At 34.1% G+C, this 72,089-nt stretch overlaps 3 protein-coding genes across 4 annotated transcripts; 2 read left to right on the top strand and 1 right to left on the bottom strand.

Annotated features, from left to right (window-relative positions):
• Window positions 1–17,676: 17,676 nt before the first annotated feature.
• On the top strand, window positions 17,677–21,638 carry LOC108326013 (P34 probable thiol protease-like). Its single transcript, XM_052872610.1, is given in 5 exon segments — window positions 17,677–17,797; window positions 17,800–18,144; window positions 18,252–18,484; window positions 18,597–18,749; window positions 21,504–21,638. Coding segments are annotated over 5 exon segments (987 nt in total).
• A 5,048-nt stretch (window positions 21,639–26,686) lies between these two features.
• Window positions 26,687–27,812, top strand: LOC108339130 (uncharacterized). The gene has a single exon (XM_017576279.2). The coding sequence runs from the start codon at window positions 26,991–26,993 to the stop codon at window positions 27,510–27,512; it is 522 nt and encodes a 173-aa protein (XP_017431768.1). The 5' UTR covers window positions 26,687–26,990; the 3' UTR covers window positions 27,513–27,812.
• A 21,396-nt stretch (window positions 27,813–49,208) lies between these two features.
• Window positions 49,209–57,440, bottom strand: LOC108339345 (protein LIGHT-DEPENDENT SHORT HYPOCOTYLS 10). 2 transcript variants are annotated; one of them, XM_017576487.2, is made up of 2 exons: window positions 56,712–57,431; window positions 49,209–49,463 (listed from the first exon to the last, which is right to left on the bottom strand). In XM_017576487.2, exon 1 carries the CDS (start codon window positions 57,285–57,287, stop codon window positions 56,745–56,747), a length of 543 nt encoding a protein of 180 aa, XP_017431976.1. In that variant the 5' UTR covers window positions 57,288–57,431; the 3' UTR covers window positions 49,209–49,463; window positions 56,712–56,744. The 2 variants fall into 2 exon arrangements, with proteins under 2 accessions (XP_017431976.1, XP_052726113.1); XM_052870153.1 differs by lacking the exon at window positions 49,209–49,463 and adding an exon at window positions 55,453–56,566 and having other exon boundaries at window positions 56,712–57,440.
• Window positions 57,441–72,089: the final 14,649 nt, after the last annotated feature.

Here is a 72,089-nt window from a genome sequence, read left to right as displayed (position 1 = left end):
AGCTTTGGTGGAAACTATTATGCTTTAGTTATTGTTGATGATTTTTCAAGATATACTTGGACCCTGTTTCTCACTCTTAAGAGTGAAGCTTTTAAAGAATTTAAGAAGTTTGCTACTTTAATTCAAAATGAAAAGGATTTGAGAATAAAAGCTATTAGAAGTGACCATGGTGGTGAATTTCAAAATGAATTATTTGAAAATTTTTGTGAAGAACATGGTATTTCTCATAACTTTTCTTCGCCTAGAACTCCCCAACAGAATGGAGTAGTAGAAAGAAAGAATAGATCATTAGAGGAACTTGCTCGTACTATGTTAAATGAAAATAATGTTCCTAAACAATTTTGGGCTGATGCTGTAAGTACTGCTTGCTATGTTTTAAACAGAATGTTAATCCGACCTATTTTAAAACGTACTCCTTATGAACTTTTTAAAAATAGAAAACCAAATGTTTCCCATTTGAAAATCTTTGGTTGCAAATGCTATGTTTTAAACAATGGAAAACAGAATTTGGGAAAATTTGATTCAAAAGCTGATGAAGGAATCTTTCTTGGATATTCTTTAACTAGCAAAGCATATAGAGTCTTTAATAGAAATCTACTTACAATAGAAGAATCCATACATGTTACTTTTGATGAAATTGTGGACCTTGAGGCAAAACCTCTTGAGTCAGAAGAATTTGAAGCAGGAACAAGTGAAAATTCATCAAAGGAGACAAATGAAGAAAAGAATAATGACGATCCTCAAGATGAAGATTTAAATAAAATATGGCAACAACCTAGAGGATTATCTTTGGACAACATAATTGGCGATATCACACAAGGGGTAAGCACAAGAAGTAATACTGCAAATTATTGTATGAATGTTGCTTTTGTGTCACAGATTGAACCAAAGAACATTAAAGAAGCCCTTTAAGATGAAAAATGGTGTATCGCAATGCAAGAAGAACTCAACCAGTTTGAAAGAAATCAAGTATGGGAATTAATTCCTAGAAAAGACACTCATCAAGTAATTGGAACTAAATGGGTGTTCAGAAACAAACTGGATGAAGAAGGAAACATAACCAAGAATAAAGCTAGGCTTGTCGCAAAAGGATATAGTCAAGAAGAAGGTATTGATTATGATGAGACATACGCTCCAGTTTCCAGGTTAGAGGCAATTCGCCTACTTCTTGCTTATGCATCTATGATGAAATTTAAATTATTTCAAATGGATGTTAAAAGTGCTTTTCTAAACGGTTATATCAAAGAAGATGTATTTGTTGAACAACCACCTGGTTTTGAAGATTTTAAAAACCCAAATCACATCTACAAATTAAAAAAAGCACTATATGGATTAAAACAGGCACCTAGATCTTGGTATGAACGTTTGAGCAATTTTCTAGTAGAAAATGATTTCAACAGAGGAAAAATTGATTCAACTTTATTTATTAAAAAGAATGGAAAACACTTTCTACTTGTTCAAGTATACGTAGATGACATTATTTTTGGTTCATCTAACGCAACTCTCTGCAAGAATTTTGCTAAGTCCATGCAGGGAGAATTTGAGATGTCTATGATGGGAGAACTTACTTTCTTCCTCGGACTTCAAATCAAACAAGTGGAGGAAGGAACCTTTATATCTCAAACCAAGTATTGCAGGGAAATTCTTAAAAAGTTTGAGATGGACAATGCCAAAGAAGCATCAACCCCCATGGGGACATCCTGCTACTTAGACAAAGATGAGACAGGTAAAGAGGTAATCCAGACCAAATACAGAGGTATGATTGGCTCTTTGTTATATCTCACTGCTAGTAGACCTGACATCATGCAAAGTGTATGTGTGTGTGCTAGGTTTCAGTCAAGCCCTAGGGAGTCTCATCTCACTGCTGTAAAACGTATTTTTAAATATCTTAAGGGGACAACATCCTTTGGGTTATGGTATCCATCAGGCGCTGAACCTAGTCTTGTAGGATTTTCTGATGCTGATTATGGAGGCTGTAAAGTAGATAGAAAAAGCACCAGTGGAACCTGTCACTTTTTCGGTAGCTCCTTAGTCTCTTGGCACTCTAAGAAACAAGCCTGTGTAGCCTTGTCAACCACTGAAGCTGAATATATTGCTGCGGGTAGTTGTTGTGCACAGATCTTATGGATGAAACAGCAATTAGAAGACTACGGTATTCATTTGGATAATATTCCGCTTAAGTGTGATAACACCAGTGCCATAAAACTCACCAAAAATCCCATCATGCATTCTAGAACCAAGCATATAGAAATTAGGCATCATTTTATTAGAGACCATGTCCAAAAAGGTGATTGTGAAATGGAGTTTATAGATTCTAAGCATCAATTAGCGGACATTTTCACCAAAGCTTTGCCCAAGGATAGGTTTTTTGAACTTAGGAGAGATCTTGGAATATTAGAAATAGTAAAATAGGCATATTTGGAATTAATCTGGCATTTTTCGCTGTTTAACGCATTTAATCTGCTTGCAAATCGATTAAAAACGCTGTCTATAGATTTACGACTGGATTAATCGATTAATCCAAGTATTAATCGATTACATAATCGATTAAAACTTCCTTTAATCGATTAAATACGCTCTAGACAGTTTTTTAAAAAATTTGTTTTCGAAATCTAGCCGTTGCCAACGGCCATAAACGGCCATATTCTCCAAATCCAACCGTTGGGGCACGGTTTTAAGCCTATATATACACCATTTGGTCCCCCTTCTCATTACTTGCACCAATCTTAAGCCTATTTCTTCTACTTTCTCTCTTCTATCACCCAAATCCTTGCCTTTCCTTTATTTCAATGGCTGAATCTTCAAGAAGGAGGAGAAGAAGAACCAGTGCTGTGTCGGAGAATCCAGTTCCAGCACGAGATGCTACCTTAGAAGGGTGGCTCTCCGATGAAGCAGATCAATTATCTTTCTCACGATTCTGGAAGGAAAGGAAGCTGATCAAGCAGAAATTCATTGATCTATCATAGTATATATCTTACAACTTTTCCTTCCCAAATCTAATCATTGAACAAGGGGTCCAACACCTTATGGAACTCCGTGGAAGGTATTATCCGGATCTCAATCGCACTTTCTATTACAATTTAAAGATTCGGGATGGGGTGTTCCAAACAAGAGTAAAAGGAGTAGACATTGTCTTGGACAATGATATTTGGACTAATGTTGCAAAGGTCCCTATCTTAGAGCATTCTCAGACTATCCCAGATGACTTTGCACAATTCAACAAGATAGCGGTCTACCAGTCCTTTCTCCGCAATCCTCGTCAGCACAATGCGCGTCTTTTCCTTGCAGGTGGACTCAAGATGGAAGAACGTCTCCTGCACTACCTCATTGTCTGGATTTTGTGCCCTAGAGGATCCAACCATGCCCAATGCTCTGAGACTGATCTCATCATCATGTACGATATTCTTCAGAGCATTCCTCTCAATTGGCCTCATCTGATTAAGACAATTATGTACAAGGCAAAAAGGTTAGATGTAGCCCCTCTTCCATATCCTCTCCTAGTTTCCCAAATCTGTGTGTTCAAAGGAGTGGATATCACCAATGAAAACCATGAGACTGTCCTCCCTGGTCACAAGGTTGGAGATAATTCCCTAAGACAAATGGGTTTTATTAAACAGGGACAATCTTACATACATCCTGAGGATGCTATTGAGGGCAATGAAGATGAAGCTGAAGATATTCCAATGCCTGATCCCACAAATGTTGCTGGCCCATCTCAAGTCCATGAGGAATACAGTCTAGAAAGTCTCTCTAGACAAATAACTGAGATGATGAACATCCAAAACATTCGCCATGAAGAAATTTGTACTCATCTCCGAAATTTAGACACTAGGGTTTCTGGTTTAGAGCAACATCTTCTTAGTGATGAAAGTGCTGAATTCTAGGACTTATTTGCTTGTCTTGTTTGTTTGGTTTTCTGACTATGTGCATCCTTAATAAAAAGTGTTGTTTATTTCATCTTTCAATATGCCTTATCTCTTTTTATTTAGGGGGAGCACGTTTTTTTTCTTCTGATCAAAAAAGGGGGAGAAGAAAGTTTAAAATTATTATTTTCTATTAATCTCTCTTTTTATGAGTTGTGACTGTTTCAGATTATTAAAAAGCTTTAAACTCAGAGGAATTTTTGATCATCATCAAAAAGGGGGAGAATGTTGGCAAAAATCAACTATGAAGTTTTGATGATGAACAGAGTTGCACAAGTCAAGACAAATTGAAGATTTATGTATTTTTAAAGCTTTTGTAATAATCAAAGTTGATGAAGTAGTACTCACAAATGTATTAGGACTAATTATTGTAATTTACATTTAAATGCTGTTGAGATTCGTCAACATTCTGTTTTAATCGATTAAACCTAGTTTTAATCGATTAAAACCGAGGCTGGCCCTGAAAACCCAAGTGTCACTGGAATAATCGATTAAAGTGTATAATAATCGATTAGCTAATCGATTAATCCTGAGAATAATCGATTAACACTGACTGTTGGGGTTTTCAGATTTCAAAAACTAGCCGTTGTACTCATTTTAATCGATTAATACTTATGTTAATCGATTAAATGCGTTAGATGGCCCGTTTTCGAAGAATGGAAGGGTATTAGGCTGAGTCTATAAATTGGCTCACTATTTCTCTCACAAATAACTCTTCCCTTGTGCTCTAGTACTCTGAACTCTTTTGAGAACTCTGTGAATTTGCTGAAGCTAAGGAAACTCTTGTCTGCAAAGTCCTAAAGTGGTGTTGCGGTGACAGAGGAATAGCTGGTTCATCCTTGGTGTGTCTGAGGAAGTGTTTGGAAGAGAATCATCCTTCGTGAAGCATTCGAAGGAGGTGATCATCCTTTGTGAAGATTCAAAGGAGGTGTAAGTTCATCTCTTGTGGTTTCAAGAGAGGTGGTAATTTCTAAACTGTTACAAATTATTTTCTGTGTGACTAATATTTGTAATTGTTTTGTGATAGTGAAAAAGGTTTATCTTGGTTGAGATAAGCGACTGGACGTAGGATCCTAGTGATCTGAACCAGGATAAAATACTTGTGCAATTTTTCTCTTTCCCTTACTCTCTTATTTACGTTTAATTATCTGCTTAGTAAGAAATTAAGAGAAAAGTATTAAAAAGGCATAACAATTGGATATAACCAATTCACCCCCCCCCCCCCCTCTTGGTTTGTTACCACGCTAATAATTCCGCTGCAGCAATTCTAACACCATGGACTGCCCAAACCTCAGTTTTCAAGCTCTACCCACACTTAAACACTAAAAAGAAGTCTCATCCATTGAAGAAATATGAAAAAAATACGTAAATTGCCTTTGGGGAGTGACATTGTCAGAGTTGGGTACTCTAGTACAAGTTTTTATATAAAACCAAATTTTTTTTCGTGTAATCGTTTACAGGGCCCTTGTAATCGATTATAAGGGACTGTATGACCTACACTTGTCTCAAGACTTCACCTAACTTGGTCATCACACCAACGTTGGGTCTTTCCTCCATCGTGGACGGCTCAAACCTCAGTTTTCAAGCTCTACTCACATTTAAACACTAAAAAGAAGTCTCATCCATTGAATAAATATGAAAAAAATACGTAAACTGTCTTTGGGGAGTGACGTTCTCACAGTTGGGTGCTGCAATATAAGTTTTTGTACAAATCCTCTATGTCTAATCGTTTACAGGGTCATTGTAATCGATTACAAGAGTCAAAATAGGTTAGGCATGCTTGAAATGCAATAAAAATTGGTCATATCATTATTGATGGATATCATACTGGCCACTTTGTTTATTGACATTCCAAATAATAACTCATTTGACAATAATAATAACGAAGGGAATAACACTTCAATTAACAATAACAATAATAAAGGGAAGTAAAGATGCATCTTTTTTAACATTCACAAAATTAGATACAATACATTTATTTGTTCATTTGTGTACAATGTTGTATTACTTTCTATAACAGCTGAATACACAAATCACTCATGTTTCGTCCTATTTCTAGTGTACGAAGTTCTAAGCGCTTTGCTCTTGTAACGCTTTCGTGATCTTCACAAACCTCTACATAGTGGGTTGGTTGGTGTAAATGTCTCTCGAGCTTACAAAGACAATGTTCATGCGAGATTCTTCACGAGGCGTATTGTGTCCACCATTATCTTTATTCCTCTGTTTATTCTCCTCTTCAGCCAACTCTGCCTCAAAAGCAACAACCCTAATCCTAAACAAAAATCGTTTTCGTTGAATTTGACAACTCTATCTCCAAATAAAAGTCCACCACTCGAATCAACCTATCTAACAAATAATTCATTCAAACTATTCCTACCAAGCTTAACATTATCATTCAAATCTAAAAACCATCGAAATGACGTCTTCTCAATAAGTGACTTGTGCTCCTTAGTCAATCTTTCATTCAAAGTACAAACATAGTTTTGAAAGAATGACGAACACACAACTGCATCAAAGAAAACTAAATAAGAAAAGGGAAAAACCCAAAACAAAAACACAACAGCGAAAACGAAAAGGAAAACCGAAAACACATATAAAAATAAGAGAAAAACCCAATTACCTTGCTCGAACCACCAACATCACCGAAGAATTTCATTCCGCATAATACCGTGAATGAAACCAAAAAGCTCAAAACCTGAAGATAAAAGGAAAGATTTTGGTTTGTCAAAGGCAAAGGAAATGGGAAGCTAGGAGGACAGGAGGAAGAGGAGGAAGAGGAGGCAGAGTTTAAGAATACCAAGGATTTTAGAAACGGCAGTGAAGAGAAGAATGAGAAAATAGAGAGAGAATGATGAACCGAAATAGAAAAAGACAATTTAAAAAAATAAAATAAAAGTATTTTTGGAATCATGAAAAATTGAACCTCAAATCATTTTCAGTATTTTATTAAAATAAAATAATTCAAATGGGCCAATCAACATGTAATTATTTTTAAATTTTTGTAAATTTGAGGCAGATTTCCTACAAAACCTTGAAAAGTATGTTTTCGGATCTTATACTATTAAACGACAAAGATACTTTTGTACATATAGAGTATAAAATATAATAAATTTTATAGCACATATAGCACATGTGTAAGGTTATGATAACATCACGTTAGGCTGATGAGGGTGATGTGCTGCTTTTGAAGGATTCAACGTGTACGGAGAATAAAACTGCTTTCACTACACAACAATTGTGTTAACTGTGGAGATTAAAAACGAACGACCACTATTATACGCATTATTATCGATGCATTGTCGATATGGATCATTTTGATGGTTGGCTTGCAATAAGATAATGATATTGTTTCTGCTGAAAGGGACCGAGGGAAACTCCTGCTGGTATCGCTCGGGAATACTCTTCATTCTCTAATCGGTCCTTCTCGCTCCTTCCTTAACTCCTGACTCCTCTCTCAATATCAAAGTGAGGTGACCTGCAGGAAATAGGATGAAGCCCAATATTAACTTGTTAGCCGTTGCTAGGACTCGGGTTCAATCCCCAAATCCTTGGCAACGGCACTAAAAACTTGTTAGCTCAAAAAATACGTGTTGGGCTCGATTTCGGCAAGTGCACCGAATCGTTCAAGTAATAAACCGGTAAGACCGGGTATCGTTTTCCCAAGAGACTCGTAATACTAGAGAATTGTGCGATTAACAACTCATATAGACTCAATAACATAACATCAATATACAGAACAAGTGCAGGAATGTAAATTCATACATATTTACAAGGTTAGACTTTGGTATTGAAGGCACTTGGAAATGGAAAAGACTAGAAATGGTATGAAATGACATTGTTAAGGCTAGTTTTCACCAATGCACTCTTGTGTATAACCAATTTCATCTCCTCTCTATCAATTTACTAAAGTCAATCCACTAAAACACTCTAGCCCTAATTCCTTAGGTGAAAGAGCCTAGGTTTTCCTAATCAAATCCCAATTCCTTGGCAATCTAACAAGCAAAACCCGCATTAAAGAGCTGGGATCTAAGACAACATGTGAATCATCTTCCATTCCTAGAATCAATGACCCACAAGGACTCCTATTTCAGTTCCGGGTTTCATCTTACGTTCCCATAATCCATAAAACCCCAAAATCAAGTCATGAACGTTCCCATTACATGCAAGCTTTAAGATTGGAAACAAGAATACTAGCAATTGATAGAAAAGGCATATATATAATCAAATCATTCAACAATTACACAAAGATTCAAAGGCTACAACTAATCCCAACAAGATGGGTTTGGTTCTCCATTTCCATGGAGAACCCTAAGCTTACAAACATGGAAGATGGAAGAAGAAGGAGACCCAAAGGAAGAGGAGGAGATGTTCCCACAAGCTCCTCACGCCCTCCATGAGCTCCAGCCGTGAAATCGCGCCTCCAAATGACCAAAGACCCTTAACCCTTCGCGTTTCTGGGTTAAATAAGCTGTCTGCCACATCAGTAAAAGTCGCGCCCGGGCGCCCTCTGTCAGTCGCGCCCGGGCGCGAGACTCTCTGGAAAAATTAAAAACTGGCGAAATGTCGCGCCCGGGCGCCCCTTTTCTCACGCCCGGGCGTGAAACTCTCTGGAAGCTGAAAGTGGACGAACGTCCACTTCTCGCTGCCGAGCGTCCACTGACGAGCGTCCTGGGTGGACGAGCGTCCACTGACGAGCGTCCTGGGTGGACGAGCGTCCTCTGCGTGTCTCGCTGGACGAGCGTCCTCTTATCTCGCTGACGAACGTCCTCTTATCTTGGACGAGCGCCCGCTTCTGGGACGAGCGTCCTCTTCTGCATGGACGAGCGTCCTCTCGTTTCTTCTGCATGGACGAGCGTCCCTCGTGTCTGGCTGGACGAGCGTCCTCTCTGCAACTTGGACGAGCGTCCACTGCCTGGGACGAACGTCCTCTCTGTTAGCTTGGACGAGCGCCCACTTATCTCAGGACGAGCGTCCACTTGTTTCTTTGCTGGACGAACGTCCACTTCTCTGGCGAGCGTTCTCTCTTCTCTTTTGGACGAGCGTCCTTTCTTGTCTTTTTCTGGACGAGCGTCCCCTCTAAACGTCCTGGACGAGCGTACTCTTGCTGGCGACGAGCGTCTCTGCATGTGCTTGCTTTGGTTTGCTCTATAATTTGTTGGAGACTTTTCCAAGCTCATTTTTAGCTACAAAATAAGGGATTATTGATGAAAGTACATCAAAGTAGCCAAAAACACAATTATTTAGAAAACAAGACAAAACAAGAGGATTAAGCAAGTTATAAGTTAGAAAGGAGTTGATTTTGCTACTAAAATGATGCTTAAAATATGGTAAAATTTAGCATTATCAAATACCCCCAAACTTACAACTTTGCTTGTCCTCAAGCAAAAGTACTTCTCCTAGCCGACAATTCAATCACAATGGTCTAGCAATTTAAGCATAGTTTCAATCAAATAAACAAAATCAATCATGCTTGCTCAACTTAGAAAACACATTCAAGAGACCATATAGTCTTAGCAAGCTAAACTTCAATCATGGTGCTCACACTTCAAAATCACATGACAGATGCAAATGATAGATCAACAAACATGACAAGTTGTTTTCAATGAGTGCATGGAACCAATCCTCACCAAAGAAAGTGTTTCACTCAAGCACAATGGTGTATAAGGATGTGTGTCTAACTCTCAAATATCACAATGTTACACAAATCAACTTTGCCTTTCGTTTCAACAATTTCAAACACATTTACAAACAAGTTACATCACAAGGACTTTTTGAAGCTTGTATTGTGGCTAGGCTAAGAAGAAAAATTGGTTTTTCTGGACAACAAAGCACCTTGAGATAAGAGACCAAACAATTTAGTTCATGATATAGCATAATATCTCTTTTTCTCCAAAATTGAATAAACAACTCTCAACTTATTTCCCAACTCTTTTTCATTGAATTCATGTTTTTGTTTTTCTTCTTCTTCTTTCTTCTTTTTCTTTCTTTTTAACTCAACTTATTGTTTTTCTCAATGCTCCCCTTTTGACAAGAAGAACTTCCCCAAACTTAGACCATTCTCCTCACTCTAACATATATGTTCATCTCTACTCAAGGTAAGGAGGTTAATGATTTTTCAATAGGCTTAAGGTTTCGGGAATGAGAAAGTTTTCTTTAAGGTTCAAAGGTTATACATTGGCTTTTAGGCTCAAAATGTAGAAGAGGTGGAAGAACAAGATGGCCTTGATCCTTTGTAACATGCAAGTAACTAGTTCAAATAGAGAAACTCAGGCAAAATCAACTGTGATTCCAAAGTAATAACATTCAACAATAAACTCTGAGGCACAACATCTCACAGGTTTACTCAGGGTTCCCGAATTTGATAAACATCATGCCAAGAATATTGATCACAATTAAAACTAAGCATCTATCTCAACAGATACAAGCAACCACAATCTCAGTTCAACAAGCTCAACCACATAATCTCAATCAGATTTTCAAAACAATTCTCATGGATAAAGAGCAAGCACAACAGATTTGTATTCAATTCAAGCATAGAAAATGATTCACTCAAATCACCAGACCAATTGCACAAGAACTATCCACAAGGCAAGTCAAAAAGAAATCCAAAACACAAATACTGAAAGCAAATAAGAACAGGAAATAAAAACTGAAAAACCGATTAAAATGGACTCTTTGCAGCTCCAGCAGTGTAGGAGACTAGCTTCACTTTCATCTGCAACATCTTCCTCCAACAGTAGAATATACTCCGAAACTGCTCCACCTCCCCCATCAGTAGGGGCCTGGCCCCCAGGCCATGCTACACGAGCAGCAAAATTTTCAAGTCATAGGTTGCTCTGCTCTAGCCTGGCTCATAGGTTGGCCAATGGTGGTTTCAAACTTGTTAAGTCCTTAGGAAGATCTTATCCTGTAACAACAAAGCTCAAAGCAAACTTAGTATCTCATAGTCAACAACTGGAGAGAAGAATCCATAAAACAAACTAAAAGAAATATGCAAAAGAAAGCAAAGAAACAAAACAATGAAAGCCAAAACAGACAAAGATAAAAGTACAAGAACAAAGAGGGAAGTCTTAAAATTAAGCTTCCCAAAGGTACAACAACACAAAAAGGTATAAAAACACAACAAAAGGAGTGTGTGAAAGATTGCAAAAGAATGGGAAACTCATCATAAATCAAGAAAAAACAAAAAGTGCAGAACCAGAATTTTTGGTGCTGGGCGCCCCTGGTGCAGCTCGCGCCCGGGCGCCCCTCAGCAGGGGGCGCTTGGGCGCCACTGGTGCATCGCGCGCTCGGGCGCCCCTCAGCCGGGGGCGCTTGGGCGCCACTGGTGCATCGCGCGCTCGGGCGCCCCTCAGCAGGGGGCGCTTGGGCGCCACTCGGTCAGTTTGTGCAGGATGGCCCTCGTGCAGGTCGCGCTCGGGCGCCCCTCAGCAGGGGGCGCTTGGGCGCCATATCAGTTTTCTGCATAATGCAGATTTCTGCGAAATTGGCCACTCACCATGTGATTTTTGGTTCTAGACCTTCATTCAATGCACTTACACACCAAACAAGCTACAAATAACATAATATACTTATACAAACCACAAAAACAACAACAAAACTCAAAAATCACAAGAATGCAAAAACTACACAAACATGCAAAACATAAGCCAAAAATGCAAATAACACAAAAATCACACAAACACAAGTAAAATAGGTAATAAAACTGGGTTGCCTCCCAAAAGCGCTTGTTTAACGTCATTAGCTTGACGGATTACTCAATGAAGTGCAGATTTTGATGTTGGTGTGCTCCTTCCACCAACTCCTCTTGAATCACATTCTAGCCACCAAATCAACTCTCATAGCTTGAATTCTTCTTTTTAGCCCTTCCACTACCTTGACATCTTTAAATACTCAATCCTCTTGATCAACTTTGGCTTGCTAGGCTTGAGTTCCTTGTTTCTCATCAAAGGGTGGTGGTGACTAGTCTTTCTCTTTTTCTTCTCCCTTTCTTCATCTTACTTAGCACTTGGAGCATCTTCAATGAAGGGAGAATTTTGGGCAGCTTGTAGTGCTCAACATAGTTGTCTCCTTGTGTCCTATAATTCCTTCAATCTCAGGGTCTTCATGATGCTTTTGAGGCTGCAGTCCTCCATGTATGAACATCTCCCTGCATATACACTTAGACACAACTAGGCTAAAGCCACAAATTAGCCCAAACAAAACTGAAAATCTATTTACAACAAAAGAGTTAGTTCTATATACAAAATCAAGTCTACATAAGTTAGAAACCTCACAAAAGTCTAGTATTGACACGAGTCCCCGGCAACGGCGCCAAAAACTTGTTGAGGCCCAATTTAACTTGTTAGTCGTTGCTAGGACTCGGGTTCAATCCCCAAATCCTTGGCAACGGCACTAAAAACTTGTTAGCTCAAAAAATACGTGTTGGGCTCAATTTCGGCAAGTGCACCGAATCGTTCAAGTAATAAACCGGTAAGACCGGGTATCGTTTTCCCAAGAGACTCGTAATACTAGAGAATTGTGCGATTAACAACTCATATAGACTCAATAACATAACATCAATATACATAACAAGTGCAGGAATGTAAATTCATACATAATTACAAGGTTGGACTTTGGTATTGAAGGCACTTGGAAATGGAAAAGACTAGAAATGGTATGAAATGACATTGTTAAGGCTAGTTTTCACCAATGCACTCTTGTGTATAACCAATTTCATCTCCTCTCTATCAATTTACTAAAGTCAATCCACTAAAACACTCTAGCCCTAATTCCTTAGGTGAAAGAGCCTAGGTTTTCCTAATCAAATCCCAATTCCTTGGCAATCTAACAAGCAAAACCCGCATTAAAGAGCTGGGATCTAAGACAACATGTGAATCATCTTCCATTCCTAGAATCAATGACCCACAAGGACTCCTATTTCAGTTCCGGGTTTCATCTTACGTTCCCATAATCCATAAAACCCCAAAATCAAGTCATGAACGTTCCCATTACATGCAAGCTTTAAGATTGGAAACAAGAATACTAGCAATTGATAGAAAAGGCATATATATAATCAAATCATTCAACAATTACACAAAGATTCAAAGGCTACAACTAATCCCAACAAGATGGGTTTGGTTCTCCATTTCCATGGAGAACCCTAAGCTTACAAACATGGAAGATGGAAGAAGAAGGAGACCCAAAGGAAGAGGAGGAGATGTTCCCACAAGCTCCTCACGCCCTCCATGAGCTCCAGCCGTGAAATCGCGCCTCCAAATGACCAAAGACCCTTAACCCTTCGCGTTTCTGGGTTAAATAAGCTGTCTGCCACATCAGTAAAAGTCGCGCCCGGGCGCCCTCTGTCAGTCGCGCCCGGGCGCGAGACTCTCTGGAAAAATTAAAAACTGGCGAAATGTCGCGCCCGGGCGCCCCTTTTCTCACGCCCGGGCGTGAAACTCTCTAGAAGCTGAAAGTGGACGAACGTCCACTTCTCGCTGCCGAGCGTCCACTGACGAGCGTCCTGGGTGGACGAGCGTCCTCTGCGTGTCTCGCTGGACGAGCGTCCTCTTATCTCGCTGACGAACGTCCTCTTATCTTGGACGAGCGCCCGCTTCTGGGACGAGCGTCCTCTTCTGCATGGACGAGCGTCCTCTCGTTTCTTCTGCATGGACGAGCGTCCCTCGTGTCTGGCTGGACGAGCGTCCTCTCTGCAACTTGGACGAGCGTCCTCTGCCTGGCTGGACGAGCGTCCACTTCTGCCTGGCTGGACGAGCGTCCACTGCCTGGGACGAACGTTCTCTCTGTTAGCTTGGACGAGCGCCCACTTATCTCAGGACGAGCGTCCACTTGTTTCTTTGTTGGACGAACGTCCACTTCTCTGGCGAGCGTTCTCTCTTCTCTTTTGGACGAGCGTCCTTTCTTGTCTTTTTCTCGACGAGCGTCCCCTCTAAACGTCCTGGACGAGCGTACTCTTGCTGGCGACGAGCGTCTCTGCATGTGCTTGCTTTGGTTTGCTCTATAATTTGTTGGAGACTTTTCCAAGCTCATTTTTAGCTACAAAATAAGGGATTATTGATGAAAGTACATCAAAGTAGCCAAAAACACAATTATTTAGAAAACAAGGCAAAACAAGAGGATTAAGCAAGTTATAAGTTAGAAAGGAGTTGATTTTGCTACTAAAATGATGCTTAAAATATGGTAAAATTTAGCATTATCAAAATACTCTGACGCTCAAGTCAGAATTTATCTTTGCAAGTCTAGTGAAAATTAATCAAAATTAGAAAATTTACCTTCTCCATCGTTTGCTATTTATATGGTTTCGAAGAATATTATCCATTAATTTACCTCTTAATGACAATCAATGCTCACCTTAACTGCTTCGACGATGACCGTTACGCTATTAATTGCACATTCATGGTCATTCAAAAGCTGTCCTCAGCCAACGGCTAGAAAAATCGCGAATACTGCCCTGGCGTCCGACCGGGAAAGATGAGTTTCCCTGCACAGTCGGTCTGATCGGTCGGTCGATCCCACCTCGGTATGGACTAAGCGCGCCCGGTCGGTCGACCCCTACTCGGTAGTAACAGATACTTTGACAATATTATTTTAAAATATTTTAATATCATCTACATGTCATTCTGTAATTGGTTTATGTTGATGTTTATAATTATTATTATTGATTGTGAAGTAATTTTGAACCAATCACGTAATGACACGTAGATAATATTAAAATATTATAAAAAATATTTTCAAATTACCTTTTTTCCATTGTAATCTTGCAATATTCAATGGTTTTCTGATTTTTCATATGTGTTGAGACAAAAGGCGATCACATGCAGCGAAATATATATCCATTATTGCACTATACTTTTTCTTACCCTTCCAAATAGTCATTTTTGCCATCATGAACAAAAGTATTTCATCGTTATGCTATAATTTGAAAAATGTCCTACTTCGCGTTTAACATCATGATTCAAGCATAAATGAGGAAATTAGATTGAATACATATTTGTCAATATAATTTTTCTAGAAGAGCATATGCAAGTTGATTATTTTAGAATGGAAACAGATTGTGAGTTGTAACATCCAAAAAATATAGTACACAACTATATACGGATGTCAATATTTAATAATATGATAGAACATGTACTACAATAATAAAGTCAAACTTACAGTTATTACAAAAATAACCATAAAAGTTTTGAACTTTACAAGAGCTTCATATACTACTACCGAACGTTCATCATATAATCGATCGGTTATATTTACAGAACAAAATAGTGAACGGTCGGTTCACCAAAACTATCTACACTATATGATCGAACAATTATCTCCTATTCAGCAGGAGTCTCACCGTCCAGCTCCTATTCCAACGTAAGATCTTCCCCTTCTGCTCACATCCAACAAGGATGATCATTGCAATAGAAAACCGAACGACAACATGGATAAAAACAGAAAATAAGGGTAAGTTACTATAATTCAATTGAGCATGCATTCATACATGTAATAAAACTACAAACCCTTACAGACCGAACACTATAGCATACAAGAGCCAACGTAAATATCATAATTCATGTACATCTGACACTTGACTTGACCATCCGGATTGTATGAATACGTAGCTTGAGGTCGTTCGTGCACTCGGGTGGTGTAGTAACTGGAAAACCATCAGCTGCCACCCGAGGTTAGTCCGTTATAACTTACCCAAGAACCTATGGGCTAAGACCTCCTGCCATTCTCACACAATGACTTACCCATCTCTACTTGAGAACTGGTAATCATCAGAATATCAGGATGAACCCCGTTAATTTCACTGTTCGTATTCATACTTTACCACAACATTATCCTTACACTAAGACATTCCTCCTTGGAATTCTCTTCCACATTACTTGAAACATCAACTTTTACTTGAATACCAATAATATTTCCCATACATAATAGATCATTGCTATAATAAGCAACCAGCACCAAGCCATAACATCAGCATTGAAAGATCAAACCACATTTCATATAAGAAGACCGAACGCTCAAATAACACTACTCTTAATTACAACCGAACGGAAAGGATCAAAACAACAGACGAATATGACCGAACGTTTATTTAATAGTTAGGACTTTGACTTGAGCCGAACACATTTTTAAGAATAGAACACTCTAATTAAACCCAATACTTAATATAAGACTGAACCATATTTAACTATCCTTCATACTCGAACGAACGATATTTCACTATCCTCAAAGTAAGAACGAACGCTATTTTATTGTCCGACAAAACCGAACGCTTAAAGCTTATACCGAGCACTTATAACTACTGATACTTGGTGTAAGACCGAACGATATTTCACTATTTGACAAAACCGAACGCCTAGAGCTTATACCTAACACTATATTACTCCTACAAACTATTCATCAAACCTAGTACTTTTAAGGAAACCGAACGTTAAGACATTTTAGCTTAAATATATAGAAACTTGTATCTGATCATAAACGAACGTATTTTTAAGTCTAGTACAAGTACGAGGTCTACTAATAATAATATATGAGCTATCACAAACCAAAATACCTAATCCAATAAGACCGATTATAAATGTATATAACCATCAATATATTAATCACTTCCTATAAACCGAACGGTTATACACTAGTAAGGCTAAAATGTTAACTCTATTGATAACTTATTGATTGATCATGACCGAACGGTTGAGACCGAACACCCAACTCTTATGCATAATTTTGCAGAATCCCTATAGACTTATATAGAACCACCCAAAACCCAGAAACATACATTTCATACACTCATATACAAACCATCAATCAATTCATTCCATACATACACAAAATCATCACATGCATAATTAAATTTAATAACTTTCCTTACCTCTTAACAGACCGATCGCTCACAATACAGAATTTGCACCACAACCAAACACTCAAAAGCCAAGATTCACTATTTAAAGAAACGACCAACCAAAGGACCGGAAATATGATCAGATTTGAAGAAAAAGAAGAAGACAACCACATGCAACCAGAAACTAAACTTGCATGTACCCAAAACTAGATTTTCTTAGAAGTAAAAGAACCTACCAGTTCAAACCACTACTCGATCGGTTGAAAGGAAGATCCTTGCCCCCAGCAACCTCACATACACTCTGATGGATGATCAGGTGGAAGAAAACATGAGAATTAATGGAAGAAAAGATGATAATTTTAGAGAGAAGTTAGAGAGAAGGAGAAGAAAATGAGTTCAGAAAGTTTAGAGAAAAAGATTTAATTGCATGCAGAAAGTGGAACCAACTTTTAAAATTTTAAATTATATATTCCCTCAGTAAAACGATTGGTCCACTGTCCTGCAGCCACATGTCCTCCACTTTCTGAAATTCTAAATCCTCACCATTCCACCTGACTTTCACTGCTCTATTAAATTTAAGGGTTCTTACATGAGTAAACAAAACAGAGGAAGAGATAATTTTTCAAATAACGAAAGAGAATAGTATCCGAATTATAATCCAAAATAATTAAAGATTATCTGGTCTTTGTCATCTACCTGTGGTTAATGGAAATTAATTTGGTATCAGAGGAACAAAAGTTAAAGAAAGAGACAAATTTTGAAGAAAGAAAAAGAGAATATAACCCACAACAATCAAAAGAACACAACAGTTTAAATCAAAGACAAAAATAATCAACCAAGTGGGAACTTTCAGTCATTATATATACGCGATGGTACTTAAGTGAAGAGACAACCTTAATCAACACAAAAAAATTTCTCCAAGTTATGGCTTTTCTTGTGTTTGTTCTTTTCTCCCTCTTGGGTCTCTCTTCTGGTTCATCGATCTCAAGTGATCGTTCCATATTGGACCTTGACCTAGCCAAGTACACCACACAGGAACAGGTGTCTGCCTATTCCAACTATGGAAGAAGGAGCATGGACGGCTCTATAGGAACAACGAAGAAGAGGCAAGAAGACTCGAGATTTTCAAGAATAACTTGAACTATATCAGGGACATGAATGCAAACAGAAAATCACCCCATTCCCATCGTTTGGGGTTGAACAAGTTTACTGACATTAGTCCTGAAGAGTTCAGCGAAAAGTACTTGCAAGATCCGAAGGATGTGTCACAGTCCATCAACATGGTCAACAAGAAAATGAAGGAGGAACAACATTCTTGTGACCACGCACCTGAATCCTGGGATTGGAGCAAAAAAGGTGTCATCACAGAAGTAAAGTACCAAGGGCAGTGTGGTATGTGCTTAATCTTCAGCTCATATTAGCAGTTATTACTTAGTAACATTAATATTATTCTTGTCCTATTTTTCTTCGAAAATGACTTGTGGAGAGTGAAACCGTAGGAAGTGGTTGAGCATTTTCTGCCAGGGGAGCCATAGAAGCAATACATGCAATAACAACAAGAAACCTTGTTAGCCTTTCCGAGCAAGAACTCGTAGATTGTGTCGATGCAAGTAAAGGTTGTTACAACGGATGGAACTTTCAGTCATTCCAATGGGTAAAAGATAATGGTGGGATTGCCACTGAAGATGATTATCCTTACACAGCCAAAGAAGGTACCTGCAAAGCCAATAAGGTATGTGAATTAATATGTGATTCCATAGTCCATTCTCTCTTTCTTCTACAAGCTTTTGATAAATAACTTCTCCTGCATCCCTTTGTTTTGTGAACCTTTTTTCTGGAATTAGATACAAGAACCGGTTACGATTGACGGGTTTGAAACTCTAATACTGACAAATGATAGTACAGAATCAGAGACAGAGAAAGCATTGTTGTGTTCCACCCTTGAGCAACCAACTAGTGTGTCCATTGATTCAAAAGATTTTTATTTCTACAGTGATGTAAGTAAATATAAGACCAATATCTTAGTATCTGGAAGTCAAATTTATATAGTTTTATGTTATTATAAATTGATTGGTTTGTGCACGCTTCGCAAAAAATAAAAATAAAAATTTAATTAAAATTAACATTAATTTATATTTTATAAGATTAAATTTAATTAAAATTAAATTTAAATTTATATTTAATTTAATTTATATTATATTTTATATATTTTTTTGTAATTTTATTTAAAATATTTTAATAATTTATTAAAATATATTTTTTTAAAATATTTGTGGATATCCGCGGATATCCATGGCTATCCGCGGATTTTAAAATACCTGCGAATATTTTTTAAGCGGGTATCCGTACGGGTAACGGGTGAATTTTTTTTTGTCGGGTCGGGTTGTGAGTAGCCACTATCCGTACCCGACCCGACTCGTTGTCATTCCTAGTTTCATGTGCTTTCGATGGTGATTAAGTTCATTTAATATTTATAAGTGATGCTATATAGTAAAAAAATAATTTCTATTATCCTTAATTATGTTTAAAGAATGATCAAGTTTAATATAGGAATATGCTTTTAAATAATAATATTAAATGTTGTTCTAGTTATATTTTTTTTTGTAGTTAAATCCATTAATCATAACTACTTTTTCTCTTATGTTTAAGTAAAAGAAATATTTTACTATTATTACTATGATGATGATATAATCAAGGGATTACTATTTTTATGATAAAAAAATAGGGGTGGGATAGTATAATCGTTTATGAGATAGGTAATCAATTAAGATTATAAATAATGTGTGCCCCTTAATGAATTATGATCAATTTTATTCTGATTAATTGAATCAAAATGAACATTTATGCATTTATATATGCATATTTTGTCAAGATACTCTTGTATGTGAATTTCACCACAAATTTAAATCTATTTTCTATCAAGCATGGCTATCAAACAAAATGAAATTACATTTTTTCAATTTTTTATACACATTTTAAAAGTGCATTCCGAAGTCAAAGAAATATTCTTTAATTTCCCCATTCTGTTTATTACATTTCCCATGTTTACATAGTAAACACCTAGAAAAACAAAAGAAAGAAGAACACATGCATTTACGGATAAACTTTTTTTTTCTCATTTGGTATACAAAGGTGTTAAAATGAATTTAAATTTATGAGTTAATCATCACACTAAATGATTGGAGGTCGGTTGACGCTCATTTGCTCACGAATCTTGAATAACTTTCTCAACTTAATTAAAGATAAAACATACTTAAATAAATTCACTCATCAGGTTGCAATATTTCCAAAATATATTAAAATAATAATAATAATAATTGAATCTACTAAAAAGTTTATCTTAATTTGGATTGAAAGATAATAAAACAATACCTTAATAGGTATAAATACCAAAAAAAACACACTTTTACTAACATACAAATTTTTTCATTTGGAATATCTACTCATTTTATATATTTCCTTGATCTCATTTCATCAACAAAAACCAACATATAGCTCATTAAAACAAACTCAAAAAACCAAACCAAATCCATTAACACGGGAAGCCCAAAAGTTGGACGAAGAAAAAGCATCGGAATCCTCGGAAAATGTAACCATTTTGCCTTCGAAGGGTAATTTTTCTTACAGTTGTCAAAATGGATCACAATCCTCGAGTCAATCCCACCCACCATAGGTTCGAGCCGGATTGTGTTTGAAAAAATTGTATTTTTTTTATGCGGGTTAGATTTCAATCCGGTTCATGCGGGTTAAAATCCGTGGTGGATCGGGTTGGCCCATCAACCCCATCTACCTAATTTAATTTTATTAAAATTTAATTTTAATTTTATAAAAAATATTTATTATTTCTTTTTGCTTGAAAAAATTATTTAAATTTTTTATTTTCATAATTAATTAAACACCCATGTTGGAAGTAAAATTTGGGAGTGAAATTTGTTTAGATTTGAATTATAGAAAGTTTGTAAATTTTTTTATTTTAAAAAAATTCTAATTAAGTGAGTTAGTGAGCCAACCCGTTTACCCACCAACCCGTGGTGGGTCGGGCTGGGTTTGAATTTTTCTAACTTACTAATAAATGAGCCGGGTTGGGTTGGCTCACTAAGTGACCAACCCGTGTTGGGCCGGACCGGGTCAGGCCGGGTGACTCGTTTTGACAGCTTTAGTTTTTCATTTATATCAATTTGACTCATGGTTGATGGTCACTATTAACCCATTTTTAAATAAGTTTATAAGTTTCTTTTATACAACACATTCAAGTTTGAGTCATATTAGCCCGAACTAGAGGTTTAGTTGGAGCAAGCCTGGTTGAGTAAGTTCAGGATGAATGTAGAGGTATGATTATTTAAGTTGATGGTTAAGATAAACTGGTCCATGTTGATGGTTGAAAACGTTCGGTTTGACTCGAATGTCAAGATGAACCATCTCAAGCCAATAATAGATATAAATTGATCGAGTTGAAGATCGATACAAATCAGTTTAGGTCAAAGGTTGAAAAAGACCACCTTTCTGAAGGTGGACTTCGACAAGTCAAGCCGAAGGTCGAGATAGGTTAGTGTGGACTGAAGGTCGAGACAAGTCAACTTGGATTAATGGTTGAGACAAGTTTTCCTAGGTCGACAATCGAGGGATGCTCAAGTCGACAGTCGAGGGTCGCTCAAGTCGATGGTCGAGAGAGGAGGGCCTGGGCTAATGGTCAAGATGAGACGACCTAGGAAGATAGTTAAGACATGTCGGCTCACGCTGATGGTAACCAGGCCAAGGTGAAGACGAGCCATCTAGAATTAATAATCGAGACAGGTCAGTCTGTGTCAAAGGTTGAGATGGTCCATTTCGAGTCATGGACGGCTCGGGTTGATGATCGAGACAGGCTAGTCCTTGCCGATTGTTGAGATTAGTCAGCCCGATCAAAATGTCGAAAATGGTTGTCTCGGGCTAATGGTTGAGAGGAGTTGACTCAAGTTAAAGGTCGAAACAAAAGAAGATGGCCATGACATCAAAACAGGCTGATAAGTGAAATTGAGAGATCCAAGATGATGGTGGAGACAACTCGTTGCGAGCTAAAAATTGAGACGTACCGGATCCACAAGTGAACTTTTGGCTTTGCGAATTTTTCTTTGCCTTGACTCACATGGACCAAGGTCAAACCTTGTGAACTAGACCACATTGAAAACTCAATGTTATACTGATATAAAAAAAAGAATTTTCGTTTTGCTTATTTATATAACAAAGTTAAAATATAATTTTTAAATTGTAAAATTTAAAATTTAAAATAACTTTTAAATTGTGTAATTCAAAAATTATTTTTTATGTGAAAAAAATAAGTTGTGTAATCTACAAATTAAAAAGAATTAAATTGTATAATTTCAAAATTAGTTTATTTAACTTTCTTTAATTTTTAAAAATTAGTTTATTTAGCCTTCTTTAATTTTTAATTAATATTTTCTAAATTCATAATTTAAATTTTATTTTTGACACTCAAATTATTAAAAAAAAGATAAAATGAAAAGTTTTCTCTTTCAAAAGAGATACAAGGAGAAAAAAAAATATAGATATATAACAAGACCATGGCTTAACAACCATGTCTATGTATTTTCTTGAATTCTGGGAGGGGTGATGGCTAGATTAAGTCGCTTCCCTAATTGTTGTCATCTATAATCCGAAATTTTGATAGTATCATGTACATTAAATCTGATTCTATTACAATTTTAAACAAGTTGGATGTAACTAGATGAGCTCAATTTGTTAATATAATATATTATTTTCATCCTTATATATATTTAAATTATAAAAGAGAAATACAAAATTTAAATTGGTTTATACTTTATAATATATTTTAAAACTAAAATATTTAATATAAATATCATCTTAAAGTATGTTTTTATTTGTGAATTAATTTGTACTTATTGTTGAATTGATTATAAATTTCATTGACTTGAGATTGAGTGAGAACTAATTACAAGTTGTAGTCCAATTAATTCTCTTCTTACTTTTAGATGTTAGGAATATATCTAAGGTTCTAGCTAGTTATAGTCCAGATCTTAATGTAGGTGATTCATTCAAGTTGTCACTTATCTTAATGTAGGTGATTCATTCAAGTTGTCAGTGTCACTAAGGAATCAAACTAAAGTTTGATGATCTTAGACTCCAGATGTCAGGACAAATGTGTTTCATATACTTATCACCAACTCAAACATTATTTTATTCAAATCAAATCAACATTCTACTAAATTTATGTGAATATGATACTTATTGCATTAAAACATTAATATATCACGCCTTATAATATAAGTCAAGAATAACACAAGTGAAACATGTAACATAATAATAGAAAGTGAGTTATGAGGCTAACTCAACTCTACAACACCAGCTTATAAGGCAACATCTCGTGCGTGATAATAGAAATTGGGTGGTCTGATAAGAGCCCAACAATGGGTGGAATAGAAATGCCCAAGAAACAATAAATATCGCTAGGATATGCTCTGACCATGGCTCTGATACCATATTAGAAAGTGAGTTATGAGCCTAACTCAACCCTACAAAACCGACTTGTTAGGTAAGGTTTGCACCTCACTTATATATTATAATTTGGCCTTATCCCTAGTCGATGTGGGACTTCCAACACATAAACCTTATATTTTGACACATTTTGAATTTCTCTTCTTAAGTCACTTAACTATAAATAACTATTATTGTTTCGGGTGTGAGGTCGAATCACTAACGCCTGCACGATTTCTCCTGGATGTCGTTCGATATCTGCTCTTCTAGTCCTTCACTTCTCTTCACCGGTCAAAGGTGTACCTGTCAAAGGCACTCCGATGCTTAAGTCAGTTAACTGTTTGTACGGGAGTTTAGTGCAATGGTAATAAATGCACAATAAATGCGATCACCTACATCTTACCTTTGACCTATATTTATAGCTTTCGTCATGGGCTTAAGATTCATGAAATCTTAATCACGGTCCAATCTTAGTTCAATGTCTCTAATTACTGTTTACCTTAATCTTTGTAGAAAAATTTGATTATTGACTAAGACAAGACGTTCTATTCATGACCGTTCGGTTTTGCCATGTTCAATCATTGTTTAGCTGCGTTCTGTTCTCTATGATCATCTAATTAGGTGATTATATAGTTGTTCGAGTCATACACTACAATTAGTTATTTGTAAAACATTTTTTTTAGTGTAATAGTGTAAATGGGAGGCTTATTTTGAAGTTCGTAGTCAATTACGCAATTTTCTTTTTCAATTATTTTGAGACTAATTCGAGCGATACATTGATTTCTGATCCTATTCTATTTTTACCTTTAAATTGTTTTTATATAACCTCTTTAAGTTGTTTCGATTCTCAACCTATGTTCTTTAAATTGTTTTTATATAATCGTCTTTAATACAGAGGATTTGTTTTTTTTTGTGATCTTACAAGAGTTAAACTAATTAATTTAGTCTGATTGTAGATAAGAATCACTTTCACGAAAAATCAAATTTCTATACTTTATGAGGATCAATCACATTGATGCTCAAGCTTCGTAATTTAATGTTAAATTGATCCTTAAAATATAATTTTTTTGATAAAGCAATTCATTGAAACTCAACATCAGATGTGAATCTGATTTACACATTGAGAAACTAAATTATAATTTTCGGTTGTTCAATAAGTAAATTGTAACTTATTTTGGATTATTAAAAAAAGTAAATGGGAGTGGGTAGTGGAGAATATAACTTTGGCATCATGAGATGTAAATTTGTGAAGTGAGAGTCTTATCCGCAGAATAAAATGAAGTTAACTTGGCATCGAAACAGAGCAAATAGAATATCAAAGCCCTCTTTGGACCCTCACTCACTGCTTCACATGATTCCCACTAACACACACATCACCACCTATTAAAAACTGGACCCACATTATGGATGTGACATAACTCAAATTAATCTCTAATTAAATACTACTTTCAACTGCATCTCTTCTTTTCCCCAAATCTCACAACCTACCTTCCCTAATAAATTAAAACCTCAACACCACTTAGTCTGCTAAATCATATCAATCACCCAAAACTTTCTAGCTCCCTACGAGATTAGGACAAATCACTTTCTTCCATGTCATTATCTTGCTTTTGAATTCTAGTTTTTTACTTAAAGCCTCTTTGAACTTTGTAGTAACAGCTACATAACAAGGAATAAAACTACACCATCCGATGACATTTTGGTGCCATTCATGACAAAATAACGTGTTTGTGACTGTGTATGTGTCATTCAGTTGGTTGAGTCTAAAAAAAGAAGTATAACATTTGAAGTGGAGAGATTTTCAGGGTTATGATATAGGAAATGAGAGTAACATGATCCGTTGTCGTATAGCCTACCGGTACAGATAGTATTAGGTATCTTTGTGAGGTACGTAGGTAGTACTACGGTTTTGGTTTGGTTTGAGCTGTCTCATTAAATTTTGCATGGATCCCATGAGTCAATATAGGGACAATTTAACAATCATTATCTGATTAGGTCTAAGAAAGTGGTGATTAATTACTAGTGAAGGTTCGGTTGAGTTTTGTACTGTGCTAATAATGTTCATGCGTTGCTATGATTACCTCATCAATATGAAGATGGTAATGGTACTAATGGTGACAGAATGGAAAAGTGGACGTACTTGACTTTAATTCAATGTATAATGTATGATGGATGACTAAAATGGTGAAATTCCATGTATGAAAAGAAAGAAAAGGAAACGGATAAAGCATTTGGAAGGGTTGCTCTTGGAGTTGTGGCTAGTAGACAAACACATTGGCCATAGTCAAAGCACTTCACAAACCCAAAATCCATTTCCAATGAAAACCACAAATCCACATGGTTTTGCTTAGGGATATTGAACGATCAAACTCTTCCTATGCTGTACTCCATTTCCCAGCTCTCTCATTAAACAAAACACATTCTCTTTCTCTCATCACTGTCCCTACTTCACCACCCTTCTCAACCAACTTTAATTAGTCTCAAATAATTATTTAATAATACTCATTCAGGAGTCTACATGTGTCAACCTTTTATTCAAAAACATATGTCTTTTCTTTCATCACACATTCAAAAGCCTCCTAACTCCCATCCTTTAATATACCATTAGTTTCCCAATCTTTCAGTCCCGACCCAATATTATTGCACTAATAAAGGCATGAGAGTGTTAGCTTAGCTCCAGGGATTAGGGTAGGGTCCCTGAATAATGTGTCAAAAGCCAAACTACAGGGTGTTATCCAATTATTCGTCCCATGAATTTCTCTCACCGATTCAACACCAGCCAAATAAAAATTAACAAATTTTAAAAACACCCAGGAAATCTTTAATATTCATACACCATTCCTGTTCATTAGATTATAATATTTTCATTTCTACGTATATTCTTATCTAAAAATATCATATGTATACATTTGTATTAATAAAAGTACAGTTCGTATATCCCAAAAGACATGAATTTGAGCTGCGCTGATAAATCAATAATTTGTAAGTACCTATTTTAACCATAAATTATATAATCAAATTCTGGTTTTTTATGGTAATAGGCAAATCTGATTACGTTATTATTGAAGTAGGCAAAACATTTTAAAATTTTGTTTATAGACAAGTAGTGCAATTTCACACAATTTTAAATGAAGAATTTGTGTATACGTATGAAAATTTATTACAAGAAGCTGTAATTAATTATGTAATGCTAAAATCGTTAGAAATACACTGAGTTTAGTGAGGTAGTGCACGAACTCAATATGTAATCAATTACATATTTATTATAATCCATTACAACAATATCTTAATTATAATTAAAACTTTGAATTATATTTAATTATAATAAATTATAATTAAAACTTAAATCGTAATCAATTATAATTTAATTATACCTTTAACTTAGTGTATTAATAAGACAATCACCAACGTAAATAAATCTCAGATTCTAGTGTGAGATGATGATCCAATTATAAGTTCTCCATGTATATACGAGTGTGTGCGTGTGTATGCAAACTAAACTATACCTTGATGACAGAGAAAAGGAAAATTTTGATGGCAATACATGTAGAGAATTGATTCCCCTTCTCTAATTATTAAAGATTTGGTGAAATGGAGAAAGGAGGAAAGAAAATCTGAATTCTGAAAATAGCGAAATCAGTTTTCATCCCCACAGTATATTACTTACGCTTTCTAGCATCAGCTCCACCTTCGTCTATTATCCTGTTCGAGAGGACACCAATGCTAAAAAAGGGAGGGAGAAAGCCATGATAAACTGCATAAGGTGTTGCATCTCTTGCATCCTCCCATGTGGGGCTCTCGACGTCATTCGCATAGTGCACTCCAATGGCCGAGTTGAGGAAATCACAGGCACCATCAAGGCCAGAGATGTCATGAAGGCACACCCCAAACACGTCCTAAAAAAGCCCTGCTCCGCCATACCAGCCGCCGACGGCGGCAACGCCACTGCTGTCCACAAGATCGTGGTGGTGCCACCCGATGCAGAGCTCCAACGTGGGAAGATTTACTTCCTGATGCCACTCCCTCCCTCTCCTCCTCCTCCACCGGAGAAGAACCAGCAGAGAAGGAGGAAGAAGAAGGAGCAGAGAGAGAGAAGTAGGAACAACACCAACGTCTCTGTAACGATGACTAGCTTGCTTGTCTCTGATCGCTACTTGACTGATATACTCTCAGAGAAAGCGTCAACGCAAAGAGACAGAAGAAGAGGACGTGTTGCAGTGTGGAGACCTCACTTGGAGAGCATTTCTGAGTCACCTTCTGATCTGTAACACTTCTTCTTCTTTGCCTACGGGCTATGTTTGTCATGTCTATATAGTTATAATCCTCGTCTTATAGGCTTCCAACCCAATTTCTTTTAAAAAAAATATAATTTTCTTCTTCTTCCTCTTTTTCTGTTTTACTTTGCTTCTGCAAAGGCTGCTGTGTACATAGGTTGTCCATATCAATATGGGGATTGTTAATGAGTTCGAGAGTTGAAGTTATGGTAGACCATAATTGGGTATGTTTTGTACAAGATTTTAAAAAACCATTTGTGACCATGATTTCAGTCACAACATAAAGGTTTTCGAGATTTCAGATACAAATTGTTCTACACCTATGTGGGCCGTATTCATCTGCAATTTTTCTGGCAATATTTGAGGATACCATGTAACTGCGACTATAATTTAGAATCTTGGTTTTTATAGTTTAATTTTTAGTTTTTCATGGTTGTGCTTCAGTTGGTGGGGGCATGGATTTGATCGAACAGAGCTATAATTTTGTAATTTTCTGGAAAGAGGTGAAGCAAACGTAGAACTTTATACGGGTTTCAATTATTCTGCTTTAAATTGTTGAAGTTTGGAATTTAGAATATAGTGCAGGGAACAAAGATAAACTATGAGTGAGATACAGGATGAACGATGCTACATTCTAATTCTACTGTGTGACACTGTCATGTGTAATTCTGTAGTGGATCACAAAGGAAGGTGATTGCGACATGATAGATATTATGCTTTTGCTAGTAGCAGTGGAGTATTTTATTTACCACTATTTATATGGTTTCACTGGGGAAAATGACACAGTAGTTCGTCGGTGTCAGTCATCCTTTAAGGGGAGACAGTGACATGATGCTGCAAATGCAATCACTTTCTATACAGTTTGAAGTTGTTATCATGGCAGAATTAAATTCACGTTGATAGCTTTTTCTTCTTTTTTTTTCTGAAGTGGGAAAAAAGAGAAAGAAATTCTTTTGGACCCTCAAATGGGGAGGACGGATTCATTCATCATCATCAGTGTCTATGCAGTGCAAAGCCATGTTGTACTTCACCCCACTACAAGTGAGGGAGGAAAAAGAAGTAAAGGGAAAAGTGTGGTTGGATGAAGAAAAGTCCAAAGGGATAAATTTGTGGTAAAAACAATTGAAAGTCCCCACTCTGGTTTCCCATTATATTCTAATAATACATTGTTATGCTAAGTTTGCATAAATGAGGGGATATGACTTTAGTTTAAGCATTTTGTTCTTTTGGGTATGAACATGATTAAGAAATGGTTCAGTTAGTGGCAGAGGCATCCTGCAAAAGTGATTAGCACAGTAGAGTTTGACCTCTAGGATTTGCTGCATGAAATGAGCCTTGAGTAAAGCTCTATTCTAGCTTGTTTTTGGTTCTGGTTCTGATTCTGAATTTTGATTCTTATTTTCTTATGCAAGAGAATAAGGGATTTAGTTTTTTTAACTTGAGTGTTCCACCACTATTGGCCAATAAAATGCTGATAGAGTAATTAGTCTATAAGATGAATGAATCATTGCAGTGTGATGTGTCCTAATTCATCAAGAGGGGCCTGTAGAGATCTAGTTTATGCAGTGTAAGTCTCATCTATTTTTGGAGTTGTAGAGTAAGTTGATGGGCAGAGTAGACTAATAATATAAAGTTCTTATATTGTTTTCTTATTCATTGGAAATCGCGGTGTGCGACAACTAAACCTTTATGGACTAACAGAATTTTGCTGTTCATCTCGTGATATGTCTGTCATCAGTAGTTTGGGAATGAAAACTAACCATTTTTTCTACTCTCCTAACCAGAGGATTTATTGCTAAAAAATTTTGTTAGGTTTTCTATGGGAAAATGATCGTGCTTTTACTTATATGGCAATGAATTGACATGGGAACAAATAACTGGTAACCATGTTGAGACTCATTGATTAACACTTTCTTTGATTATGAGGAGGGAAAAAAACTAGAGAGAAAAATTATTTTTTAATGTGATTTGATTAAGTACGGAAAGAGAAAGAGAACAAACAAAAGGACTCGTTGAAAGGAATCTTTCTTTTGGTAAGGATAAAAAAAATGAAGGATGTGAGATAAGAAAGAGTAGGACTTTAAAATTGCGATTCTCATATTGTTTTTTTAAGAGAATTCTTGTCAACTGTTTTCAGTTTTACATGACATTTTTTGGTAGAGGGTCATACAACTATTTCACATGCTTTTATAAATGTTTTTGGTAAATAGTAATGACGGCATAATATAAAGTAATTTAAATAAAATATTCAATATACATTACTTTTAACACAATTATAATACATTTTAACAAAAAATGATATTTTGACACATATTTTGATCACATTTACATAGTTTATGTAGTGTTTTTAAAATTAATTTTAAATATTTTTTTCAATTATTGTTTATACTGTAATCTCAAATTGTAACATTGCATTCTCACTTGAACCTAGCACACCAAAAAACCTAGGTTGGCGACATTTTTATATGTTTTCGCTAAAACGATCGGTGACCATTTTATCCCTTTTCTTTGAAATGAAATGTTCTCCCTTCAATTGTAATTCTCATATTCTCTTTGTCATTAATGAAAGTTTTGTTTATGGTGACCATGTGATAGACATTACAAAGTAGTGTTGGTTCTCAGTGATTTTTGAGGATAACAACGATTAGTAAATGTGGTGAAGTTGGTGAATATAGTCATGACACGAATGTATGTATGTTTGTATGATAGACATTTTTTTGTTAGCTTAAGATTTTTGACCAAAGTTTATTTTTTTGCATATTTCTTTCCGTCATTCATATTTCTTGGTGCTTTGAATGAAAAGTTAAGTATAAAACAAAAAACATTTATTGAAGACACACTATTTAAGTGGTTCACTGTGTTGAATGACTTTGTCAAGATAAGTATGAATCTTTTAATTGAGTTATATAGTAAGTGGGTTGAAAGGAGGGGTGGTTTTTCACTTGGTACTTACTGGACAATAAAGGTCAAAGACACCACGTTACCTACAACATAGATATGAAAAACCCAAGAATCACACATGGCTGGACAAAACTGAAGATGTATACAAAGAAATGCTATAGGACTCTCACATACAATTTTGATATATGGGTAATTGTTATTTTGAAATAACAGTTTTTGTAGAGGGTTGTACACCACAAAGTATGGAGACCTTCATATAACGTGTAACTAGAGACCTTCAAACATCTCTTTTCATTGTTAAATTGACACAAGTTCAAGCTAAGGAAATAATTTGTTTTGTCTTCTTTCATTTGTTTAAGGAATGAAAAAAAAATGTTAATTTCCAATAACTCCAAATACAACACACAGTGACATTACTTGAAAACATTTGCATTGTCATTCATGTAGGACTTGCAAACTACTTTTGAAAACTTGATAATAAATAGAGGAATCAATGAGGTTGTTCTTCTAAAAGAAAAGAATGAAGTTCAATGCAAGTTGTTGTTGTCGAATTCACGAACATCGAGTTAGGAGAAGTTTGAAAGCAATTCTACAATGAAAATAGCTTGAAGGAAGGATAGGTTTTTTTGACCACCAATAGTTTATAGTTTTTACCTACCAAAAATGTGACTACAATTGAATAATAACAAGGTTAACTACTTCCATTGGATCAATGTTTTGCAAAAAAAAAGAGGTTTACTAGGTTGGAAACAAAACTAGTATACATTGCACAAATAACTAACAATCAACTTAAGAATTTTTGTACAGTTTCAAGAAGTTTGTCTCCATATAGGTTGTTTTTACTATCTATGATTTGTAATTATTATCTACCACAAATGTGACTATAATTGACAAATAACAAGGTTAAATACTTTCATTGAGACTGATTTGCAAAAAAAGTGCTCTACCAGTTATGATTCATAAGTGATACAACAACTTAAATTTACATGTTTGAATAAATAACAATTTACATTACTAAGTTGTAATAAATAAATCTAAGTCTTGAAGCATTTATTCCCTTCCTGCACAAAGAAATTTTATTCAATAATACCAGGGTGTACTAAATGGTGAAAACACAAAAGAACAATATAAAAATATTTAACAACAGTTGAAAATATTTAACATTATCCTACTTACATTGGTGTATTCAAGGTTGCTTTTCCCATCAATTTTGGAACACCATCCCAAAACTTAATCATTTTTAGAACTATGACCCCACAATCATATCTAGATTACTCAAACAACCATATACACACATAATTACAACCTTCAAATTAAAAATTATATATTTGTGTTTAGTTCATTGGGAGTAACCTCTGTACTTGAAAGGTTGACTTCATGTCATCATTACAATTTAACAGCATTGAAAATGGTATCCAATGTTATAGGTCCACATAATGATAAAAAAAAGTTCAAATATATACTAATTACATAAACAAAATATAACCAAAATAACTCCATGGTAAACTACAAATGCTTACAATAAAATTGTCTATCTTTTTACGCTTTTGTTTGTTGTGCCTAAGTAAATCAAGGACAAAGAACTCCATTGTTTGACACTTGACAACATAACACCACCAATAGTCATAATGTAAAATTAAGGAAAACAACTAAACAAGAAGATTTTTACCACAATAATCATCATGTATTGTTGATGGAATAACGCCCATCAACAACCTAAATTATTAGTTATACAAATTTATAATCATGTAGATTTTTTGTGAAACTTAGGACCTTTTTGTGCATGATAAACAAATGATGTACTTGATTGGTTAATCGAAATAGAATGTTAATTTTTGAGTTTTGGTTATTACTTGATTACCATTTTACTTTTTTTGGTCGTTTAGTTATTGGACTAATATTTATCTCTATTTATTTTTTTTGAAAGGATTTGTTCGATGTGAGCGATATGAGCACCAGATGCTCTTAGCCTTTTATTTTTCGAGAAGGGTTATGAGGAATGCATCCTTAATCGAATAGGAATAGGTCGAAATAGGTTTAGAGGGGTCTTGAAGAACAAGTCTGAGACTAAATATAAAAACACTCGATTAGGGTTCTTTGTGAACACTTTCATGCCCGATTTGGATAACTTTTTTATGTAAACCTTGTATAACTGACTTGGTGTGTCTCATTAAAACCTCCACTTCCAAAACTCTCCTTAGGAAAAAATTTCTAGTCCAAGATATAGTATATAATGATTACATGGAAAACATTAACAAAAATAAAATTTAAGATGAGAAGTGCTCCAAATCTGCAATATTTTCTACCATCGATATTGGGGGTGTTCAGGATTTTCTGGGAGGAGGTAGAGCTATGCACTTAAGGCTTCGTCTAAAATGTAGGACTTAGAGACATTGAGTAGTGTATAGTTTGTGAAATGTGGTCCTCGTATCAGATCCTTAGTTAGTTAGGTGTTAGCATGTAGCTTGTGTCTTGCTTTCTTTTTGAGGCTTTTTTTTATATCTCCTTAGTTCTTTACGAAAAACTTAGTTCTTCCAACTACATGTATTTGGCTGCCCGAGTCCTTAAGTCGTTTAAATCGAATGACGACCTTTGTCAAAGGTTGTCTCAGCCTGGTTCAATGTTGTCACCATTATGATGCATTGCCACTTCAAGACTTAAGTTATGTATTTCCAACGCGATCTTCTCGAAGAGATCCATGAAGGTTCTCAATGACTCGTCTTTCCTTGTTGGATGTTCACAAGTGTGATGGATGTTAGATGATGTGGTCGACTTGATGCAAATTATGCTTCGAACTTGGTAACAAATCATGTCGAAGCAGTCGATGAAACTTGTGGGTAGGCGTGTGAACCATCCGAGCATCATCCCTTTGAGAGAGGTGGGAACACCTTGTGCCAAACAACATTGTGAGAAATGTACAAGCCAATTTAAATTGCAAAGAAGCTTATATATTCGTCAGGATCGATGGATTCATCATATTTTTTATATGTTTCTCGTGGTCACCATGAGATTAAAGTAAACTTGGGTCCACAACGGGTGTCAAAATATTCTTGCACGACTACTCTTAATCCCACAATTCTTCTAGCTATGGTGTTATCCCTAATTTTCATTGTCTAATTTTTGTCCACTCATCTTTTATGATGTCATTCGATCAGTTATATGCAAAAAGTGCTATAACACTCAAGTAAATGTTCGATCTTGATGAGATTAATATATACATGTAGTTCAAAAATATTAAATGTTTTACCTGCATGTCTTATTTATAATGTCTTTAATGAACTTTTACCTTTTGAAAAACTTAATTACGATGCACTAACCTTGTTTAGTGTAATAATCTATGATTCATTTGTAATTCTACTAACATGCTTACTAAATGGTTTATGAGAACGTTCTCAACAACAATTACCTCCAAATCGATCCATCATATAGATAAACTAGGTGGTACGTGTACCTAGTGTACCTATTATTCTGTTTATAGTTTCCATCCTTTTTTCTCAATAAATCCAAATTTAAAGTTTTCAAAATTTTAATCCCCCATCCCTATAAACTTTATCTTTACTTCTCTTTTTCAGAAAAACATACTTCATATATTACAAGAAAATTATTAAATAATAACTAATTTAAAAATAAAATAAATAATCATTATATTAACTAAGTTAAATATTATTTTATAAATTAAAATAAAATTTGTTACTAATAAAAATTTATAACTAATTTGTAGATTAAAGTCTAGTTACCAAAATTTCAGCTAATTATTATTATTATTAGATTCTATTAGTTTGTCACTCTTGAGAGAATATGGGTTATAACATTAAAAGAAGAAAAAAAATATCTTTGATTAAGTTTGATTTTCTTAGGATCAACTCATTTTAATATTATTTTTTTGTTTTTATATTAGGTAATAAAGAAGGTAAAAATTAAAATTGAAAGAGATAAAAAGATAAACAGAAAAATTGGATTAAAATCCTATGATTGGTGTAGAGAGCTAACATTATGTCAGCAAATTCATTACTCGAGTGTTGGGAATTCAATTTTTAACATGAATTTTTTTATTAGTAACATTTATTACAATATAAAAGAATCAATTGAAACTCATTAAATAAGTTAAAACATGCACAGAGTTAAATTTCTAATAAGTTTTAACTAACAAAAGAGTATTTGTTCGTTAAATATTGAATAAAAAACTAATAATTTCACTAAAAATGTTTATTTTTGAAATGTGTTGATCCAAATCAAGTAATTGAAATTATAAAAAATTATAAACTTGTCCATTTTTCGAAATATATAACTAAATCACCGGCTAACTAAAACTATAAGGACAACATTAATTTGTCACATTAAATAAAACTGAGGACTATTTGTCTCAAATAAATACTCACAATAAATGTAAATTAAAATTAAGAAAATTAGAAAACTACTCACAATAAATACGTTTGATTTTGTCTCAAATTCATTATCATTGAGGACTTTACTATAAAAAAGTATTAATGTCTTTCTTAAATATTAATGTAAAAAAAGTTAAAAAATTTAGTTTAATTAGTATTTTAATTTCAATATCTGTGGGATAGATATGTGATTTCTTAATTTCTTTGTCCTCAATTCAATTTTTATTAAGATTCAACATAGTTTAACCATCATTTGAAATTGTCATTTTTTTTACCTTCTTTCTCCATTTTCTCGACCATCCACCATCCCTCTTTTCTCCTTCTTTTTCTTCTCGAGAATCCATCTTCTACCATTCTTTACCCTTCTACGTTTTTCTCTTTCTCTCTTAAGGTTTCTTTACCCTTAATACTTTTTTCCCCTTCTACTTCAAGTCCCCTTTACTCTTTTCTCTTTCTATTTTTTCCTCTTTTCTTTCGGATTCTCACCTTTCAACCAAATAATAAAATTCTATTTTGAGTTCAACCCATATATGTAGGATTCCTTCAAAATTAAACTTTTCAATTTTCAAGTTGCTAGTGAAAAAAAGAAAAGAGAAGGTACAATGAGTGAGGTGTTAAATAGAAGAGAGGTGGTGGTAAAAGGTGGAGAAGAAGAAAAAAAAAAGTTCAAAAAAAAATTGGAAAAAGAGACCACATTGAAATTTTTAAATAAAATGGGAAGTGAATTGATTATAAGAAAAATAAAAAAAATGACATTAAATAAACTTCACAAATATTAAAATTAAAGTATTATTAACCAAACACATTTTAAAAAATAAAGCATATTTTCTGAGTAATAAATAAATAGAACATGTAGAAATAGAAAAATTTGCTGCACTGTGCCACTAGTAATCTATAAAAATATTTTTTTTTTAAATACTTCAGTATAAAAATATCAAATATGTAGGAGCAACTAAGAATATTGTACGATGCATGGAGTTTCTTTATTCGGAACTCAAATTTGCTTAAAGAAATAATGTAAAATTAACTTATAATGCAAAATTTAATCACTAAAACATTATTTTTTTCATATAAATAGCGTTCCATATCAATTCACTGTGTGTCTTTGTTTTTACCAAATCGGGACAAAATCAATATCAAGATATTTTCAATTAAAGAGCTCTAAACTACTTGGAAACTTTTTCAATGAGGCTGACCACTAATCACGATTGAGTGGATTGTTGTAATTAAAAAATAATATGAAAAGTTGAAAAAAAATATTTTCCTCTTCTTTTTTGTCGTGCGTAATGAACAAAAAGAATCGGAAAATGCAGAAAAAATATGCTATCATAGATTCAAGCGGCGCTTCACACTTTTACATTGATAATTATTAAGATGGAACCTAAAAGTTCTCTGTCTCTTTCGCTTTTGTTATATATATGAAAATAAATTTAATATTATTTTAACATTTTATAGATTTGTGCTTTAAAAAGCTTTGGGGAATGATTTTATTCTCTAAGAGTGAAATTAAAGAAAGAAAAAGGTTGATCATAAACTATGGTTTAGAGATTTTTTTTTCATTATACCGGTATACATGAATGGATATTCTAGGAGGTTAGCAGCAATTTTCTGTAGTGGTAAGAGTTGGAAATTTTGCTACAACAATTCTAATTAATGTCAAAGATAATTAGTGAAGAAATGAAAGAACCGTGTTAACAACTTTTTATAATAATATTTTAACAATAAATTATGTATTATTGTTTTATTGGTCTGTATGTTTGAAATGGATCAATCACGAACTATCATATAAACAGTTGTGAAAAAGTTATTAAGAAAACATTTTCTTGAAATGAAATATGAAACAAAATCAATTCATAGTATGAACTTTATATAATTGTAAGATGGCTAATTATTTAGTAAGAAACACAGTTATAAAAATTGTTGTTACACTTTAGGTTTTTTTTCCATGTAAATGGGGTAGCTTTTCATAAATTCATTAATATGGATAAAATTTAAAAATCTTGTTCGGATAAGTGGAGTTAAAAAAAAATTGTGTTGTCAAATAAAATTTCAGCACTTTTATATATATATATATATATATATATATATATATTTATATATATATATATATATATATATATATATATTTATATATATATATATGAGACTTTATTTCGTGGTTTTTTTCTCTTTTATACTAGGAAGAAAGGATAACTTTTTTTTCCTCTTTAATTATGTTCAGAGAAATGGTGCTTACATACACTAGTTATGTATTTATCACTAGTGCATTTAAGGGATATAGCCTCGGTTATTTTCGGTTATAGACACCGGTTCTATAACCGAGGCATATACAAACAAGGTAAAAAGAGCACACATTTTGCCTCGGTTTTAGACAGAGTCAAAAGGTTTTGAATTCTGCTTCGGTTTCACAGAGAACCAAGTTAGTAAAGTTTTTTAATTTTTTTAATCTGAACCGAGATCAATTGTTTGTTTCTCATTTTTATGGTTTCTCATTTTTATGGTTTCTCATTTTTATGGTTTCTCGTTGTTGCAACACAGGTCAAGATCTCTGCCAACACAGGTCAAGATCTCTGCCAGAGTCCAAGAAATTTCTAACAATCCTTTCATAAATATTTGCATCTCCAATGTCACCATCCAATTCAATGAAAAACCAAAAAAGCATCAATGGAATGGCACTGGAAATGGCACTGATGTTTCTGGAGTCACAAACAAGGTCACTCCTCCTCCTTGCGAATCGTTGCCAGAGAAAGAGCAACTCCAATGTCCTCTTCCAACCAAAAACAAAAAATCAGAGAAACGGAGAAAGCAGATGGAGGAGACGAGAAACACTATCTAAACGAAAAACAAAATATCAGAGACCAATAACGCAGATCCATTTCGCCACACCTGCAGAGAAACTGAACTAAAAACCAAAAACGCAGATCCAACTCCTAAACGCCACCACGCCACTGCCACCGCATCCTCGCCGTCGCCGCATCCTCGCCGCTCTGTCATCGCAGCCGCCATCGCAGTACCGTCGCTGCTCTCTCGCCGCCTCGTCGCGGGCTCTCTCGTCGCACCGTCGCGGGCTCTCTCGCCGCACCGTCACGGGCTCTCTCGCCGCACCGTCGCAGGCTCTCGCCGCACCGTCGCGAGCTCTCTCTTCTTCATGGCCGTGGGCACCGTCTTGGGGTACGTCGCAGGGTCTACAGCGGCCTCCACCTCTGAGCGCCAAAACCCTAAGAGCCAATGTCGTTTTGGGGGATGCGGAGGGAGAAGAGGGTGGTGAGGGATTGGTGGAGTTGAGGGAGATGAGAGTGGAGAAAGGAAGGGTTGTAGGAGAGGAAGGGAGGGAGACAGAAGTGGAGAAAGGAAGGGTTGCAGGAGAGGAAGGGAGGGAGACGGGAGTGGAGAAACGAAGGGTTGCAGGAGAGGAAGAGAAGAGGGAAAGTTTACTTCTGAAATTGGGGAAATGAATTGGGGAAGTGAAGAAAAATACGAAAGGCTATATGCCTCGGTCCCCACCTCAACCGAGGCATAAATGTGGTTTCGCCCCAGCTCTGACTGAACCGAGGTCATTGGCTCTGATTGGACTTCAAATTTCTGCCTTGTCAGACGAAAAAGTAGACTTTTAGGCATCGGTTTTATAATCAACCGAGTTAAAATTCTTTATACGTTTCGGGTCCCCTTGAACCGAGGCATATAAATTCGCCTAAACTATAAAAATGCCACCGTGTTTTAATAGGCTTCGGTTTCTTCTAAATCGAGACCTATAAAACGAGTTAAAAAACAGTTTTTTTACTAGTGTATTTATTTATTTATTTTTGGTATAGAAGTCAATGTGCCTCAAATTCTGAAACAAAGTCGTCGTATCTTCCATTTTTAGTATCTCACCTTGAACGGCAACATATGATTCTGCTAACTGGACTCATCATTAGCTGCTGTTTGATGGATGCTCATGTCAAGCTTTTATCTGCAGGTAGGATCGAAGTTCCTTGGGCCTGTTGAGAATATTGTACTGACAAATGTAGATGGTGCGAGGGGAACACAAAGTAAAACAACCCTACCAAAACCATTCTCTCCACTTTCTTCTGCTGCCTTAGAAGTAACACTGTTTGAATTTTTTATCTCAGTGTTCTGTATGTTTATGAATATTATAATTTAAGAAATATATAGGCTAATAACTACATTTAGTTAGCCAAACTTTGAAGGATCTTTCGAAATGAGATTATGATCACAATCACTTAAATTGAAATATTAAACACACGTTTAAATTAGATGCATATGTTGTTGGGTGAATAAAGACATAAGAAAAAGAAGAACAATTATATAAAAAAAATTTATGGAATTACCAATAAATTTTATTAAAAAAAATTGTCAATAAATTTAAATTATTTACAGATTTTATAGGTAGATTTTAAAATTTTAATTACTGACGGATGAAGAACGACAACCACTTTCACTACTGTTACATACTATTGTCGACGATGCATTTACTACCAAACCACCTCCAGAGCACCAAAGCAGATCAGGTTGTGACCTTAGCACCCTATAAGGTTTTCCCACTTAAAAGTTGTCCTTCTCATCAAAGCAACGCCACACACCACAACACCATTTCTGGTGATTTTTCAACATGAAAAACCATAGCCACTCTCTCTATTTTCCTCTAATGTGTTGTTTCTTTTTTCTTTTGGGATTGAATCTTGGTTTCACTTGTAGCAAGTGAAGATTGGGTTAATTGTGTGAGGGGATTAATAGAAAAATTGGATTGTTTATTGTGTGATTGAAAGGAAGCTGTGTTTATGTTTGTTTTAATGGTTGTGAATTTGGTTGTTTTTAATGAGAAATTGCAATTTATTATGTCAAATATCGTATTAATGAGGGAAGCAACCTCAGATAAGGCTTTCTCTCGTAAAGAAAGAAATTCAAAGTTGGTGTAGAAACAAACCTTTCGGAAATCTTCAAGTACTTACATTTCATCATCATAGCAGTTTCCCACGTTGCAGCATCACTTATTTCACTCCCAACACCAATTGATTCATCATCATCTTCACCAACCAACATATTGCTTGGAGTCCAACCTAGAAGTAAAGTAAATAATTCAGTTCAAATGGAAGAAGTGTAACATGAAAAGATCTTTTTAAGTTTTGCTTCAAAATTTTAAAATTTACCCATAGTGATAAATTCACCAAAAAAAATTATACCATTTACATAAAAAAAAAAAGACTTGTTTTGGCAGTATTCAAAGACTTGTTGTAATCACGGAGATCAATTATTCTTGATTGATATCATTCTTTTGTTTGAGAATTATGAATTTGGATATTAAGACAACTTGTGTTTTCCAACTTTGTAAGTAATGAATAAAGCCCACACCATAAATATTTATCAATAGCTAATTTTGACAGGCACTGTCAATTACGAATTCTGTTACATGGTCAATATCTTAAACTAAATTATTAAACTAAGATTTACCTCTGAGATCATCAACCTACTACCTTAGACATATAAGCAATCAATATAACACATATTAGATAACAGACGAATTAATGTGAGAAATAAGATGTGTGTTATATGTGTGAAGTGTAGGAGGAGTTACTTAGCCACCTATTCTTTACTTCCAAGATTGTGAACCGTGTGTGATGTACGATTCTTTGTGATTGCTTTCCGTTGTTTGTAATTTTGGCAAATTTAGAACACAACACCCTTACGTTGTTGCATTTTTTCTTGTGAAAAATTATAGCTTTACGTGGACCAATTAAGTGTTAAAATTCGAATGTACATGATAAGATGGATTTGTGATAGTAGAATGTAAAATTTACTCTACACTAATATTTAAAAGTTAATTTGATTCTTTTTATGATTCTTAAACAGTAAAATGCAGAAGGAAACAAACAAAGAGAAACATTTCTTTTATTAGTGATTTCAAATTTTATACAGAATAAAAATAAATAATTAAAGAGGTTTATAAATTTCCATCGTTATAAATCCAATCAAAAATTTTAAAAAAATAATAAAATGATATATTACGACAGTCTTGGTAAGAACCGTCATTAAAATTGTTAGTGTTTTTTTTAATGTGATGGAAGAAACATATAACGATGGTTCACCGAGGAAACCTTCGTTGTTTTTCAATTTTAAAGTTATAATGATAGACATCTTTCAAACTGTTGTTATAACATTACACTTAATTATCATATTACCATCGCTTATTTTATTACTTCGCCTGTAAGAAAAACATCATTATTTAGTGTCGTTATTTAACATTTTTGCACTAGTGATAATTATAAAGTAAACAAATGAAGAAATTATTTGGATTATATTTCAATTTGGACAACAACTAATAATTCTTTGAAATTAAGTAGAGATAAGCATGGGATAAAGATTGGAACTAATGGTTAGTTCAAACACCTATGAACTCCAAAGATTGTATATTGTCTTTGTCCCTTTTGTTGTTTTTTATTGCTTTAACTTATTCTTTTATTTTCTTGTTTATTGTTCCAATTGATATATTTGAATCTATTTGTCAGACCTAGAAAATGATAAAGTGTATAGTAATTCTTAAAAAAATGACACTCGTTTATTTTATTATTAAAATGTTGAACAATAAATAGTTTTCTAATGAGTTTCATTTTATAAAAAATTATTATCTCTTTAAAACCACATTTAAAACATTATCGATCCTCTTTATAAACATTTGGCCTCACTTTCCATCCTTTTTATAGTCAGAGACCACTCCTAGAGTCTTAGTAACAAGCTCTACAAATGTGATCGAATAGAAACTTGAACAAAGTAAGTTCAATTTTGATATTATTTTGAGTTAGATCTTGATTATGTTAGTTTTACCTATAGAGTTATTGCATGTGTCATTTGTGTACTCAAAATGAATCTATATTTTATTAAGGTCGAGTGAATGTTTAGATAATTGATTTGACCTTTTTTCGTGTCGATAGAGTTATTTGTGAGAGGTTAACCGACATAGGAAATCAACAATGAACCTTAGGAGCATCGTTCTCAAGTGAGGGAAACTAGTTAAAATTTAAATAGTTATACTATGATGAGATAAAGTTGAGTAATTGTTAAATAGGATGCTTCTTTATGTTGAAATCTAATTTAAGTTAATTTAGTAAGTTGTATTGATTATAGCAGTGTTTTGAGCTATTTTTGAACTAATGATGATTTTGATTGGTTATATAACCTGAAACTACATCCAGTCTCTAAAGCAACCTATTTAAGAAATTTCATTAATCAACACTTTTGACTAACACAAGTATCACCCTTTTCAGGTTACAATAGGTATTGAACTTTCTAGATGTCATAAGTTTAACTCTCTCTAGGAAACACAAGTATAAACTTTTGTAAGTTACAACGAATTTAACCTCTTCAAGTATCATTTTTCAATCACTCACTAATTTCAAGAACTTACAATCGTAATTATTAATATAATCTCTCACGTAAAAAAGTATTCACAAGGTATAATACTTTACACACAACCAACATCACTGTATACAAAAATGAATATATCAATAATGCTCAAAGAGTTTGGTCTCTTTTCTTCTCTTAACAATGTTTTAGCACTTTAGTATTTCTCTCACTTTTTTTTCATCGTCTAGGTCTTGGTATTTATAAGCAAGCTTTGCTATTTGACCGTTGATTCATATATAACTTAACATATGTTATGAACCCCAAAATATTAAAGACAACATATAAGGAAAAGAGGATTGTATTGAATCAAGAGTAGCAATACAATCGTTATTCCACTATTTCATATAAAAAATTGAAAAAGAAAAATGAGACTTTGACATATACAAAATTTTTATATTTATTTGAAATGATTTTTTTTATCTTTTTAACATTTTTTTTAAGAAATATAAAAATTCAGTTTTTATAACTATTTAATTTTTGTAATGTATACCCCAATATTATTTCATAAATAAGAGGAAAAACTATAAAAGGGAAAGATGGATTTGATGAGAGAGAAAAAGTCTAGAAGTGGAAAGATGTTGGGCAGGTTTACCCCCTCCTCTGCCCATCTCTTATTCCTTTGATTTCCTCATTTTTCTCTCACCTTTAACAACTTCTTTTTGATACGGTTACTCTTCCTTGTTGGGTCACTAATTTTGAATTGCATATGAAATTACCCTCCCCATCAAGAGTGACCTTCTTGTTGGACCTCCCAAGAGTCATGAATTTTTACCTTACGCACATCCAAAACAGCAAAAAGGAGCGATCATTGGATGGCTATCAGAATTCAACAATGGAAGCAGAACATATTACGGCATAGAGCACCAATACAGCTTTTTAAGAGTGAAACATGGAAAACAACATCTTATAAGCAACACTGCCAATGCGTTGAACAATGCGGAAAGGACCAAAATAACGCATGCCCAATTTTTCATTCTTCTTAAGATAAACTGAATGTTGGCAATATGGTTGTAACTTCACAAAAACCCGGTCATCATCAACTTTTGTCCGTTTTCGATCAGCAAGGCGCTTCATGCGGACTTCGGCATGAGAAAGGTTCATGTGTTGAGCTACAATGGGTCACTCATGAAAAAAAAAAAGGTCAAAAACAATAATAACTAGTTGATGAGTGCATATTTATGCCCACATTTATACTTTAAAATTTAAATTTTTAGTTGGATAATTGTGTATAAATGATTGATTTAGAGTGAATTTGTGATGATTGGAATTGTTGGGTTTGGGAATTAAAGAGACGTAAAAGGTGAATTTTAGCGCATAAATTATTCTTAGATGTTCTAATGTTTATTTGTGCAGCTGAAATTACAAATTTATTGGTCCAAATTGTAAATTAAGACCCAACAACCAATATGATTTTTACCCTTGCACCTCCTTAAATCCCTACATACACTCTTATTTCTAAAACAGGCCAACAACCAAGCCCAAACACTGAACCTTTTCTCCTGCAACCCCTAAAGTTTCCTATTCCTACCCTCCTAAATTAGACTCTCCCAGATTCTGTCACGTGGCAGTCCACCACTTATAGATCCAACCATCCAGATAATGCCACGTCATCATCTTCTTTAACCTTCAGAAACAGAAACCCTAATTCCCAATTCAAAGCCACCGCTGCCGGCATCATCAGTAACCTGCAGAAAAATCCCAGGCAAAGCAGCCACCGCAGGAGCAAAGGGGAAGCCCTTTCCCCAATCTAAAAACCTAATTGGGAGGGAAGAGGGCTGCCATGTGGCAGACCTTCATTGGTGCGTCCTTCTCTGGTCAAATTCTGGTCAAACAAGGGTTATGTTGCAATTTTGGAAAATTCAGTTGGGGCTAAAGTGCAAATAGAAGAAATTTCAGGGTATTTGTGCAATTTTGGAAAGTCAGAAAAGCTAAAAGATAACATTCAGTTGTTGAATTAATTTGGAAATATCAACATAAAATATCTTCCAAATCATGTTATAATTATTTAAATCTTTTAGTTATTTGGAAGATATAAGATAAAAGATTCTTTCAACTGAATAGTCAAAGTCCAAGCCCAATCAAGCCCTATATAAAGAGACCTAGGGGAGGCAGAAAGGGGACTTGACGTCATTCATTCATTCACCACTCCTCTCACTTTTCTTTCACCTTGTATTCAACTCCATTCATGGATGGAGAGCTAAACATCTAGGGCTATTATGCTGTAATTTCATTATGAATTCTCAGGTTAGATTGAGTTAATGCAATTGTTTATTTTGATTATTGATTTAAGTTGTTCTCTCTCTATGTCTTTCATCTCTTTATCAAATTAAAAGCAAAGATTTTTGCATCATAATGTGTTTGAATCTACATGCATATTGATTATATGAGTTGTAGGGTTTTTAGGTTTAATTGAGAATCTACTTTAATTTAATTTAGGAACTTTCATATGATTAAATGGTTTTTACTATCAATTGAGAATGTACTTTGATTGATTAGTAATAATTTCAACTATAATCAATTGAGAATTTGCTTTGATTGATTAGCTTTTAATTTGGTTAGGAGATTTAAGACTATACATGATTAAACACAATAGGATTTGATTGAGAATTTACTTTGGTTGAATTCATTATGAATAATCTAGAAAGGTTTTGCATTTGATTGAGAATTTACTTTGGTTAAATGCATGATCGCCCTCAAATTAATTAAGAATGTACTTTAATTAATTTGAAACTTAAACAATAATCAATTGAACAATTAGCTGTGAATAACCAATGATGAATCTATCTTGGAAAAGCAGTGGAATTAGCCTATTTCATCATAACTGTTTTTAAGTTTCTTATTTATTCTTTAAACATTCTCTAAACATTCCTTTTATTCTTGAGCATTGCATTGTATTCATAAGATTGAAATATTGAAAGATAATTCCGTATTCATTGGGAGACGACTTAGGGTTACTTTAACCCTATCTACTTTCTTGAATACTACTTGGAAATACTGAAGTTGCCTTGAAAAGTAGTATTAATTTGATAGCTTCAACGACAGCGTATCACTAGTACCGTAGAAATTCAATCTCTCCTAAAATATGCAAGAAACACAAAAAATAAATAGAAGACAAACACTACAAGAATAATTGATATTACCGACGGTCGTAGTTCATCGGTAATGTATCAAATCCGTCGGTAATTATCGTTTACCGACGGCTTACCGACGGTCAAAATACCGTCGGTAATCTTTACCGACGGATATTTTAGTCGTCGGTAATTATCGAAGGCTTTTGTCCTTCGGTAAAGCCGTCGGTAATTACCGAAGGCTTATGGCCTTCGGTAAATCCGTCGGTAATTACCGCGATCTGGTTCATCTTCTTCTTCCTTCCTCCCTCTATATCATTTTTTTTCGTTTTCATGAACTCCGCCACCAAAAAAGCATCACGCCAGTAACAAACTAATTTCCAAAGAATCAAACAGCCAATTTATTTTCAATAGTTAAAATCATAGGGAATCATGGAGAGTTTCTCTGCAATTCTCATATTTGTAAGAGAAATGTTCCTAATCGCAAAAATGTGGTAGAGAGCAGCGATGGTGGAGAGCAGCGGTGGTGGAGAGCAGCGGTGGTGAAGAGCAGCGGTGGTGGAGAGCAGCGGTGGTGGAGAGCAGCGGTGGTGGAGAGCAGCGGCGGTGGAGAGCAGCGGCGATGGAGAGCAGCGACGGTGAAGAGCAGCGACGGTGGAGAGCAGCGACGGTGGAGAGCAGCGGCGGTGGAGAGCAGCGATAGGAAGAAGTATTACACTAAGATGGAGAGAAATGAGTGTTTGCCACATATATTGGCATTGGATGCGAAGCGGGTGCCGAAAAATTTTCGTTGTTTTACCGACGATCAGAAGCCTTTGGTAAATCTGTCGGTAATGTCGTCAAGCGAAATAATGGGCGGGAAAATTCCCGCTCTTTTTACCGATGATCAAAAGCCTTCGGTAAATCCGTCGGTAATGTGCATGTCACTTACCGAAGGCTTTTGATCGTCGGTAAAAAATATTAAAAACACCGTCGGTAATTCCGTCGAAAATTAAAATATATCGACGGATATGTATCCGTCGGTAAAAATCCATCGGTAATATTAATATTTTTGTAGTAAAATAGAATCCAAAAGAGACAAATAGAAGACAAACAGAATCCAAAAGAGATACAACAATTTTTAAGGTAGAACACTCCTCAATATAAGGGTAAAAATCACGTGTCGTCTAAAAAAATCCACTATAATCAATAATAAGGTACAAAAAGGGTTTCTAATAAAAACATCAAATGATGTTTTCAATTAACTAAACTAAAACAGAACTGCTGCGAAACTTTTGTCTTCCAAATTAGATCTCCGATTGACGATCCGAATGGTCAAAATAAAGAACCATACAACCTACTGTCCAAAAATCAACCCAATTCAAAGGTGAATGATTTCACAACGACGAAAACAACTGTACAAACTTGGTGTTATACAGGAAAGACTTTCTCTCTTTTTTTTCTCTCTCACTTGGTTTTTCTCTCTCTTCAAATGACTCTTATGTGCCCTACTAATCTGATATCTCTCCACTAAAACAAAGTGAGACATAATGGTCAACTTATTTTGATTGTAGCTGAAGATCTTGCAGAAGAGGTGCTTGAAGCAAGATATGATTAGCAAGAGTTCGAATAACTCCACTGATGAGGTACATGTACATGTTTGCTAACATGTGTAGAAGATGTAAAATTTGAAGAAGTTGTGCTTGATGAAAGATGGAGGAAAGCCATAGATGAGGATATACAACGTCTAGGAAAGCTAAGTTGGATACTTCAAGAGCAAGTTCTTAGCAAGGAGAACCATCATTATAGTGAAGTAGCCACTGACAAATCGAATTTTGGAAACAATAATGTTAAAGTTGCAATTGACCGTGTGGCAGCAAAGTTATTGGGAAGACAACCAAAACAAAATAAAAATTAGCAAATGTTTAGACAAGTTGGTCAAGGTCAAAAAGAGGATTACCACAATGAAAATAAAGTCAGCAAAGGTAATTGGGAAGTCGGTCAAAGCAAAGGAGAAGTCACACATGAAGAAAAAGAAGAATCCAAATCTTATTGAAAAAAGGAAGCCTGATGTGAGGTGATACACATGGAAAGCCGAATAAAAATGAAAAATTCAAGTTTATGAGAGAGTTTTGTTGGGATAAACTTAAATATTTGGGGTTTATTAATAATTTTGTTTAAATCTTATTTTATTAGTTTGGGTCCAGTAATATTTAGTTTGATTTTTCATTTATTTAGGTATAATATTATTTTATTTTATTTTGTTGATGTAAGATAGAGATAGATTAAGTATATTTTATCTTCAATTTTTATTATTTGTTCCTTACTCAAGTTTCTGTAGGGAGGGATAACACGCACATAAATCTTCACACTATGGTAGGTAGGGTTCCTTACTCAAGTTTATTATCCTCGAGTACACTATGGTCAACACTTCTCTTTGCTCTCTCACGAGACATGGTCAAACACTGAGCATCTCTTGTTCTCCACCTCTCATGACTCATCTGGCTATCTGCCACTGGCCACCTGCTAGAGCTTCACCTGATCATGGAGGGACGTACTTGTCTTGTGCCCGGTCACCAGACCTGAACCATGGGCTTTGATACCATTTGTAGGCAGGTTCTACATACACACATAGATCTCCACACTAAGATATTGTCCGCTTTGGGTCAAGCCCTCACAGATTTACTTTTTTGTACCACTACAAAAGGCCTCTTATCAATTGAGGTATCTTATGTGTATATAAACCCATGTCCATCTTATTTTTATCCAATGTGGGACTTGGACTCACACTTGGGCGGACTACTCGTGGTTGTGGTTGGTTGGGAATGCTTCCGCTGGAGGGGAAGTGTACCTATGTGGAAGGGACTCACCCTTGAGGGGGAGATTGTTGGGAATCCAAGTGTGAGTGCAAGTCTTACATTGAATAAAAATGAGAAAGTAAAACATTATATAAAAGTGAAAGACTCGATAACTCATTGCCTTAAGGTTTTGAGTAGAGAGTAGTGTCAATCTCTTATATAGTTGGTTCAGATGTTATTAGTGTTTGTGTAACCCACATGGAACCCCTCCTTGATAGACCAATAGTTTCCATTTATACTGATTTAAAGATTGTCAAGATTTAATGAAAATAATTATAATAAATTGAAGAATATTACCATGTGGCTGAAGTTTTTTTTTTCTACAGTTGTATCCTTCTTAACTAAGATGACTAGAGCAGAAAATGGACTGGTGCTAGGCTGAATGAGCCTATCACGGAGCATTTCTTGAATCATTTGCTCTATAATATTTTTCTGGTGAAATGGGTAACGGTATAGTCGAACTTTCACTGGGGAGGCACCGGCCATCAAGGGAATGGAATATTTGTGTTCCCGATTGGGTGGCAAACCTTTAGGAAGCTCAAAAACATGAATTGTTCTAAGAAGGTAGCCAATTATAGGAAGGACGATATCAACACCCGTAACAGGTAGCATATAAGCATAACAATGGAGCGACCTTGAATAACTAAGGGGAGGTGGCGAATGACACCCTCACATTCGAGAAAATTATCATTTCCCACTACTACCCGAATGACACTTCTCTCAAAAACTACATTTTTATTAGTATAAAAAGTATCATACATTCTTAATATAGACTTCAAATCTGTACTATATATATGTTTTCACTTTAAAAAAATTGTATACTATAAAAACGGTGTTAAAAATTTTTAACAATAATATTTTCCGACAACAACACAAGACATTTTTTGTCTGTGGTGTCTAAGTTTCAACTTAACACTTTGTTTCAAAGCATTACTTTTTCTACTCTGCTTAAGGTTACATTTCGCGTTTTCAGTAGTCGAAGTCCAAGAAAGTTCATAGGATGATAAAGAGACAGCATGCTAACACTACTAGTCCAAATGTTCGAATTCCACCTATTTCAATATAATGCCTAAATATATATTTGCGTAATGCTGAATATGGAAAAACTAATGCAACACTATGAAGGTAGTCATTGTCTTTGTTTCTATTTTGGGGAAGAGATCTCATATATGTTAGAAAAGTTACAAGGTTGTACATCTCTAACACACATTTAAGATTGCTAAAAATGATTATTCTGTTAATATCACAGCGATTTTCTGTAATAATTTTTTATCCAAGAGAGATCATACTTCTTAGGACGCGCTTTTCTCAAAGTGCCAAATCTGCTCTATCCAATAACTCCTTCGTATGGCCCTGCATGCAAACAACAGTCAAAACAAAGTGAAATGGTTAAGCAACAAAAACAAATTTTGAAATATTATTGTTATCCACATGTCTCTGATAATCGTAGCGATTTCCATTAGCTTTATTAGCCTTTGGATGTATCACGATTCATGCACACGAAACGTGAGTAATTTCTTTTATGCATATGCTAGTTCAAGTTTCAAGTTTCATGTTTCAAGTTCCAACAACATCAAACCCTTCTAACATCACTGGTAAAAACTTGGGGAAAGAGTCTAAGAGCAAGATGAAAAGGTCATAGAGGCTAATGAATCATGCATAATGCTATGCTAACTGCTGTTTCAAGTTCCAAAACAAAATTTCACAATGGATTTTTTTGAGTCAATTACAAATCAAAACAAAAAATTTAATATTATTTGGAGATTTCATATTTAATAGATTTTCTGTGAGTCAATTACAAATCAAAACAAAAGATTTAATATTATTGAAAATTCTATATACATTATAGATAAAACAAATTTACAATATTTAAGTGATACAAATTTTACATAAGTTAGTTTTATAAAATGGAATTAAATTTAAAATTTATTTTAATTTATGTATGAGAAACCACCAAAACCTAATTGAGTGATGTTTATTATTTATTAAATTTATCGTATCATTATTATTATATTATGATTAATTTTCAAGTTTCATATTTAATATATAAGTACACATTTTACTTTATAAATTGATTTTATAAAATTAAATTAATATTTAAAATTCACTTAATAAAAGATAAAATATGAATATTGTGTATTTCTGACAACAAAAGAAAGATGCCGTCAGAAATCATGCTAACAGTGCATTCTAATCATACTAGAATGACAAAAGGACTAAAACTTCAAGCTCACACACACGTGAACAAGATGAGAGAAGCCTTCAATTTGTTTCACAACGAAACAAGGTGCTTCAGAATTCATGCTCAGACATACGCCAACAAAAGTGGAGGCTATTATTTTTAACAACAGCAGACACATAACACCTTGTGATGTAAAAGGTTGAAATTCTTGAATCATAGAACATGGATTTCTTTTAGTTTCGGATTTTTATGTGGATTTTATTTATTAATTTTAGATTTTTGGACCTTAGTTTGAGTACTAGTAAAGTAGTCTCCATTCTTCAAGTAATTTGTTTATAAATCTATATAAATATCTTTTATGACAAAAAAGAGAGTATAAAATAGCATAAAAGTATTGACATATAGTAAATCATAAAAATGTTTGTTTATCTGGTTTAAGTTTGTACTTAAATTTTATGTATAAGAAGATGTATATGAAACTTAAATCTGTCTGTGGTATTTATGTAAGTGTCTCAACTAATTTTTACATGTAGGAGTTGGTTTCTAAAATTATCTTCAATAATCAAATTTCTTATCAAATCTGTTTAAAATTCAATATATATATATATATATATATATATATATATATATATATATATATATATATATATATATATATATATAAATTAAAGAGATTGTCATGTAAAGCCAGAGTTCTTCAAATTATAAACAAGTTCCTTTAATTTATAAAGAACTTTCTTCAATTTATAAATAACTCTTTAAATTTAAGTAACTTATATTTGTAGAACTCACGTTAAATAATGTTTTTATTCATGAACAAGAGATGCTACGAAACCTCCTTAAAAACAAAATAGTTAGAACTAGGGAAAGTTTAGGAAGCAATAAATTATTAGTTAAAGAGTAGAAGATCAAGAGTGTAAACAAAGGTGTTTTCGGTAGGAATGATTGAAGAAAAATCAAATCATTTGTATTAGCAAGCATTACTTCCAACCATTTTCAATGGAAATAGGATAGAAAGCTAAATAAGTGTTGGAATTGATACACATATGTTTGGGTCCCTTTGAATATATGTCTAAAAAGGCAATATAGAATAAGATCCCATTTAGTGGGAGAAGACTTTTATTGAACCACGTTAATTAAAGTGCTTATTTTTGTTAAAGTTCCCAAAGAAAGCTAAACAACAAGAAATGTGTCTTTTTGACTATACTTTCCATGTCAAAATTCTAAGGACTTTACAATTGAAGACTAAAGGTTATACTTATGGACTTCAAAAATAAAGAAACACTGGTTCAACCCTCAACAAAGTAATTTTCTTAAGGAGAATATGGGAAGACTGTAGAGAAAATACAAAACTTTTTTCCTTTATTGTACCATCAAATCAACCATTTCTTATCACAATTGCATCAAACTCATTAATACATAATATATTAAATGTGATGCTATCTACAGTGACAAAGTTAGACATATCTCTTCTCATCATAAGTAAGCCTTTCACAATTGTTAAGATTTGGAGAATTTAAATCAATGGTTAATTTTTCTTCTTCTTTTTTTCATTTCCCTGGTCTTTCTCGATTTACCCTTATTTGTTTTTTCTCTTTCCATCCTTCACTCATAACCATCATCAGTGCTTGACCTCTTTATGATAACCAACAATTCTTCATTCTACACAATCAGATTGAAAAATCACCAATACCAAAAAAAAATTATTTTTTTAAAGTGGGATGTGTCTATAAATGTTGAAAGTATCAAAACCAGATGTTTTTTATCCACCCCAACGAGAATGGATTTATAGAAATAATCATTTTTAGGAATACTAAAATAGATATAGTAAAAGCGTTTACTTAGCACAAATTAAGTTTTGAGTATCGATAAGTAGTAAATATCCAAAACTTTCATGTTCCAGATTTGACCAATAACATGTTTGAGGTCCCTGATCATCTTACTAATCTATCCAGGCATTAAATCATACTTACAAATCTTATGGTTGTGGTCAGCGAGTAATTATTTTTTTTTAAGTCTCTGATATAATATGAATAGTCTTAGAAAAATGACGTAACATTGATCATAGGGAAGCATAAGAACAAGGAGTAAAAAACAGAAGAACAAGGAGTAAAAATATAGAAAAGGTTCTCTCTACCAACATTAGATACAAGGCTATGAATTGAGATTGGGAGAGGAAAAAATTAGGGGGTGGAATGAACGGATAGGGAAAATAAGTTTTGGAAACTTGTAATGGCTACTGCCTAGCATGTTGTGCAGGTGATTTTAAAGATGATAAGGCAGAGCATATGCATAAACACACACATACATGTTTACTTAAACTGGACCCTTGAAAATGCATAATAATAACAGGGTATGAATGCATGTTTCAATACCATTTTGTCGTGTCTTTTGATAAATATCTACAGTAGGTTAAAATAATAAAATGATATACTTAGCACCGTTAGTGGGGGTTTTCTTTTTCTCTGTTGCATGCTCTAACTTTTCTCTAAGACTCTATAGTTTAGAGTGTTTTTATTGTATAATGTAGCAGTTTCGTGCCATTCTAAAAGGGTACAATACTATGTTAGTGCAATAGGAGTGAGTGTAACAAGACTCTAATATGAAAAGAAGAGTTGAAAACAAATAATAGAAGAACAAAATGTTAGATGAAAGGTGTAGAAAAAGGTCAGACTGCAAAAATACAATTTGTAGAACAGATGGAGCTACCACTGCAAAACCTAATGTTTTTTAGAATTTAGAAATAGAACCTGCAATATGGGAAACAAAATATTGTACCTTCTAATTCAAATCATGAATTGTATAGGTTTTGATACGTTCCACTAGGTAAGTTTTGTAGGGATTTATTAAAATGATAATATATGGGAGGAGTAGGGTTCTCTGTACCAAAGTTTTATGTAGTTGTAATTTTGTATTTTTTTAGCTTTTTTTTTATGCTTTGTCGTACGTAAGATTGCTTTTGTAAAAGAGTTTAAATACCTAAATGTTCCTCTTTTGTCACATATAAAAAAAAATAATACATAATAATATTTATATATAAAATAAAAATTAAAAAATCCAAATATATTCACTACATAATAACATCCAACCAAATAATTTAAATTTATTTTAAATGATCTAAGATTGGATTTTTAAAAAGTCCAAAAACCAATGTTAATCTAGTTTAGTCAAGACTGACTTTTTGTTTTTATATGTGTTTTATTTTATATGTAAAATGTAAATGTGTATTTAGTTTAGATTAAGATCAAGACATTGTCAAGTATTATCAATTATAGCACAAAAAGAGAAATATCTAGCAATTGTAAAGGTAAGGAAACAACAACTCTATCAAACAAGTCTATAATATGATTAACTGAGACCATTAAGGATGAACATATGTTCATAATATCAACACAACATTAGTGTATAAGCAGATAAGATTTCGTTGTCATTATAAAATAACTCTAAAAGAATAATTTGTGTTTTATGGACTCTAAAAGGATAATGTGTGTTTTATGATAGTATTTTGTTGACAACCTACTTTTGTGGGTAAAGGGTTATTGGTAGACTTTAGAAGTACTTAGAATACACACTAGGCGAGTTCAAGTACATATTTCCTCTTCTATAACACGACCTATAATTTCATAAATGTATACAAGTTAAAGTACTCTAAATACTACATTTATAAATATTCCTTTTCTAATTAAAAAAAAGTATATATAAAAAATAGTCTTATTTATAATACAACTTTCTTTTTAAAGAATAATATTAGAGGAAATGATAAAATTCTATTAAGTAATAAGACGTATTAAAAATGCGCAGATAATATAAGCATATATGACACGTCTTTTATATGATCATGATAAGAAAAAAAATTGTTTAAAAAAAATAAGTAACGAGAAAATTGATATACAAAGAAAAAACATCAATTAGAATTATTAAACATTTAAACAACTGTGCTGTTATAATCCATGATTTCTCTGTCAAAATTAATAATTTAATCTTAAAAATGTCTTAATTATCTAGTAAAAATAGCAACTATGAATTAATTTAAATAAAATTTAATTTAAGTTTACCACACATAATAACCTCAATTTTATTCCAATTAAATGGATATGAATTTAATCTAATTTAAATCCAAATTTAAACTAGATTAAAACAATTCGATGAATTTAAGTAATATAAATTTAAAACAGAATGGAACTTTTAAAAGTTCCACCTTGTCATCATCCCTAATGAAAACAATTGTTTGGACTTCTAATTATTCATGAGCTAGCAAACTTTTCTTGAGGAACATTTTGACCACGAAATGCAGCTGTGAGTTGCCTAATACAAGTTCCAGATGAGAAACTTCAAGAAATAAAGGAAGAAAGTCAACCAAGATCCATTTAAGGGGTGAACATTTCCAAGAAAATATTTTTAGAAGTTGAGTCCGTGATCATATGCTTAAGGGACTAGCTTATTATCTACAAAACAGTGGAATATGGATGAGGTTATAGGACATTGGATTATTGACTACTTGGCATGAACTCAAGAACAAATTATGGTGGAGAAATATCTAACTTTCAATCTTATATCTGATGTCGATATGATAATGAGCATGATCACGGAGAGCTTGGCCATGTGGAGAACGAAGACAATAAGCAACTAATGTGTTGACAAATGTTTAATCAAATATTCTTTAGCTAAAATATTTAAGAATCTACAATCACTTTTCAATCTATAAAACATATAAACGTGTATGTATTTAAAAAAGACCAGTGAAGAAAACAAAGAAAACAGAGAATAATATTCAACCTTCTTGTTATAATTTGGTCTGATTATGATTTTAGAAAATTGAATTCTAAAACTCGGACTGCGAAAGTAATTTCGTGTAAGAAAGCATGGTTCAAAACGATAGAAGGAGAAGCACTAAAAATGAGGCAATATGTACCTATCAATTTCTTTTAGAAGCAAACAAAATAGTATTATTGATAAAATGACCAAGCTAGAGCAAGAGGTGTGTCTCCATTAATTGATATCCATGTGTAAATGAACGTCTGTTTCTTTATCTTACAAAAAAACACTAAAACTTATCTAGGGAGAGTCACTATTAATCCTATACTTTTAATATATATATATATATATATATATATATATATATAATAAAATATAATTCTTGTTTCTGGATAATGAGCCCTAAAGTGAAATATTACTTTCTCTTTTTCTAACACAATCCTTAATAACTTACTTTCCCTGTGACAAACATGATCTTTGTCAGAGTTATTTTAGAGACAAATGGACATTTCTGGTAGGGCCAACAAATTATTGAAGCCTTTGTTGGTATATCCATGTACACATATAAAGCTTGAACATAAACACCGGACTTGAATATTAATTATATCCTTCCCCTCACAAACCTCAGATAAGTTTAAGTGATCGGTTATCGAGTTATTTATCTATCTACGCTACTTTTTTCTTTCCTTTTTGTTAATTTAATAAAAACAAATGTACCATTTCACTTTCTCTTTCATTCTTTTCTGCTTTAGAAAATAATTCCTTTTTGCATTTTTTGAGCTCTATCATATCACGCTGTTAAGAAATACAGACATTATTAGATAACTATGACAAAGTACTGGAGTCAGCTTCCACTAATAAGAGACAATTAAGTAGTATATAACAATCTAGAGAAAGTCACAAGACAAACAAAAAGGGCATGTCCAAGGCCACTTGTCTCTTCACATGCACAGACAAATAACCATTAATAAAAGAATGGCCAACATTGAATAAATGTGTGTGGAAAAATAATTAAGTTTATGCTGTTAAACCACCAATTTCTGTGTCGAAGGAGAATTGTTTGTCATTAATAAAAATATGAATATGTATTTCTTTAATCTCTTGTAGCCTTTAACTACGTCAGATTGTGTATGTAATCACATGCAACGTATGATATATAGATCAAGCTCACACATCCATGGGGAGCACAAGAAATCTCGCAGAATCACAAAAGGGTCAAATTTCGCATAAAGCAAACACCTGAGAGTATTTAATTAGGAAACTGCAATAACAGTGTTTTGAATGATAGGAGAGAGAAAGAAAGAGAGGAGGAGGAGAGAAACACTATTCTTTCTATTCTAATCATTACTCTTACTGTCTTAGCCAGTAAAATATGTTTCGGCCAAGCCCTTTCCGATCGACAATGAAATATTAGGGTTTTTATTCTGCTTCTAGGGTTTTGTAAGCTACAAATAGCATCTACGCAAACTCCAAGTTTTTTATCTTGTTTTGTAAAGGCTTCCAATTTCCCTATAATAACCTGTTCCATATTAATGGATGTAATCAAGCCGCGAGTTAGTTTGTAATTCAAGTATTCTAAAGGGTTTTGGGGTTTTCATGAATCAAAATTAAACATATATATAAATCAACAATCATGTGCGTCGTATATAATATGAAAAATTTACCGTCCATATATGGATATATAGATATATATTGGCTCAAGAAGCTTGTTGCTCAATATCTTTTGCACTCTGAGTCCCCTTAATGATTGTGTTTCTCTTCTTCTTCTTTTTCTTATATGGGATCCCTCTAGCCTTTGCTTGACACTCCTTCACCTCACGAAGGTACACGCGAATAGCTCCGCCTCCAAAGGGATTAGTCTCCGGCGAGCCACCGTGCTCTTCATAGGCGGCACGAAGGCGGCCGATGAGGGCATCGAGACTGCCCCATGCCTGTCTGAGAGGGCAGGCACAAGGTGCAGGAGGGGTAGGTTGACCGAAGAAGATGCAACCGTGCAAGTGGACCTTGGTCTTTCCGAATTGATCAAGATAACGAAGGAAATCCAGCACATGGTTGAAGTTGCACTGTGAGAGAGCAACTGGGGGACTCTGATTCTTCAGGTACTGCCCGAAGGTGTTCCAGTCTCGCCGTTTTTGTGACTCATAACGGCTGAGCGGTTGGTGATTGGAGGGAGGGTGTTGCGATAAAGATGAGGAGGAGGAACCATGGTGAGAAGAAACGTTTTGAATCTGGGTAGACATGGTTGATCGGTTACTATGTATGCTACGGGGAAAGATATATATATTTATATATATATAGTGATGGATATGGAGTTTACGGAAGAAATAAGAGGGTGAGGGAGTGAGTGAGAGAAGGAATGAGTTGGTGCAGTGGAGAAAGATGAAAATCACGTCTTGTGGTCTTTTGAGAGGACATAGTGTGGGCCCTTTTGAAGGTGCTTTTCTTCTCCTCCTCCATTTCTCTCGTATTTGTATTTCTACCTTGTACTCTACGTACGTGTTTCTGTAGATAGGAAAAAAGATGCTTGTTTGTGCAATTATATTGGGTATGGAATCATCAATAATACAATCTCACCAATCATCATTTTTCCCAATAGGCATTATTGTTACTTGGTAATGGTTTGTGTTGGACCCTCTTTTCTTGATTTTGTCTAATCCAGTGGGAGCCGATTAGAAATCGCTTACTCATTAGTCGGCGACTTGGTGCTCATAGTCCAAATATTGCTTGATTTTTAGGACTTTTCTTTATATATTACATACATAAACAAAAACTCTGGTAGTTCTTCTAGTTGCTTTTGGTGTTTTTTAATAAGATTTGAAATTTTATGCAGAAAATTGGTGAATCCAGATTCTATCTCTATCAGTAAGATTAATCCAGTCCACTCAACTTGGTTATTATCCGCAGTACTGTTTCAAAGTAATAATGACCCACAGTATAGGGTTTGATACTTTAATGGCTTATTTTTTAGTGTTATCTGTTGTAAGTGCCGTAGTGGTGCAGTATAAATTGGGTGTAATTATTGTTAGTGAGATATATAGAATACATGGGCAGAATAATTTGGTAGAAAAAGTAATTGTTAATATTAATTTGAGACTCTTGTGAAAGTTTGCTATAAAATGTAAGCAGCGGCAGCAGAGATACCTTTGACCCCTGTTTAGAAATTTTCAGCTCAAAACAATGTCAGGTTTGAGAGTACATGTCCATGCATGAATTGACAAATGGCTATAATCATGCCTGACCCCCCCCAACTTACAACCAGTTACCTTTTAATAAAAGTGATACACATATATTACATTTCGATTAGCCCTCAAGGGTTAACTTTACTCAAAAGAATTTCGAAGACGATATATAGATTTCATCTTCTTTCTTTCTTCCCCTTTTAATTCTTTTGTATGTACAAAACCATGTTTTGAAACTACCTACACATGAAAGCAGACAAATTCATAGTAATGAGCTATAATGATTAGGTTAGATTGTGGCATATGTATGGTAATTATCTCAGCAACATAATATTCAAATGGATAATGATGTAGAAAGTGGGCATATAGTATTTTAAAGATTGAATCACACGCATAAGATCTATATGTTGAGAGAAAGTGATGTAGAGAAAAATCATTCCCTTCTGGTAAATTCTCGTCTGAAGTGAGGCGCTGCTAATAATTATACCCGTACATACGTATTCCGATTAATTAGCATAGCCACGATCAAATCAAATTAATATACCGATTTGCAATTGCAGCAAAAAGGAAACAATGAAAGATTGAGGATGGGAAAAAGAAATTCCGTCTTCATGTTTATGATCAAATCAAAGAATAAAAGGAAACAAGACACTGAAAAGAAAGATTGGTACAAAATAGATAGACAACTTTGTGTGATGGTCCATGACTCCCGGAGATGTCCTTAACACATTATGGTGCTTGTTGAAGTTTTTACACTATACATTAACTCTTCCACCCCTTGCTGATCTAGACATGTATCTTCATGAATCAAAAATGAATTTCACTGATTGGAACATATGAAAATACTAACAATAATCATAAAATATATGTGGTAAGGAATTTAGACTTAGAAGAAGTCAAAAAATGAATATATATATATATATATATATATATATATATATATATATATATATATATATAACTTCAAAAAATTTCATATTTGTATTTGGCATGCTCTAACTCGTATAAAAGAAATATCCAATGTATTAAGATCCAACACTCAAAGAAACTCAGAATTCTATATCAGGTCCTATCAATCTAACATACTTTAAACAACAGAGCTTAGCCATGCTTCCCTACCTAGAACTAGCCTGATACTAACACTGCCAACCAGACACAAGTATCAGATTTGCAGATACCAGGTGGTTGGCAGCTATTATGTGGTGATCAGTTTGTGTTGAGCTTCTATGTTTACATGTTAGAAATGTGCTGGGGCAATAATGCAAATGATCCAAAAAACTTCTTGTTCCCGACCTAGCTAGATACAATATATATGACCACCCCTTTTTGTTCTTTTCCTAGGGGATTCTCATTTTTTTTTTCAAAAGCTTTTACTAGCTAGCTTATAGGCCATTGATTCATCATCATAGCTCATGACATATTCCACCTCATAGGTTAGATACTAATAAGAGGGGTAAATATCGTAACATATTTCAAGATTGTTTCCAAAAATGCATGTTAAAAGTAAAGAAAGATAAACAAACTAAACATTCCAAGTGTTGAAAAAGTTAAACTACTAAAATAGAGTAGTGTATCAACAAACTTATTTTGGTAAATCAACTAATAATTTAGTCAAACAAAGTTATAACTTGTTAGATGTTGAATTGTTAAACGCATTTTTAATCAACCATTCTTATGGATTTTTTTTTTTCGTTTGGCATACTTATGAATCACTTTGTTGATGAGTAATGAAATCTAACCGATGATGAGGAGGTTATTCTTTTCTAATCATCTTATTCCTAAAAGCTCAAATTTAATTTTTATATTTAATCGTTTCACTCAACATGATAATAGTTTCTATTTTGTGTTTAATGAAAAAAAAATGTTTTTGTGTTTAATTTTAAAAAGATTGCAAAATGAAGTAAATCATAACTCAAAACTAGTGCAGAATTGACCTTTAACGTCACCCTGTAGACATCGGACCACAAAATAATCAACGTAAATTATTGACAAGTGGAATTTTCGTAAATAAGTTGGACACATAGAAGTCTGTTAAAGGGGGCACTGACGTCTATAACATTATAGACGTCAGTGCCCCTCCTAACAGACGTGTCTATGTCTGACAGATAGATGAAAAGTTCTTTTTTTTCTTCATATAGACATCTGATCCCGCCACCCCGACGTCTATATACGATTATAGACGTCGGCCCCATGTCACCGATGTTTATATGCCTGACAGGTAGGTGAAAAGTTGTTTTTTCCACCATATAGAAGTCTGATCCCGCCATCCGACATCTAAATGGCCTAACAGGATAGGTGAAAAGTTGTTTTGGACGTCATATTAGTGAGGGCCCCAACGTCTAGGCGAGAATAGACGTTGGTGCCCTCTGTGTTCGACGTCTTGGTTCCTATTAAATCAAATCGAACCCGCGGTTACGCGCACGTCTTCGTCTTCCTTCTCGTCTTTTCTCTCCGCGGTATTGCATTTCTAGGTGCATTTTGTCTCTTTTTGAACCGTTTAAACTTACTTTTACTCATCTTCCATTTGAACCGATTAAAATGAGTTTTCGTTGTGTTTTGGTGCAGTTTTTCTCGTGTCTTTGGGTAGCGTAGTAGCACATTCTTCCTTTGCCAGTTTTCTCGTAAGGAAAGCTTGCGTCTTTTGGATGTCTTATAGCATTTCAACCGAAAACCGAAGCTGGGTCCTTGTCTAGTTCTCATGTCACCGTATTCGTTTTCATTGTCGGTTGGAATGAAACTATGCAAGGACCTAGATTCGGTTTTCGGTTGAAATGTCATAAGAGGTCCAAAAGACTCAACTTTTTCTTATGACGAAACTAGCAAAGAAAGAAAGTGCTACTACGCTACCCAAAGACACGAGTTGTAGTAGGCGTCGGTTAATGCCATGTCCGATGTCTATAAAGACGTCTCATTAACGTCATCCATAAAGACGTTGGATCGGGATCAGACGTTAAAAGACCAAAATAATAGACGTCTAAAGCCCTTTCTGTACTAGTTGTGTAAAGACCTAAATATTTCTTACTTACAAACAAAGGAAATAACTTCTAATCTCGCTCACACCATCTAAATTAAATGCCTTAATGTGAAATGAAAGAATTGAATAATTCTTTATTCAGATGATAATACAAATAAATTAAAGGAAAATCACTAATTAATTAAGAAAACCATATTGGGATTCACTTGATGAATTTTATCTAATTCATCTATTAATTTCTTTTCCATGAATAAATATTCAATTTAGTTATAAAAAATAATTGTTTTTATGCAAATGGTTTTTTTGTAATTAACTAAATAGAGTGAATTGAATTTTACATATCATAAACAAAATCAACTTTAATTAGGAGTAAAAGAATTCCATTATTTTGATCAAATTTCTCATCGTCTATTTCCAACAAGGTTGTTTATTTTGAATCCGTTGTTTTACTTTCAAAACAAACTACTTAAGTTGTACATCGATTAGCAAGTAATAAATTGATAGCTAGAAAGGAAATTTGTGCTCATGAATCCATTTAAATTATGTTATTATGCTTCTGCTGTTTTCAACAAATGATGAAAAGTATAATTTTTTAGTTCTTATTTATTTTACTTATTTAATAAGTTTTTGTTCTGGCCATTATCGTGTACAAGAATAGTTTCTATCATCTCTCTGTAATTATCTTTCTTTCTTAATGAAATTATTTTTAACATGATTTAACTAATTAACCTAAATGTTATTCCTTAACCAGAAACCTTAATGTCATGAAATTATATATATGTATAGCTAGGTTTAGCAGAAAAAAAATTATAAAGAGCAATAAAATGCAAGGACATTTAAAACAGAGCAGATTTACCTAAGTAGGCTTTTTTAATCATGCTAATAATCTAAACAACAATTTAAACTAATGCTTTGTAGTAAGATATTTTCTAGGGTAAGAATCATACAAGGATAAAATTATAACCTCTCATCACTTTTTTGCTGTGTACAACCATGTAAGTGGTGGTGAGTGCTTTTTTCTGTGCATGCACCCGTTAAAATCATTTCATAACAGAAATAAAAATAAAAAAAATAAATTGTTGATCATGGGTACTAATAAAAAGATTATTACGAATTCACTAACTTTTTATTACAAAATCGTTTCAATAAACTCAGGTAATTACCAAACTTCCATCTTCTTTGTCTGGAGGCAAACAATCAAATATCACGTAAAAAATATTTAAAATATATCTACATTTGTAGTTTCTACTTTTACCAAAATTAATGTGATTTAATTATTTTTTTAAGAATGATAATTTTTTATTAGAATATAAGAATTTAAAATATTGTATAAGAATAAAACAATTGTATAGAAATTATACTTTATCATCATTTTTTAATAACGTTTATATTTAAATTTCTATCTTACCACAATGTTAATTCATTATATTTGATAATCTCTGAAATATAAAAATCTTATATTTAAAAATATAGAAAAGTAAAAAGAGTTATGCAGTTTCTTTTCTATTACTTTGGGTCCCACACTGACCTGGTCAAATTCCACCAACAACGTCAACCGCCCTTTAGAAAAAGATTCAAGTGTTCTTAAACCAAAAACACCCTTAGAAAAAAAGAAAAAAACCAAATTGCAGTGCTAAAAACATGAGAATTTATATCACTCTCCATGGGTCTACTCTGAAAGCAAAGATGAAAACGAAGAATTACTAAGTGAGTACAATTCCTGAGAACATGAACTCATGATGACCCTGCTCCACGAACCACCATTAGCTGTCACACTCTTCATCCTCTAATTACATCACTAAGCAATCAACCATTGCTTTCTTTTTCCTTTTTCAGAAATATATGTTTTTTACTATTTTTTTTCCTTTCCTACAGTCAATGGAAGTCATTTCAGAAAAATAGTGACAAAGGTTTGGAGTTTAACCTTTGGCTCTTCCTTTGTCTTATACCAGGATTCCTTGTCTAATTTTTGGCAGACAATTCCATGTTGTACCAGGTTAAAATGCTGGTAATAATATATCTCTGCTTTTCACCATCCATCAATATTATTACATCTTCTGTTCAGTCTAATTATAAGTAGCTAAATGCTCAAAACAATGGAAATCATGCACTTTTTGAAGGAGTTATATCACTTGAAACGCATATGTACCCTAACACAGAATCAGCAGCAAAGCAATGTAATCATTTTCAATTTGCAAAATGCCATTAATTAACTCTGATTTGTCCTTTCTCTCTTTGTTTAAAGTAAGGAAAAATAAATGAATGATTTGAGTTTAGACAACCTAGCCAGCCAAATATGAATGGATGTCTAGTCATTAAGAGTACAACTTTGGACCCCTTTTTATAAGCCCTATAGATTAGCCATCTTTTTCGTTAGTTACTCCTTAGTACTGTTATTCTCTGCCAAAACCTCTTTAGCAGAGATACTTCTTGCAGCCAGTGGACCCATTCGGTTTTGAATTTCTCTGCATGTGTAAACAAAAACACTGATTCAATTTTATAGTATCCAATAACGAATATTACGTAGTGTTGTCCAACAATAATACACGAGATGGTGAACATTGGTAACTAAGCCTTGTTTTAAGGAAAGTTATATACGAGGCTTGACATTATTACCTTGGTGATTCCGAGGTTTTAAAGATAGAAAATTAGCATTTATGGCCAAGCACAACATCATCATAATAATTCACCTTTATACGGAAGAACTCATATCAACTTGTGATGGTGTCGTGTCTAATCGATGCTAAAATTTCAATTTTTTTCTCTAACTAAGCCTTTTAATTTGTCTTTCTTTATGTATTTGTTTAGGGCTTATTCGGACTAAGATAATCGGTTGGATTACTCTCCAAGTACAATAATCAGGTTTAATTAGTTAGTTAAGGTTTTCTAGTTTTATGGTTTTCTCCTTTTTCCCGAGAATTCTATAAATAAAGTTTCTCCCTTTCATTTTCAGTTGTAACACAGAATATTGAGAAGGCAGTATTATAGAGAATAAATAAAGATTGTGTTTTTCTTACCTCTGTTGAAGGTCCTCCGCTGATCTTCTTCTTTTCTTCTCCCAACGTCCATGCTTATGCGCTTCAAGTGAAGCTTCTCTTCTCTTCTCTCTCTAAGCCTTCAGAAGAGCCTCGAGCTCTTTCTCTCTCTATCATCTGAAAAGGATGGCTTCTCTGGAAAAGACTGAGGCAAGAGATATTTTTTATCTTTTGCGGGCTCAAGGAGATGGGCCTCTCGTTTAAAGGCTATTGGGCCTTGCTACCGAATATGGTATCAGAGCAGGTTTAATACCTGCTCTGCTTCCGCTGCCCCAGAATTCTTTCCTACTATTTCTTGGTTCCTTTCTTGGTATCTTCTTGCTTTTTGCTGCAATGGATCACATGGATCAATACACAAATCCTGCAAGTCCTTTCTATCTGCATCCTGGGGAGAATCCAGGACTTACCCTCATCTCTCAAGTCCTAAGTGAGACTAATTACTCTTCTTGGAGCATAAGCATGAGAAGAGCTCTTCTTTCCAAAAATAAGGTAAATTTCATTGATGGGTCAATCAAGAAACCTCAAAGAAGTGAGGTTTTATTCAATGCATGGGAAAGATGCAATACGATGGTTCTTTCTTGGATTATAAAGACACTTTCTCCACAGATTGCAGAAAGTGTGATATATGTTGAAGAAGCCAAAGAGTTATAGGATGAATTGAAGGAAAGATTCTCTAAAGGTGACTACTTTAAGATTTCTGACTTACTTCAAGACATTCATTCAATCAAATAGGGAGAAAGAAGTGTTAGCCAGTTTTTCACAGATTTAAAGATTCTTTGGGAAGAATTGGAATTCCTTAGACCCATACCCAGCTGTACGTGTGACATCCCTTGCAATTGTGAACTCTCAAAGATTTCTCTGAAATACAGAGAAATAGAACATGTTATATGTTTCTTAAAGGGGCTGAATGATACCTACAACACTGTGAGAACTCAAATCCTCTTAATGGATCCCCTCCCCAACATCAATTGTGTTTTCTCACTCATAATGCAGCAAGAAAGACAAGAAAAACCAGGTTCTGGCACTATCAATCATAACCAGCTGCTAAGACTAAAGTTCTAGCCAATGTTGCTGACAAAAACAACAATTGGAGACCTGACCAGACCTGGAAAAACCAAGGGCGTGGTGCTGGATCGCGTGGCCAAGGAAGAGGAAGAAATCCTAACTATGGAAAACAATGTTCCTACTGCAACAAGATGAATCATATTGTGGATGAGTGTTATTCCAAGCACGGTTACCCACCTTGGTATAAGAAAAATGACAGCAATCAAGACAAAAAGGTTGACTAGAATTCAGCCAATGTCTGCCAGAGCAGTTCTGGCCCAGACAGTGTTCAAGCCACTCATTAGGGCAGCACCAATGATGCCTTCAACTCTTTTACCCCAGAGCAGATGCAGAAACTTCTCAGAATGATAGAAAAGGTTGATGAATCTACTCATAAGATCAACCAGATACAGAGAAATAACACAAAAGACAAACAAGGTAACTTTTCTTGGATTATTGACATTGGGACCACTGATCATGTGACCCATGAGAAAAAACAACTTTGCCACTTTTTATAAAATTAAGCCCATTTCTGTTAGACTCCCAAATAACTCTGTTATCACTACTGAACATGCAGTGACTGTTTAATTCTCTAAAGATTTTATTCTTTTTAATGTCCTATATATTCATGATTTTTCCTTTAATCTTATTTCTGTCCAAAGTCTTATCAAAGACTTAAATTGCAACCTAACTTTTTCTTCTAAGGTTTGTCGGATAAGGGAGAATTCTACATTGAAGATGATTAGGTGTGCTAATCCTTACAAAGGTCTCTATTATCTACAAGTTTTTCCTAATCCGAACCAAAATTTTGTTTCAAAGTCTGTTTTCTCTTATAAACAAGTTGATGTAAATTTGTGGCATTATAGGTTAGGCCATCCTGGACACAAGACTGTTAAACAAATATGTGAAAGTTTTCCTTATGTGCAAATGAGCCCTGATATTGTTTGTGATACTTGCCACTATGCTAAACAACATAAATTGCCTTTTCCTAGAAGTGTTTCTTTGACCACTGAATGCTTTGAAATAATTCACTGTAATATATGGGGTCCTCTTTCCATTTCTTCTATTCATGGCCATAAGTACTTTCTTTCTACAGTTGATGACTACAGCAGACATACTTGGGCTTTTTTAATGAACAATAAGGGCCAAACTAGAGATTTACTGCAAAATTTTATTATCAAAGTTAAAAATCAATTTGATAAAATGGTCAAAACCATTAGGTCAGATAATGGACCTGAATTTAATTGTGTTAACTTGTATGGTTTGTATGGCATCAACCATCAAAAAAGCTGTGTTGAAACTCCTGAACAGAATTTTGTTGTGGAGTGTAAACACCAACATATCCTTAATGTGACCCGTAGCCTTCTTTCTCAATCTAGTATGCCTAATACCTATTGGTCTTATGCTGTCAGTCACGTAGTTTACTTAATAAATAGGTTACCTACCCCCATTCTCAATATATAACAAAACTCCCCATGACCTTGTTTATAATACTCCTCCCACTTACTTGAACTTGAAAACCTTTGGGTGCCTATGCTCTGCTTCCACTCTTGAAAACAACAGAAATTAGCTTGACCCAAGAGCTAGGAAGGGAATTTTCCTAGGTTACAAGAGTGGTGTCAAAGGTTACATTGTGCTTGACATCAACACTAGAGAATTTATGAAGACATATTTTCCTACAAAAAATCAGCAAACCAACAGAGAAACCAATGACAAAGAGGCAGACAGAACTACCTTTCTTAATGATCTTCTAGGCAACTACTATTCTATTGATGATAGGAGACTTGTTTAAACCGACACTAATAATCAAAGGCAGACACAACAAACTGCCATTGACAGCAGTAGCAATGATAACATTGTTGATAGTGAAGAAAATCCCAGTTCCAGGAGATCTAACAGAGTTAGAAGGGCTCTAGGGTATCTAAACGACTATGTTCATCAGGTTAATCAATCCTTATCTATGAAAAACAATTGTAAAACTTCTTATCCCATTTCTGATCTATTGTCTTGTGATTCTTTTTCAGAGAAACACTTAAAGTATACTATGGCCATAGTTGTGAGTAATGAACCTCACTCTTATAATGAAGCCAAGAACTTGTGTAAGTGGGCAGAAGCTATGCAGAGAGAGATCAAGGCCTTACAAGACAATAATACCTGGTATTTAACACAACTACCTCTGGGAAAAACACCAATTGGTTGTAGATGGGTGTACAAGACTAAATAAAACGCTGATGGCACTATAGAGAGATATAAGGCTCGCCTAGTAACAAAAGGCTATACCCAACAAGAAGGGATAGACTATTTGGACACCTTCTCCCCTATTGCAAAACTCACTAATGTTAGATTACTTATTGCTCTTGCAGCCTCAAATAATTGGTTCCTGCATCAACTTGATGTGGACAATGCCTTCCTACATGGGGATCTAAATGAAGAGGTTTCCATGGAGCCACCACCTGGTCTTAATGTCCATGAAAAAGGTCAGGTTTGCAGGCTTACTAAGTCTCTATATGGACTAAAACAAGCCAGTAGGCAATGGTTTGAAAAATTATCTTCTTTTCTGATTTCTGTCAATTATATTCAATCCAAATCAGATTACTCACTTTTTATCAAAAAGACATCTATAGATTTTACAGCCTTACTTGTCTATGTAGATGATATTATACTGGCAGGGAATTCCATGACAGAAATCAATCACATAAAGGGTCTCTTGGATAACATATTCCATATAAAGAATCTGGGAGAACTTAAATACTTCCTAGGGTTGTAGGTGGCCAGATCTAAGAAAGGAATTCATTTGTGCCTAAGAAAATATGCTCTAGACATCCTTGAGGAAACAGGGATGTTGGGATGCAAACCATGCTCTACCCCCTTTCTAAGTGATACCAGCTCACTGTATAAAATGGACAACCACTTGGATGATCCTAGCTCCTATTGAATACTGATAGGGAAGTTACTCTACCTCACCAATACTACACCTGATTTGTGTTTCTCTGTTAATTTGTTAAGTCAGTTTATGCAATCTCCCACTAACTATCATTATCGGGCTGTACAACATATTCTTAGGTACATAAAATCTAAGCCCTCGGAGGGATTATTTTTTACAGTTGACTCTCCAATACACCAAAAGGCCTTCAATGATTCAGATTGGGCAACATGTCCCAATACTAGAAGGTCTACTACAGGATTTTGCATCTTCCTTGGATCATCCCTCATCTCATGGAAATCCAAGAAGCAGAGCATTGTTTCCAGATCCTCCACCGAAGCAAAGTATCGTGCTATAGCAGCCATTGTATGCGAAATACAGTGGATCCATTATCTCCTACAAGATCTTCAAGTTCAGGAAGCTGGGACTCCTGCTCTCTATTGTGACAATAAATCAGCAAGACACATAGCTCATAATCAAAGCTTTCACGAAAGGACCAAGAACATAAAGCTCGATTGCCACGTTGTTTGTGAAAAGATACAAGCAAATCTTCTACATCTCCTTCCAGTTCGCTCGAATCGTGTATGGTTCAGATCCATAGCCCCAAGCTTGGATTAGTGAGTATACACCATCCAGCTTGAGGGGAGGCTATTGGGACTAAGATAATCGATTGGATTATTGTCCTAGTACAGTAATCAGGTTTAATTAGTTAGTTAGGGTTTTCTAGTTTTATGATTTTCCCCTTTTCCCCGAGAACTCTATAAATAGAGTTTCCCCCTTTCATTTTCAGTTGTAAAACAAAATATTGGGAAGGCAGTATTACAAAGAATAAATAAAGATTGTGTTTTTCTTACCTCTGTTGAAGGCCCTCCGCTGATCTTCTTCTTTTCTTCTCCCAACGTCCATGCTTGTGCGCTTCAAGTGAAGCTTCCCTTCTCTTCTCTCTCTAAGCCTTCAAAAGAGCCTCGAGCTCTTTCTCTCTCTATCATCTGAAGAGGATGGCTTCTCTAGCAAAGACTGAGGCAAGAGATATTTTTTTATCTCTCACGGGCTCAAGGAGATGGGCCTCTCGTTTAAAGGCTATTGGGCCTTGTTACCGAATAGGGCTGAGTAACCTTTCTGCATTTGTCTTCCTATAGTCTAACCTTTGAATCTCCTACTCCAAGTCCTTCAAGTCCAATTCAAGGGAGAGGTACTTGTTAAAGGCACTCTGACGCTCAAGTCAGTGATCGACGTGAGAATAATGATAATATTTAATAGAGATTGTATACTCAGAATTTTGTCAAACTTACGTACCTTTGCGGTTTAGCCCTTTATTTATAGGATATCTGATGGACCTTAAACTATCACGGATCCAATAAAACTAACTTATCTTCTTCTTGGTCTGTTGCTTAGAAACTTTTTTCTTATTCCGCAATCAATATATTTAATTATTCTGTTATTATTTTACTAATTGTTAGATTATCAGTTCAATAATGTTAATTATTGGCCCATCAATCACAATTGAAGTGTTGGCCCTTTTATGACCCAAATAACTTAGACGTTGGCCCAATTTCGGCTCATCATAAACAAAATCATTTATTCTGCCTGACTTGCACTTGATATATCATATGGACCCAACCATTCCACCATTAAACCGTTTGGTCAATAACATATACCATACAATTTGTATCCTTATAAAATTTATTTTATTAGTTTTTTTCCTTGACTTTTATTTTTAGTGATCGGACAAAAAATATAAATAAAATAGATCCAAACTGTAAAAATTTATTATAAATTCAAGTGAGTTGAAATTAGGTAGAAATAAGAAAGTTTAACACTTTGCAAGAAAAAAAAATCCTTATGTACTATTTTAAATTTTTTAAATTAAGAGTGGTATCAATATTTTATGTAGATTGAATTTATGTCTCATTTAATATTATATCTAATTAATCATTTTTTGAAAGACTTATCACTATCCAAAATAAGATTATTTATCTTGATGATTAGTTAAAATGATATTGTTATAATATAGTTACATTGTGGTTAAAGTGTCATTTAGCATTTAAGGATTATACATTAAATATATATGGCATTCACTTTTCATTTTATCAACTACAGAGACATCAAAATGGATTAAAACTCACGAGTCAACCTAACCCACCACGGGTTTTAATCGAGTTGGATTAAAAAAATTTACAAATTTTGGTACGAGACTAAAATGGCTCAATCCACTAAGAACCCAATTCACCTAGGTTGTACTCGTGGTGAGCTAGGTTGGCTCACCAACCCTTCCATATATTAAAAATATTAAATTGTATTAAAAAACGAATACCCTAAATGCTCTCATCTTCTTGATTACTGATGTCAAGATGAATTCGTTGCTCCTCCAATTGTCCTCTGTCTTCTTACACTGACACCGTGAGTTTTTGTATAAAGTATTCAATATTTAGGAATGTTATATTTCTCCCACTAATTGTTGTTAATCTTCTAGTGTTTTCTTCTGTACTTCATAATTCTTACAACTATTTGATAATAGTGATATAGATTGAATATCGTATGCATGTACAAATTATTAGACACTTTCCTCTGTATTTTTAAAGAATATTATTAGAGGTCTTAAGAGATGATATTTCTTCTTGTATTGTATTCTTTTTTATCTATTATGAGGAGTTAAATCTCTTAAAGTGTTGAAGCAAAGATGTAACCTTTTGGAACTGTCTTAGGTTGGTAATGTTATATCTATCAAAGTATGTTTTTATTACATATTTGTGAAATTTTTTTATATTTATTGTTTGATGAACTGATCACTCATCTTATTTCACTGGTTTGGGATGGAGAGGGAATTAGTTCAAAGTTGTGGTCCAACTAATTATCTTTCTGCTTGTAAATAAATTTAAGGCTCTAGTTGGTTATAGAGTCTTAATCTTAATGCAAGTGATTCATTCAAGCAGTCACTAAGGAATCATACTAAACTCTGGTAATCTTATGCTGTCAGGAATGAATCTAGAGTTATGTTCAAAGATAACTCTCAAGGCATGATTCTTTGCGTCTTTATATATTATAATTGAACCTTTACAAAAAAGAGAAAAAAGTGGTGAAATGTAGCTTCAACACGTCTTTATCATCCTTAAGTCAACCCTTTTTAATCTCAAATTATTTTGTAACTTACTATTTTGAAAAAATAGCTTTCTTTTCTTAAATCAAATATGTTTCCACACTTTTCATGCACCTTATTACTATTTTATTCGAAGTCAAGCTAGTTTAAAATCTTTTATATTCTGTCAAATCTCTATGGACACGACACTTATTACACTACAAACTATCCAGTATACTTGAGGAAAAAATTGATTACCTTAGAACATCAATAAATTTTTGGTCTTGCTATCGGAATTTGTTAAGAAAACCATTATTTCAAACCAATTTGACAATTGTACAAATTATATTAAAGTTTGTTTCACTATTAATATTATAATAATTTATATAAGACGAATAAAATAGAAAATATTTTGTTGTAAAATATTGTATTTATCATTCACATTTTCATATATTTGATTTCAAAAAAAAAAGATTCATTAAAAAAACCAATAATTTGTTTAATTCTTGAAATGTAATAACTAAAATAGCTACTAATATTAATAATCCACATAAATGAGTAATATAACTCAATATCATCATACTTAAATGCATCATTAACCAATAGGATTATAAAGAAGACACTAATTTTAAGGATTCATGCATCTCACCCAAAGTAACAAAGTCTAGGGTAAAAAGAATATTTGATATTAGTATGGTATTGAAATAATAATTTTTATTTTTTGGTTTTGAACAAATTGTAGATACCATCGATTATGAGTTAATGTATGCTCTAAAGTGAAAAAACATAAAGAATAGGTTTAATCATTCAA

Source organism: Vigna angularis, chromosome 1 (genome assembly GCF_016808095.1).
Source record: "Vigna angularis cultivar LongXiaoDou No.4 chromosome 1, ASM1680809v1, whole genome shotgun sequence".
Lineage (NCBI taxonomy): Eukaryota > Viridiplantae > Streptophyta > Magnoliopsida > Fabales > Fabaceae > Vigna > Vigna angularis.
This window is presented reverse-complemented; position numbering and strand designations above follow the sequence as displayed.

Excerpts from the sequence above, each read along its gene's own strand:
- LOC108339130 (XM_017576279.2), top strand. The coding sequence starts at position 26,991 with ATGATAAACTGCATAAGGTGTTGCATCTCTTGCATCCTCCCATGTGGG.
- LOC108339345 (XM_052870153.1), bottom strand. The coding sequence starts at position 57,287 with ATGTCTACCCAGATTCAAAACGTTTCTTCTCACCATGGTTCCTCCTCC.